The sequence below is a fragment of the Hydra vulgaris genome, chromosome 13 (assembly GCF_038396675.1).
Source record: "Hydra vulgaris chromosome 13, alternate assembly HydraT2T_AEP".
Classification (NCBI taxonomy): domain Eukaryota; kingdom Metazoa; phylum Cnidaria; class Hydrozoa; order Anthoathecata; family Hydridae; genus Hydra; species Hydra vulgaris.
Window position 1 is genome coordinate 55,881,795 of NC_088932.1, and position 72,089 is coordinate 55,953,883.

Sequence of the window (72,089 nt, forward strand, 5' to 3'; positions counted from 1 at the left end):
TTTAGTTGCTTTTTTGATGCAATTCAATTAGATTTCTTATATGTTAAACAGATTTGTGCTTGAAATAATACAAAGCTGTACAATACAATGTCTTTCAATTTCTAAACTTTGAAATAGAAATTTCTTGTCACAAAAAAGAAAGGGTTAAAAAAGATAAAGCAGAAAAACCAAAATTAGAACAATTGTACCTGCTAACTTTATAGTCAACACACCATCCTAAATAAAAAATAGTTATAAAAATTTTGAATGAAATAAAAATAAATTAAAAAAAAAACAAAAATTTTAACAAAAAAAAAGAGTTTTAAATATCAAAAGTATTGAATGATTATTAAGAAAAAGTCAAAACAAGTTTGCAGTAGGTAAGCAGCAGTAGAACAAAGTTAGCAGTAGGTAAGTAGCAGTTAGTAAGTGACCGGAGCCCTGGCCCGGGCTAAAAATGAGACTTTTTGCAAACCCGGCCCCAGCAAATTTATAGGATTTAGCATGGGTTGATAGACGGGCTAGAAAAAATTTATAATACTTAAAATATTATAATTTTATGCTTACATTTATTATTTATCAATACAGGCATACATTTATATATTTTTAAACTCTAATTTATTTCCAACAAGATTGCAAGCAACCACCATTTAGTCTCATGACTTAATGGTGGTTGCTTGCAATCTCGTTACTTTAAAATATAGCAAAAGTTAAAATACTAGGAAGCTAACTGAAGACTTATTAAGTTGTAAGTTATGTATAAAAAAGGAAAACATGAAGATAGCTAAGAGTTGTACGGTTATTTTGATGTTCAAGGAAAAAAACTGAATTAATAAAAGTTTTTATAGCATGAAGGGATAGAAACAGTAAAAGGATGAAACTTGTTGAATAAAAAGCCAAGCAAAAATGGCTTTTGGTTTATCGTTATAGAGATGATAGCTTGTTTGAGCATGATTGTATTTGTAGAAAAAAGAAAGAAATGCACCCTTACAACAATTGGAGAGTGGCTTAAGCTTGGCAGATAAAGCAGGTCTAATTACATTTACAATGTGCTTTTAGACTTTGTCTGAAAGTAAGAGGGTTGTTATTCGTCAATATAGGAATGTCAACAATATTGCAATATTTTTTTGCAGTAAATAACAGAATTTTGTTGTCTAACAAAAATTGTTGATTTTAAGTCCACAATTTAAATCCATAAGCCACTGCAAGCCTTAGGTTGTTACAGAAGAGAGATCAGATTTAAAATCGGCTGCTTGTTCTAAGCAATTAAAAGACAAAAGTATAAAGTTGAGTCGCCACCAAATAGAGTCACTTTAGATTTCATGAAGATCATTATTGTAGATAAGAAAAAATACAGGAGCAAAGATAGAACTTTATGGTGCCCTTAAAGTTACTTGAAATAAAGAAGAGGGTAGGCCTTCAGGAATAACTTTACTACTGCAGTTAAAAAGAAGTAATTTAATAATCTCAATACCTTTATATAAAGAAACTAATAACTGAGTGAAGACCAATCGTAGGACAGTAGGAGAGATCAAAGTGTTTAGAGTAATGAAAAATTGGAACTACTAATTTAGCACTTTTTAAAAGTTTAGAAAAAATTGAAGAAAACTTTTTTAAGACTATGATGGAAATCTATTCTGGAGCACAAACTGTAGAAGTGTTTAATTGAGTGATTTCCATGTTTAGCAATGAGTTAATCTGTTTAACTGTCAGGAAGTGTATGGCCATTAAACTCAAGAGACAAATTAGAGTAAGATTTATTTGCAAATGACTCTGCTTTACTCTAGGGAGAAGTAAAAAGATCAAACCCATGAAATAGCAATTAAATGTTATATTTACTTTAGTTAATGACACTGTTGAAGACTAACCAAAAGTCTCTAGAACCTAAAATCAAAAATAAGATATATGATTTAGTATACTGAGAATAACAGAGCTTAACATTAGGACTTTTTTACATTAGCTTTTTGCAATAATAAAAGGAATTTTGTTCTTAAGAGAGATGTTCTTGTAAAAAAGATGAAAAAAATGATTAATGTTTAATAAAGCAACTACTCAAGATGGTGAAAAATGTGGAGTAGAATGAGTTATAATTGAAGAGAAGTAATAAAAGCTTCCAAACTTTTATTGCAGAAGGAATAAAAGCTTTAGATGTACTTTATGCATACATATATGCATAAAAGCTTTAGATGCACTTATTGCATACATATATTATGTATACATACATAAAATGCACTTTATGCATACATATTATGGACGTAAACAATTATGTTTGCTATTTATTTAGATGCCAGCATACAATATCCTTTCATAGTTGTATAAACTTAAGTATTTATATGGATTAGTATTTGTCGATGATGATGGTGATCATGATCATGATGATAATGATGATGATCACCATCATCATCATCATATTATGTTGGATCTTAAAATTTCTTTTAAGATCCAACATAATATACTTTGAAAGAACTTTTTTTTGATAATATTAGGCCTTTTGATATTTAAGGGTCTTGAGCTACTATTGAAAGTATTTGCTTTTTTAAAAATCTTTTAATTCGTACTACTTTATTATATATAACTCGTACTACTTTATTCAGTGTAACTCAGTACTAATTTATTATATATAAATATATATATATATATATATATATATATATATATATATATATATATATATATATATATATATATATATATATATATATATATATATATATATATATACACAAAAACAGTACAATCTCTCTAATTCAGATCTCCTTAATTCAAAAACCACATACTATAAAAAACTAGGTTTTCTATTAAAAAAATTTAATACCCAAAATTATTAAAAAAGGAATTTTGAATGCATATTACACTGCATGTAAAAAATATATTTATTGGAATAACGAAATGCAGAAAAAGAGACTTACTGTTAATGTTGAGTCATAATCTTTGCTAAAATAACCCTGATCTGCTAGAATATCAAAATGATCATGCAGGTCTTCAAGAGTTTTCTCAACAGCAGTATTATAATCATTTAATGACAAGAAACTAAATAAAGAAAACAAATTTTTATGAAATCAGTATTAATAAACCATCATTATTGCCATCATCATCATCATCATCATCATCATCATCATCATCATCATCATCATCATCATCATCATCATCATCATCATCATCATCATCATCATCATCATCATCATCATCATCATCATCATCATCATCATTGTTAATTTTCACCCACTTCCTCCCATAACTATAATTATTATTATATAAGCAAATCATTGAACAAAATCTTAGATATACAGTAGTAGTGTAGTGGTAGAGCACTCTCTCTGTAAACAAGAAGATCTAAGTTTGATCCTAATCATGCTCCAGGTTGTACTTTTCTTAATTTGTTTTTTCATGCTACAACCTTGTTTGACAAGCCTCTTGTTTCAAAGTTAAATGGATTGAGGGTTGTTACAGCAATGAAAAAAAAAAAATTAAAATATAATAATAAAAAAAAAATATTTAGCATTCTCAACTGCAGTGGCGCTCTGAGCTTCTCAACAGCGAAAAAGAAATTATTAATAAGATAATAATTTGAGTAGTCTAATTTTCATTTGTAACCAATAATACTTTTTTAGAGATTTTATTTTTTAACATAATTTAAAGTAAAATATTATTCCAAAAAAAATGAGAACCACTACCTGATATAATTCAGACATCAATTTTTAAACTTTAAATTAAATGACAACAGGTTAAGAATTTTTACTAAAAAAACATTAATTCAAATGTTTTATGTACATAAACTAATAACATGAAATATACATTTAAAAAACAAAAAAAAAACAACTTCGCTTCCAACAAGGCTGCAAGCAACCACTAAATAGAGTTGGAAGTTACTGGAAGAGAAAAGATGAAGATTGTAGAGCAAGATAACGATTGACTGACGACTTAAAGGATTGCAAATTATATGAATCAGGAAAGCAAGATGAAGGAAACGAACTTTTTTTAATTTGTTTTTTATTGCATAAAAAACAAATTAAAAAAAATTTTGTGTTGGAAAGATTTTTGAACAAAAAGATTTCTATAAAAGACAAATATCCTACAAATTTCTTATAATAAACTTATGTATAATTCATTTCTTTCATGTACACTTCTTTTTATTTCATGTCAAATAATTGGTAGAAAAAAAGTAATCAAGAAACTTGTCTAAAATGTAAAAAATAATATAATAAAATGACATAATAATTAATGCTTTCTTGTCAGAAGCCATCAAATTACACTGGTAATTTACATTACACAAAGCAGTAGTTGCTTGCAAACACTATATTTATTAGATGTTTCTTTAAAGAAAGACTTGTTTTTTCCATTTATTATTTCTTTGATCCAAAAAAGTATACCAACCTTTGTTGTGTAAAATAGCGAACACAAATTGTTTTCAAACTTTTCTCAAACCGTAACGAACATAAACCTTCTGCTGTTTTATGATTGAATTGATGTATAGAAGCAAGCTTTAAAATTAAGGAAATAGTATTAAAATTAAAAAGGAAATTTAAAAAAAGTTCAATTACTATAATTTTTAAATCTTCAGTTGAAATTTGAAAGTGATTTGTTTGAGAAAAATTTTAAAAAAAAAACCTTCTTTTGAGATACAATCACTTGTATTTTTAGTCTGAACAAATTAAATAAACCATTGTAATTTTTTCCAAGTTTCTGGAATTTTAAAGAGTTTAATAGCGTAAAAGTATCAAGATTTAAAAGCTTTTTTGACATAACCACATCTGTAAAAAGTCGATAGAAAAATCTAATTTATTTTTGATTTGAGTTGCTTCGGATAAAGAGTTACCGTGACCAATACAAATTTTTGTCCGGAAATGTTTTTTTTTGACTGAAACCGTAACGAATACTCTAGCACTGAGGAATTTAGTAAAGTACTTTAGCACTAAGGAGTATATAATAAAAAATATATACTAGATGCAGAATGATAGAAAAGATTTTGTAATGTTTATTTCGTTGACTAGTCACTAATCTGATTATTTTCAGAGATATTTTTTTTTCCTCTCTCACAAGTTGGTATAACGGTTATAGATAAATTATAATTAAATTGAGAAGCTATTTTGTTAATGTTGATAAGATTCTTTCAATAATAGATCCTGTAGATAATTATTTGTTGCAAATTTCTTAAACAATTCTTGATTTTAAAAATCCTTCATTTCTTTTTAAACTTTTGCTAGCTATATATAAAGATTCTTTTAATTTGAACTTCGTTTTTTTTGTTTTTGTTTTTTAGATTTTTCTTATAACATTCTACAACCATAAAAATACCTGCTCTTTACTTCAATTTCACATTTATTTTCTAATATGATTACATATCGCAAAAACTATTCCATGTTATAACAATAATAGTTTCCACAAGTCTTTACTTTATAAAGAAAAAAATTATGGAAATTCTTAATGTTTCCACAAATCTGTTATTGTTGTTGTGGATGCTGTAGTATATTTGGAAGAACGAGTAGAACTTTTTGCTGCAGAGGATGACATAATGTAAAAAATATTTCATACTCTTAGTACTTGATATCTAAAATATCCCCCAGAATGCAGTATTTATATATATTAAAAAATCAGAGTGTTCTAACTCCACATTATATGCCTGTACTCGATGAGCATCTAAACAAATAAATATTTTTTCACTAAATAATATTCAATTTAAAAAGTTTTTTCTCTATTTCTTCATTTTCTTTTTTATTACTAAGATATTAGTACTGAGATCAAAAAAAAAAATTTGGAACATTTTTTTATGTAAAATGTTTTAGAAACTAGGAAAAAGTATTCTAACTTCAAATATATGGAAGGTTGTTTGGAAGTGATTGTAGTAAAGAATATATAAAGCAGAAATGGTCTAACTTTTATATTTTTACAATATAACCAATACATAGTATATGAAGAGCATCAAGTAAGAAGCAAGAAAGAACAAAAACATGTAACTAATTTATGTTGTAAAATAACCATATTAGTAGTGATTAGATTAAATATAACAGTATTTACTCTGTCCAGCCACAATTTACAACATTTAGAAAGTTTAAAGTAAATATAGGTACATTTGACTTTAAAAAAAGTAAACAACATTAAAAAAGTACTGCCACATAAAAATTGAAGCGAGTGATTTGTTACCAGATTGAGATTGTACCATTCACTGATCTTTTAAGATGACTTTCCAGAAATTTTTGTCAACTTGTGCAAAAAATTAGTAAATTGATTTGATATATTTTACTCTTGCCTTGTCAAGTTATGGCGAGTTCCGAATAGATTTAGCTTGTAGTAGGTTTAAATCACAACACCTTGTTACTCGTTGCAATAGGACTTCTACGACACGACGTCTGGTTTTTGAAGTTGTTTTTTTTTCACTGTTGAACTACCCATTAAGGCTAGAAAGTTTTAGTGGAACTGCTTTGTCTTCTTTGCATCACAGTGACCATTGCTATGAAGTCCCACATTTTTCAGGCTCTTATCTAAAACTATGGATTGTGTCTAACTCTTGGACACAACCGTGACCTGATTCCTGATACTTGTGATAAATTTCTTTCACATTATTTTGCCCAAATTCAGAAATTCCAATAAAGCTTTACTCATTATACACTTTCTATTTTCAGGAACTCAAGCAAACAGTGCGTTGCTTTATACAAACCAGGTGGACAAAAGTCAGTTCAATTAATCGAACAATTATTTATATTTTCATAACTACAGTCCTGCATTAGTAATAACTTGCACAACCTTTGTAATTTAATTTTTGTTCAGATCATGTGCGCTCTTCTTCAAAAATGGAGTTATTTAAAGAATGGTGGAAACATAACCAAGAAGAAAGAAATTCTTGTTTATTGGATTTTATTTTGCAAAGATTTGGTGTTATGATGTAGCTGATTTAACTAGAGATTCAGAGAGGTCTTTATAGTTAAAAGTTTCATGTATGGCATTAAAGTTTGCAATAAAATAGTCCCGCTCTCATACGATGATAGATCGTATGATAGATTGATGATAGATCGATGATGATTGATGATGATCGATGATAGATCGATGATGATCGATGATAGATCGTTTTTTAGACAAAAAATAAAAGTTAGTTAGAGGAAGCAGATGTAAAATTTGAAATAATTATATATCAACAATATCCGTTTTTATTATCTAGAGGAATTCAAGGACGGTCCAAAAAAACTTGAAGATTCGTCCTTTAAAACCACAAAAACGGAAGGTTGAAGACTCAGTAAAAGTGCAAATAAGTTGACCACTACTGCTGAAGTAGCACTTCTTTTGTCGGGGCACAGAAACTAAGCTACTTTATTCAGAAAAAGTTTAGAATCATTAGAAAAAATAAAATCAAAAGACTTTATTTGTGGTGGCAGGCAGTTAAATCATGACAAGGCATTAAAATATTAGATTGACTCTAAATGTACAAACCATTTTTATAAACAGATGTGAAAGTGGTCTTGAAAGTCAGGGCATATAGTATTTTTATTTTATTATAGTCTATGCAGTTGAAAAAGTTATGTTATCTATTAGATGAACATATTTCTATTATGAAAACACGCGCTTAAATTGGCATGTTGCCATACTTGATAAAACTGCTAAACGGCTAATTACAGTCCAATTCGAAGTTCTTGAAGGTCTTACTTTTACTTACTAATAATTCATATTATTTAGAAAATGGAAAGGTGATGGAGCTCCGGTCACAGCACTTATAAACAAAGATTTACAAACTCTGGTGTTACGAAGGAATTTCTGTTGTATTTTCATTTGTTCCGTTAAGACAGTGTGCCGGCCAAAGTATTATTTGACAAAATCCGCAACCTTCACCCACACTTTGTCGCCGCCATTTTAAGTCGATTTTTTCAAAAGAAACAAATCTTTTTGCTACAACAGAAATAAACTAAGTTTTTAAAGAAATCTAAACTTTTTTAAATTTTACTACAATAGAAGTTAACTAAGTTTTTAAAGAAATCTCGACTTTTTTTAATTTTACTACAACAGAAGTTAACTAAGTTTTTAAAGAAATCTCAACTTTTTCAAATTTTTTTAAATTTTCATTAAGGTGCCCTAAGAAGTCCTTACAGTCTTATTACAGAGCACCGCAGATGAGCATTTAATAGGAAGTTTATGCCTCCTTCCTAACTAATATTTCAAAAGTTACCTTGAGGTTGGGTTTGAACCACGGATCCTTTGTTTCTTAGGCACGTGCGCTATCACTGCGCTTCGGCTGCTCAACGTATTCCAACATCTATGAGACTCGACTCAATGATAGATGGAAAAGTTAACAATCCTTTGACTGACACAATTTCCCAACAAAAATCTTACATATGTGGTGCGACTCTTAAAATAATGAACGGTAAAATATAAGACATTAAAAAAGAACATTATGGTTTTGGTCTGTCTACTTCGTATGCGTCAATTTGTTTTTTGAATGCATGCAACACATTTGCATCGTTTTGATATAAAAAAGTGGCAAGTTAGAGGCGATGAAGTTAAATCTAGTGTCCAATAACGTTTAGAAGGTTTCAAACAAAAGTTAAAGACTATATGAGCCATATTGTAGACAATCGAATGCCTGTTTTTGGGAATACATATGATGGGAACACAGCCTGCAGGTTTTATATGATGCCAGAGTTACCCAGTGAAAAAGCGCACATGGGATACGGTTGGATTTTTTCCATATGTAACCCATGTGGGGATTATTCTTTTGTCCCATGTGGGTTTCATATGGTAAATCCCACATGGATTCCATATGGTAAATCCCATATGGGAGACGCGTGGGTTTTTACCATATGTAACCCATATTGGGATTATTATTTTGTTCCATGAGGGTTTCATATGGTAAATCCCACATGGGTTTTATGTGGTAAATCCTACATGGGATATAGGTGGAAAATACTACATGTTATAGATCTTAAATGCCACATATTTTAATCCAAATGGTATAAAAGTAGTCAATACTAGACAAATTAAAGTCCGAATGCTTCTATGATAATTTTTAAAATTCTTTTAATTTAAAAATTAATTAAATAGTAATTTAAAATTAATCATCGAAGCTTTCAGAGAGGCTTAACTTAATCTGGTATTTGCTACTTTATCCCATTTGGTATTCAAAATGTGTAGCATTTTTGATCTTTTACGTGATGTTTTCCACCTATAACCAATGTGGGATTTACCTTAAACTACTATGACGAAATTTTATAAAATTAAAAAACGTGTTGCAAAATGAATTTATTTTAAAATAAATGCTATTAATCAATACATCCAAAATGAATATTAAAAATATTATTTTTTCTTTTGCGATTTACACGCCGTTTTTTGTCGATTGAATTAACTAAATCGCTTCGGCTTGCATAATACCAAGGTTTTTAGTATCTTCTAACTTTCTTCGAACATTAAAAAAATATATATATATATAAATACAAATATATATAGTTATATATATATATATATATATATATATATATATATACATATATATATGTATATATATATATATATATATATATATATATATATATATATATAGATAGAGAGAGAGAGAGAGAGAGAGAGAGAGAGAGAGAGAGAGAGAGAGAGAGAGAGAGAGAGAGAGAGAGAGAGAGAGAGAGAGAGAGAGAGAGAGAGAGAGAGACAGAGAGCAATTTTAATAAGGAGCCTTATTAGTCGAGCAATTTTAATTATTAGCCAGGTTGAAGTCATTAATGACTACAATATTTCACAAATAATTATTTCCTTATTTATTACTTACAATGACTAACGTATTATGGGTAATTGAACACATATTATGCGTAATGAGCTTGAACCCATGAGGAGAAACCTGAAAAAAAGTGATCAATTAGGATAAGTAGTTAAATAAAAAAAGAAAAACAAAAATGTAAAAACCTACTTTTTCATTGATGTAGACGTTGGGTGCAATAGCCACTGGATGCAAAAGTATCTTTACTTTTTCGTCACACACACGGCCTTCTATAATAACAGGCCTTGACATCGCGCAAAATGCCGTAAAAACTGAAGGCCGATTAAACTTTCACTTTTACTTATATTGATATATTTTTATATTAGGTAGGGTGTAATGGCAGTCTATGTTTTCTAATAATAATCTCTAGTAAAGACGGAAATATAAAAAGAAAACTGTAAAATTGTTAAAAGATAATCATATTTTTCGTATTTCAAATTTCATTAAGAATATTTATGTAATATTAAATAGTATCAATAACAAGCAGAACCATAACAAAGTATATATCTATATATTAGAAAGATAACTGTATTTTTAATTTTTTTTTGCTAAAAATGGTAACAATAAAAATCACCAACAATAAAAAACACCAACAAAAGTTGATTCAAGCAAAAAAAAGTTTTATCAATATATCTCAACAGAGTAAATATTTACAAATCCAAACATATTGAGACACATATAGGCTAATGAGGAAATAAAAAACATAACAAGTAAATAGCATAATAAATTACAAAACTAATTTTCACATAAATTATGATAGCTTTAGTATTTTGGGAGTGGTAATTAGTGAGTAATTCTTTAGCAGAATATTAGAATATACTCTGCATTGTTTTTATGTGATTTTAAATTTATATTTAGCAGCAATGAACTGTAACTGAGTAACACAAAATGTTCTGCATAAAGGGTCAGTAGCACCTTGAAAAAAAAAAAGCAAAATATTGACCATTAGAAAAGAGTATCAGAAGGAATTTCAAGTCTGCCTCTGTTTAGGCTATACAGATAACTTCCATATTTATAATAATAATTTGTAGAATTATAAATTTTTATTTCGCTTTTTTGCACATAGCCAGCTATGTAAACTATAGCCACTAATGTAGATTTATTAACTGAGCTTTCAAGATCATGTATATTATCCAGAAGTTCTTTTTCATCAGTAGAAATATCTCTAAAACATATGTCACAAGTATGACCATCGATACCATCAACAGGAATGTCAAGTTGTAATATCAATTTAGTATGTTGAATATTAATTTTTCAAGTGGATCTGTTGAAAACCAACCTAATAAGACATACTTTGCTCCATTACTCAACAAAGTTTCTACGAGATCAATAAAGCCATAACATGAATGCGCTATTGCATGGCTAGTATCTAGCGTAAGCTGTTTTACACGCTTACCTGTTGGTTTCATAAAATTTGACAGTTCAGCAATATCTCGTAGCAGTTGTAACTGTTGATCACCAACTGAGTGGATTTCTCTGCATAATTCATTTTTTTTTTTTTTTTTTTTTTTTTGTTATTCACCCCTTCAAGGCCAAGAAGGCCACTACAGATGAGGAGGCTACTTAATAGTGGTTATAACCCTCTCTCAACTCTATAACTCCGAAACACGAACCTCGTTGAACAAGGCCGCTGCGCGGAGAAACAAGTTGAGCGCGGTACTACCAGGGACGTGGTGGGGATTGAACTCCGAACCTCTCGCTTATGAAGCGAGCGCTTTACCACAACACCACTACCGCATTTCTAAACCGAATGCCAGCACCAGGTGCTTTGACATTAACAACATTTATTGAAAAAAATTTTTTTCAATAAATACAGCAGTACCTTCAAATGCTTTATTTTCACTCTCTGGATGCGTTCTTAATGCAGCTACTGTTTCTTGGCAAAAAAAACAGACAAACAAAACTTTACAGATTGTCTCTCTGTTGGTTTTGGATAAACTGATTTAGCTGTAAGTTTAGAGAGTTTAAAAAGACTATTGCACTCAGTTTTATATAAAGTTTCTAAATCACTTCACTTAGTCAAAGCCAGTTCTTTATTGTTCAAAAATTGAAGTTCCTCAGTCTTTTTTGTCAACCAATTGTTTCGTATAGATTTTAAGAGATGCACATAATCATACAATAAATATATACCTGATATTTTTAACCATGGTTTACTATCAACTGTTTTAAACATTCCAAAAAATCTTTGATTTACACGGTTACCATCAGTAATTATTACCAGTGTCTTACTATTTTCAATATTATTATCGTATCAACAATTTGTTGATATTGAGCAAACTGAAATTCAGAGGAAAGATTTGCAACAGGTTGAGCTCTACATATAAATTCTGGACCTCCGAAAAGACATTTAATCATAAATGATAAAATTGTTTTAGCTAACTTTTCAGGGTAGTTTACTGCTTGACCAAACAAAGCACCTCTTTGGTAAAGAAGCTTTGACATAGACCTCATCAATTAGTAGTATGGAAGTTCTTTTCAATGGATTTAAATTCATAAAAATACTATTTATGAAACTTAGGTCCTCCATTGAGCTTATTTTTGAAGTCAATCGTGTTAAAGTCCTTATACTTGGCAACTTGTAGTCAATACACAAACAATCATATAAACTTCGTCGCATAGCAAAATACTCATATGCTCTACATATAATATCTGAAGTATATAAAACTTCACCAACATTAACTTTTCTCATAGCATTAAGGTGTTCGAATAGAATATTTGACTGAAGCGAACTTTCTTTATTTTTCAAAAATCTAACTGCTTCAAATAAAGCTGATTTTGTTTTTATTAACTTTAATTTGTTTACAGATAAAGATGAAATATTACAAGTTGTGACATTATGGTTAGCTACAAATGAATAATCATTGAAAATTACTAAAATAAATAATGGAACACCAAGTTTGTACATTTTTGATTGTATGTGTAAACTTTTTTTATTAAGCTGGAAAACAATAACATCATTATTATCACTTAACAAAGATTGAATATCGTCAAATATAAGTTTATCCTCTTTTAGAAAATCATTTGGTAAAATGCTTCGAAAACCGCTTGAAGTTACAGTTTTTCTAACTTTACTTGCTGGCGTGGCTAAACAACTAGGCGGAATATTTTTAAAAACATATGGTGGGTTTTAAGGTCGTTGCTTCCCATATTTGCTTTCAAAAGGTGCTTCATTTGGCCAATGCAGTTGACATACTGCTGTATAGTCTGTAACAATAAAACCAGTTCTTGGGATAGCTTCACTACATCTTTTTCTCTCCTCTAGATTCTTCGGGAATTTATAAATTGATATTTTTGTTGTAGTTGAGTATTGATATTTTTGTTGTAGTTGTAATTGATATTGTAGTTGTATAAATTGATATTTTTGTTGTAGTTGAGATAGTTTGACTTGCAAAGAGATACACAGCATTTTAAAGGCATTTTACTTATTAAAAAAACTTATCGTTAGTTTGACAATATTATTACCTTACAATGTAACGCCTTGAACCTTACAACGTTATCGTTTTGAAGTTTCGCTATCTAATTTATAAACCAATCAAATTTTAAAGATTTATTAAAAAAGCGTGAGCACAAACTTTCGTCTAATGTTAAAAGATGAAAATGTACACACAGTATTAGGAATTGGCCTTCAGTTTAACAACTTTGGTGCGCGATGTCAAGGCCTGTTATTATAGAAGGCCATGGTCACACATAATATAATATTCTGAAACTAATAAACAAACATCTAAATTTCTATAAGTAAATTTATTCTTTGATCATTGCCTTCACATCCTATCTTATTTTCATATCATAATCTATGATGGTATTATTTATATAACATATCACAACAATATTAAATTTATTAAATTTGTGATGTTCAAATATCATATGAAAATTCTCTAACATGTTCATATGATATTTGAATATAGTTCTTGAGTATACTATCTGCAAACAATTGACTGATGCAAGTTCAAATGTTGTCAAAAACCAAGCATGCATGCATGGGACACTGCAGTGTCCTACAAAGAAATGCTAGTTTGAAAGTCAAATTTTCTTTATTAAAAAAAAATATTAAAAAAGGGGGGAGATAGGGAGGTCACAGTGTTATTGGGAATAAAACCTCTGGGTCCAGTTTTCAAAGTAATATGATCTAAAGTAATGTTTAAATAAAATAATATGCTTTAAAATGCATATAGTTTTACATATAACTCCTGATAGTTAACTATATGTATAACTAGTTATACATATAATTTGTTATAAAAGCTTATTTTTTAAGGTTATGCTTGAACAAATTAGTACCAATTAATTCAAAAGGGTTTGTTGTATATCAAATGGTGTTGTAAATAAAGTAAAACTAATATATAAATATATATATATATATATATATATATATATATATATATATATATATATATATATATATATATATATATATATATATATATATATAGGTACGTGAGTAAAAAATTTCAAATTGTTTGAATACTATAATGTTATATATCATTAGAAAGAGGATTATTACAGTATTTTAAAGGTGAAAAAATTATCAAAATCAAACAATTGGTTCAAAAGTTATGACGGTTTAAGTAGCGATTTTTCTATATATGGATTTGTCGAAGAAACTGTGGTCAAAATAATGTTTTTCTTCACTTAAATTGTCATAACTTTGCCAATTCTTATCGAAATACAAATATCTTGGTGTCAAAAGATTGGTGTAAGAGTGGGTTACAACTTTATGTTAAACTCTAACCACCGGGTGTATTGGATGGACAGAGGGGGCACCAAACCACCACCTCGCCCGTATAAAACTGAACACTTTTTAAAAAATTATTATTTTTTTTAATACATAAGCAATATAAATACACAAAAAAGTTGTTTTAAATTTATAGTAAACCACTAAAACATACGAGAGGTGAATGTTAGCAATAGAGGTGGGTGTGGTGGCGATTGGTGTATAACACCCTAGGATCAAAAACGACTTGATTTTATAAATATTTATATCTTTACTATAATGAGTAAAATTAGTACTTAATATAAAATTATGTTATACAATCTTATGTATAAAAGTGGTGTTTCTATTACGAAGGGGCATATGCTCACCACCTGCCTACCCCCCCTCCCTACCTTTCCACCCAAACTAAAAAAAAAAAATTATTATTTTCAAAATTTGAACAATAAATTTAAAAAATAAATTAAAAAATTGGAAATAAATTAAAAAATAAATTCATACCAGACAACCACCAAATATGGGAGGTTAATGTAAAACTCACAGTAGATATGTTGATGATGTTTTAGTACTATAATATCAAAAAATGTTTCAATTCTTGAAATATCTGATTGAATATTTAAAGTACAACAACAAAGAAGTAAAAAACATATTCCACTAGATTAAAAGATACATTAGTGGTGCATCCACGGTCATAAGAGAGTGGAGTATTAAGGAGGGCGTATCCAAATATGTCATAAGAAAGAGGCATTCTAATGCCCCTTCCACTTCTTACCAAAAATTATTATTTAATTGGATATATATTACAAAAAAAATTATACAACTACTAATGTGGGGCTATAAGTCAATTGGCTGTAAAAAACATGTCATCTTTCTAACCAAGTATAGCAAAAACCTATAATAAAGTCTTTCATGTGATTATTACATTAACAGAAGTAAGGACCATACAGTATGGTTAACGAGCTAGCCATTTTGTTTGGTTAACAAATTTCCTGTTTCAAAATAAAAAATAAATAAAATATTAAAAAATAATAATATTAATATAAAACTGTTTTAAAGAAAATACAATATATTTTTGTCTTGGCTTTTAGTGAATGATTAAAATAATTCCAAAAATGAAACTGTTTTAACCATTTTTAACGATAGACACCACGTGAAGGTAAGCCAGAGCCGTCTATCAATAATTTAACAAGTCACAATACTTGCTATGTAACTTAGGCAAGTCACAACACTTGCTATATTATTTAGGCAAGTCACCACACTTGCTATATAATTTATGCAAGTACAACACTTGCTGTATTATTTAGGCAAGTCACAACACTTGCTATATAATTTATGCAAGTCACAACACTTGCTGTATTATTTATGCAAGTCACAACATTTGCAATACATTTTTGGCAAGTCACAACACTTGCAGTGTTATTAAATTAATTAAATTGTAACTCACCGGAAACAACATCAGCAGCAAGCTGGATTTTTTTCATGCAATAGTCAACAGCTTCATTATCAGTTTCATCATCTTTCCCGTAAGAAATGGTGTAAATGAAGTCATTTTTTCTTTTACTAACTTTTTTTACTCTGCCGCGATATAAAACACTTTTGCGTGTCTTTGGATCGTACCATTCATGTTCTAGTTTCTTCCCAACAATTCTATCTGACATGACATCTTCTAAATCAAATAGTTGGTCATTGGATAAATGCTTATATGAATTAATAATCTCTTCAAAATTTAATTTAGATAGGTCACGCTCTAACTTTCTTTTTTCTTTTTCATCCATTTTTTGGCGCTTGATTTTTTGTCTTTTGCAAATCTCATCTCCTACTTTGCATCGATAGAGTCGATTTGTAAATCTGTTTTAACGTGCTACATTAATTGACCATTTAACAATCTTTTCTCTTAAACTTCAATCTAGAGTGTCTAGATAGTCGACAGTCCTATTCTTTTTTGATCTAAGTTTGCAAGAGATATAGCAAGTTGTTGCATTAGTAGCCCGTACTTTTGCATCACTAAACATACCCATTAATTCCTCACTATCTATATTGTGAAGCCTTGCGCTAGCTGTTTCCTCTTTAAATGTCTCTGTCACAGTTAGTGAAAAATATCTACTATATTGTCTATTTAAAACATCTTCCACTGCAATAAGACAGGCCGAAGTCATTTTAAGAAGCTCTTCATCAACAGAGCATAAATTTGTTACTGATTCTAAAATATTTGGCTCTAGCGGTTGTTCAAAAAAATCTGTCTTTCTGCAAAACAAACCAGCTGGATTGGATTTGCATGTTTGAATTGTTTGTATAACATTTTTCACAACCTGGATACCATCAACATGATCAAAAGTTGCTTGCTCTGATGTAACATAAAACTTTTTCATCCAGGGTCCAGTAAGAAGTTTTCCAAATACTGCAAGTACACACATTTGTTTGATTGCGGTTGCACTACAAAATACTGTTCGAAGAGTTTCTTGTAAACTTTTACACTTAACTGTTCCAATTGTAAGATATTGTTTAAATTTACTGTAAATAAAAAATAAAGAACTGTATTTGAAAACTAATAGTAAATGACTAAATACTAAATTAATTCATATAATAGGGATATAACTGACTGATCCTCTGTAAAGCAAGTTCATCTAAACAAATTAAATTAACTTTATTTTTACAAAGTAATATAAAAATTTGCATATAGTAAGTCATTTGTATATATATATATATATATATATATATATATATATATATATATATATATATATATATATATATATATATATATATATATATATATATATATATATATATTTATATATATATATATATATATAATAAAAATAACTACTGAGCTATTGAAAAAAGAAAGTCACTAACTCATGTTGTTGGCTTACGCCATTTCACAACTTAGAGCATCTAAAACAGTGAAAGAAATATTTAAGCTATACATAAAGGTTTAGATAGTGGCCAAATAACAATTTAAAAATAGTTTAATAAATTTATATAAAAATAAATTATTTATTAGTTATAAATTATAATCTAAAGGCTTTCCTTGTTAAATAAAGACAACGTTCAAACTTCAAATTAGATATGATTCATAACTAATTTGATTCATATATAAATTATATTATGAATATGATACGAAATACTATGTGGAACCTTTATTTTCTTTCTCCATTTTGTTTCTAAATGAAATATAAAATTTAAGTTTATTTTATTATTTACTAAAAATCCTTTTAATAAAACAATTTCGTTTAAATTTACATATTTTTAAATCATATTTTCACTATAAAGTATTTAGGTTTATAATATCAATTTATGAAATAAGTTAAATATTGCTAATAATATTATTAATATGAATGTTATATATAAAAAAATTATATATAAACAAATAATCAATGGACCCCTCTGTCTCCCGCGCTAACAACAGGGAAAATGTAAATTAGGTAACAAAAGTGCAGCAAGAAATAGGGTGACTGCTACATAATATTTTTCAACGAAATTTGGCAGGTGCATAGATAAATGAATAACCTAAAAATAAAAATTGAATAGATAAAATATAGACTATATCCTGGACATTAATTTCACCACAGAAGTACAACTAAAACTTTGACATCAATAAACTCGGTAATATATCAATTGAGTATAATTAAAACCAAATTAATAATAAGCTTCAACTATTCTTCTTTCTAAAAATACTCTATGTTGAATACGAATACTAAAAAGTTATTTCAGAAAGCTTTCCTCAAGCACGCTAACTTTGAAGAGACTGCGAAAATCGTGGCACAAAATTTTAGCACAAAATTCGGTTCCGTAAAACGCAATTGTCACGTACCTATATATATATATATATATATATATATATATATATATATATATATATATATATATATATATATATATATATATATATATATATATATATATATATATATATATATATATATATATATATATATATATATATATATATATATATATATATATATATATATATATATATATATATATATATATATATATATATGTAAAGGGTGTTGTCAAAATATGTTGATAATAAAATTAAGTTACTAATAAAATCATGTTCAACAATGATAAACATTCTTACTGTAGTAAAAAATAGTACTAACTGATAAATTTGAACAAATAAATACAAAATTAACAAAAATTTTTCACTGGGTAAGGGGTGAGATTACGGGTTAAGACGTCAATATCATTAAAAATTTCAGTATTTTATTAAAAACACTTACCTCTGGCTATGATAACTATAAATATTGAAAAACTTTGTTTTGAAATCAAAACTCTTTATCTTAATCTATATTTGTGGTACTATATGCCTGTTACTGTGCACAAAATACTTGCACATAGTACGGAAGTTATAAAAACATGCCTTAATCCAATCGGACAACTATTGGAAAAGTCTCAAGAAGCCTGCAATAAAAAATTTCGTCGATTTTGTGAGCATCATACAAGAATAACGTATTACAAGTTTAATATTTTGTTAGCATTATAAAAAAACATGTTTGTTGATTATATAAGCATCATACAAGAAAAAAACGTATTTATAAAAATTTTAATTCACGTATTTATGCAAATATAGATTTGCTCAATATGGTAACATCAGATCCTAGCATAACTCTGAATCTGAAACAAAGTATCATCTGAAACAAAGTATTATTAATTACATTCATAGGAATCAAATTGCAAAACAAAATATTGTTGTCCGCCTAGTTTGTATAAAGCGATACACTGGGCGGTGGTAACGTAAATCGATTGATACCCGCGTAGCTAAACAGTAGGGTGACCTAAAATAGTTAAAAAACTATTTTTTTGAACTAAGTAGACCTTTTGGTTTCACGAATAAATATGAGTTTCCACGCAAAATTTTAAGTATGCTGAATACTTGTAATAACTACATGTAAAAATCCATCTTTAAAAGGAATCAGTAATATTATTAAATAAACATGTGAGTGTGGACGACGGGGGGTGTGGACGCCGTGGGGTTGGGGTGGTGGGGCACGTACCCCTTTTTTTCTAATGGACCTTTCTTTTTTTAAGAGAAAATTATAGATATAGAGGACTTTTTTTAGAAATACTAGCAGCATCAACTATATGTCCGGAGTTTTCATTAATTAATGATTTACTTCTTGGGTTTGTTCCTGAGGACAAGCTTATAATATGGCTATTGTAAGAGTCTGGTGGAATATTTTAAAATATCAGAAAATATTATTGCTGTGTGTACTGCAAAACAGTTTAAAACACACGAAAGAAATCAGGAGCATTCGTAACCTCAGTCAGAGTTAAAGACAACCAGTTCTCTGGCTCTTGTGTCGGTACTACATTGCTGAAATCCATATAAAGTTTAGTCTTTGAAAATATCTTTGATGCTCCATTTATGGAGCATATTTTTAAAGAATAAAATTTAAGATCTTCGAGAGCTCAAAAATCTTGTCTCCGAAAACACGCCACAGACTCAAGGCATGTTGACTAAATGCAGAGATGTTAGAAAATAATTGTAATCAAGTGACTTTTTTTATTAAAGCAACCAGTTTCAACAAATAACTTAAAATTACATTTCCATAATAAAGTTGAACATGTTCCATTTTTACGGAGGTTTATTTTTGAATTAAATCAGTTTTTAATTTTAGCTATTTCAAACATAGTAAAATTAAAGTATTTTTTAGGTAGGTTCTTTACGTGGTGTAGATAGGAAACCTTGGCACGTTCAAATTCTGAAAAAACTTTTTTTTTTGCGCCTTTGGGTCACCTTATTATTTAATCTGTAACAACATTGCCGGTTTTAATAAACACGTAAACAATGCAAGGAGCTGTAATTGATTGCGAACCCAAGACTTCAGCTCAGCTAATTAATAAACTTATGATAATTCGGTCAATCAAAATCGGATATTCAAAATTTCGTCAACGTATGCTGACTGATGTGGAAGCAGTCATGAGCTAAAATTTATAACTGACTAATAATCAACTGATCAATAATCATCGGTCGAAGTCGTCGCCTAGAAAACATTGAATGTTAATGTTTTCTACTGATGAGGCCTTCATCATAGAAAAAATTGAAACCCTACAAAAAATTTATTACTCATTAAAATGTTCTTTCTTCTAATAGCTTTTCACATATTTTATGTTAATGCAGATCTTTGCGGGCCCGAAGGATATTACGCTAGTGATTTACTAAGGTATACATCATTTACTTTGAGTCAAAGGAGTTATGATTTGCTGTTGTATAATTTTTTAATGTTTTATTTAATATATTGAAAAGTGGTATGCTAAGTGTAATGTTAACTTGTACACAATCTACCTTCACATTAATGCGATGATTGCAAGATATATCAGTTTATAAACAAACTATGACATATCTTACAATGAAAGTCAAAAGTACATATCTTTGCAGATTAAAAATTTTTACCTGAAAAGGCTTACAAAGACTTATATTCTGCAGACATTTGCTAGTAGTTTTTCACTTCAAACCATGAAGTGAAAAACTACTAGCAATCTAAACTTCACAATATATGACCAAACATTGTTAAAAAAATATATATTTATGTATAAATTCGGGTTTTAAATTCTTTTTTCTCAGTTCTTTCTATTTTTTACTTTTTAAAAATAAAAAGCTTATAAAAAGTTACTGCAAAATTACTCGTTAAAAAGTTCATAAAGTTACTCTTACTTTAGTGGATTTAGGCAACTCTGTCCAACAATAGCATAACTCATTATATTTTAAAATTCCAACCTTAATCCAGGCATTTTTTTAAACAAAAAAATTAGAAAAATAAAGTTATTGCTTTAATTATTGTCTTTCATATCTTGTACCTTCCCGAATGCTTAAATTCAGTCAATGTTTTACTGAAACCCCTGCAGGGTGCTATTTAAGTATAATATTATAAAAGACATTTTAACCAAAGCTAAATGTGGAAGATATTTACATGTGTTTATGTATGTCTATCTAATTATTTATATTATTATTTTTTTAAACATCTTCGCTTCCAACAAGGCTGCAAGCAACCACTAATTAAAGTTGAAAGTTACTGGAAGAGAAAAGATAACGATTGACAGACGACTTAAAAGATTTTAAATTATATGAATCAGGAAAGCAAGATGGAGGAAGCAAATTCCAAAGAACTGATGTTTGAGTTAAAAAACTAGATGAATAAGAGTTTTTGGAGCACTTAGGAACAGTCACAGAAAGAAGATAAGGCTTAATTGAATGACGTGTAACACGAGAATAAATTTTAGTAGATGGCACAAGAGGCACTAGGTCTTTAGAGCAGTGTTCATTATAGTATCTGTAAAAAAGAGAAAGAGAAGCAACATTACGATGATGTAATAATGGTTAGGGGTTGGCAGCAAGAGCAGGTCCAACTATGTTTACAATGCGTTTTTGCACCTTGTCTAAAAGAGAAAGGGCATTTTTAGCCTCAGATATGGCTACAGTATTCTGTACAAGGCCAGATTTGAGATTTATAGAGATAGAGAATAGAATACAGAGTAAGAAAGTGTCTTGCTCGATAAAGAGATGCAACCTTAGCAGATGCTAATTTTGCAACAGATTTTATATATGTCATTTCCAAGAAAGTGTTAATCCTAGAAGAAGAAGTAAGAGTTAATCCTAGAAGATGAAGGGTAGATGTCTCATCGAGTACATCACCGTTCATAAATATAGGAAGATCTAAGTTATTGCGATAATGATTGGCTGAAAAAAATTAAGTTTTATCTGTATTGAAGTTCACCAACCACTGTGAGCCCCATGCTGTAGCAGAAATGAGATCCTTTTCAAGCTCAAATGTCCCCTCCAAGCAATCAGAGAGTGTTGGCTTCTTATCATGACAAGAATAAATGTAGTATCATCAGCAAGTAATGCCACCTTAGATGTGAGAATATCTGGAAGAGTATTAATGTAAATTAAAAAGAGTGTAGAGCCAAGGATAGAACCTTGAGGAACCCCTGAAGTTATAGAATAATAAGAGTGCTGTCTATCAAGGACAACTTTTATACTACGATTGAAAAAATAGGATTCAAATCAGCAAATCAGCTGTAGAACGAGAAGATCGAAATCCATACTGATGGTCAGAAAGTAAGTTATTAGATTCAAGATGAGAAATTAAGTATTTGTTAATTAAAGATTCAAAAACCTTGTTTATGATAGGAAGAAGACTAATGGGACGGTAGTTAGACGAATCAGATTGCTCTCCAGAATTTTTGAAGATAGGGATACCAGATGCTGCTTTCCAGCAGGTTGGAAGACTCTGATAAGCACTTGTTGAATAGTTTTGAGAGTATAAACGACAGCTCCGAAGAACACTTCTGCAAGACAATAACATGTATGTTGTCCGGGCCACAACCTGTAGACGAGTCTAAACAGGAAATCACTTTAGATACAGAAGCTGGAGTGATACAAATGTCAAGCAATGGACCAACCTGCTTGTTGGTAATATCAGGTAGAACGCAACTAGTGGATTCAAGAGATGATATTGATGAAAAGTTTTTAGCAAACAATTCAGCTTTGTCTTTAGGTGAGGTGACAAAGTCTGAACCATACCAGAGAATTTTGGTGGAATTAAAGATTTTCCCTTATTATTAACACTATTAAAGATTCTCCAGAAGTCACAAGAGCCTAACTTTCGAGATGAGATACGAGATTTCATGACCAGAGAATAGCGGGCTTTGGCGTTAGACAACCTTTTTACAATGATTTCTAGCAGTAATAAACAGATGTCTGTTTTCAGGAGAATTGTTTTGCTGATAGATATATAAGTAACAGTTTCGATTGGCAATGGCAGCAACACAGTGTGAGGAAAACCATGGAGAAGAGTGATGCTTAACCTGAAATTGTCAAGAAGGAACAAAAGATTCCATGCTAGCTTGAATCCACCAAGTTATGTAAGAAGCACATTTGTCGACAGGAAGACGAAAAATTTCTGCCCAAGGGCCATTATGAAGAAAATCACGGAAAGAATCCCAGTCAGCTTTAAGGTAGTTGTAAGAGGTTCGATAATAGGGAGATTCAGGTGATAAAGAAGAATGAGATATTAGTTTTTTAGAGATCAAACTGTGATCAGAAGCACCTAAAGGTGAATGTGGTAAATCTGAGCACTGACTAGGATCAGAAACAAGACATAAGTCGAGTAGAGAAGGTAAATGATTTTGGCTGTCTGGAACGCGAGTTAAAAAGTTGAGTTATTGGTCAATATGATCAGAAATAACATCAAAAAGAGTGCAGTCTTGAGATAAAGGAGAGCGATATAGAACAAAGAGAAAGGCGATAGAGTGAAGTGGTGCTAAACAATAGCACATGAAAGAGTAGTCTGTGGATTCAAACCTAGTCCCGACAAATGGGTGAATTCTTACGAATTCAATTCAATTACGAATTCAAACTGTTCCCGACATATGGGTGAATTCTTACGAATATAAATGCCCAGGCCAAGCATGTAACTATTAGAGTCTTTATGAATTAAAGGAAGATAACCATCATCACTAAGATCACAATATAAGACAGCTAAACTCAAATTATTCCCACAAAGAGCAAGTAGGTCTGGTGAACTTAGCAAGAGATAAGACTCAGCAGAAGAAAAGTCACACCGAAGACCACGAATATTAGTGAATGATAGGTTTAGAGAACTTAGTGATGATGATGGTTTTTTGTGTTTTATAGTTTTCGGTACTTTATTCATTTTTTAAATTTGTTGAAGTACTTGGCTCAAGGCATAGATAGTACTCAGATCACTGTTTAATAGCCCAAGCAATTGCCACATTACTATTAATAAACCCTAAGCTGTAACAAAGGGCTCCTAATGTGGCCTCGGCAATGCACGTCTAAAGTACTATCAGGGAAACCATTCATGCGCAACATGGCACTGTTAATACTTTGATATTTTTCAGCTGTTGATGGAATCCGCCTCTGAGAGCTACCACAGAGTTCAGGAAACCTGACTACCAGCCGGTCTCAGAACCATAAAACTGAGTTTTAGAGCTGTATCCTCATTAGAAGAAAATAGAATGAGTTGCCTAGTCATAAAAACAGAGACCCAAGCAAAACCCATGCATTGAGTCAAAAAGATCCAGTATTCAAGATACTAAATTGGAAACAATGTATTAAAAATACAACTGTGCCAGCCTAATAGATGAAGAAGGGGTGTGAGGCTGGTCAACAGATAGAATCTGTTTACGACTTAATTATTATTATCATTATTTATTTTTAGAAAATAGTACTGCAAATATTTTATTTGCTAATATTATCTTCACGGCTGTTTCACACAATGTGAAATTGGGCATTACATCACAAGTTTAGCAAAAAAATAAAACATAAAAATTATAAAAATTTAACAACTTTAAAATAATAGTATTTTTTTTCTTTAAACTCTTTCATTTTCTAATTAAAAAAATATGAAAGATCTAATTTTCCTTGTTAAATAAATATCTGCATTAAACGGAATAGAAATAAAAGTTGTAAAATGTTGGTCATATTTTGGGATCTTTTCTGATTTTTGCGATTTTTATAGGAAACCTGTCTCAGGCCAAATAAGATTTGAAACATAGCTTCATGGTTGATGGTTGAAGTTTGGAGCACTTATTAATGAATGTCTGTTCTATCTAGATTTCCACAGACTTTATATTTTTTTGTATAAAAAAGTAATTTAATGCATTTATATTTTTATTTCTATTTGTTTTGAATAAAAAATATTTTTGAAAAGTCTGTAGAATTAGTAATACTTCAACCTTTTATGAATAAGAAAATCAAAAAATTATTTTCTGCGCCTCTAGCAATGTTATCAAATATGTTTTCAAAATTGGCATGTTAAGCACTAAAATTGTTTTTTGCGTGAATTTTTGTTTATATTTTAAAGCAATGATGTATGTTACGCCACGTAACCTTAAATATGTTACAAAATTACACTCTAATTTTATTTTGGTTTTTGATTAAGCTTATCAACTTTGTGAAATTCTCTTCACATACTTAAATATTTTTTAAATAGGCCTTTAATATCTTTAATATTGATAAGTATATTTAATTTCCAATCAAACTTCTTTTTCAAAAAAAAAAAAAAAAAAAAGAAGCATTTTTTATAATATTTGGCAATTTTGCTGTCTGACTTTAATAATGCCTCTATCAATTCACATTAGGTCTAAGTAAAGTTTTTTGCTTTAAAAATGGTCTAACAATGTTTACATTATGTATTAAACAACAGAAATGTGTATTTTTTGATTATTTTTGGTAAAAAGTAAGATTAAACTTTTTAAAATCAACTATGTTTGTCATTTCTGCGTGTTTATTCAAAAATCAAAGAAACTTTTGCTTAAATGTTAATGTTAAAAGATAAAACAATTTATTGCTGTTTATTTTCTTTTCACAGAAAAAAATTATAGTATTTCAAAAGTTATAAAAGTTTTGGTAACACCACCTTGAGTAAATAATTTGAAAAAAAAATTAAGAAAAAAGGATGACTTTCTTCAGACAAACACAGCTTAAAAGTGGTGCGCTTTGTATTCGCAGCTCATATTATTATTATTATTATTGTTATTTTTATAGTTTCACATGTTTTCACAATAATCATTGTAATTATTATTATGATTAATGTTTTTTACTGCTTTTTTATATATAATATTATGAAGCGAAATAAAATGCATGATTGATAATATCAGTATAAATGAGATTTTTTTCTGTGTCTTACATAAATAATATTTTTGCTTGTCTGCGATAATAATGCTGAGCTTAATAATGGTAATATTTTTAACTCATGTGTTTTTATACTAAAATGGCAGCATCCATAAAAGATAGAAAAAGAAGATAAATTTAAAAAAAAAAAAAATTTTTTATAAGAGAATATAAGAAATTTAAATATGGATATGTAAATATGTAACTTATCTAAATTTAAAAGTGCAATTATAAAATTTATATGTTATAAACAAGCATCTGTAAGTGCAAATATCAATAAATTAAATTGAGTTTGCGGATTGTATATATATTGATCGTGCTAATTTAAGTCTTTGATGTTAATCATTTTCTAAAAGTTGAGAAGAAATATTGTTTATATTCATTCCATTTACTAAAAGCTATTTAAATATTGTTACAATGTTGTAAGTCATATTGTTTTAATTAGTACTTTTAATAATTTTTACTTTGTTATAGTTTATATGAATTTAAGTCTGTATTCATATATTAAAAAATCAATAGGGAGAACTGTAGGTCTAATAATAATGGCTTTAGGTAGACCTAAACTATTTCTATTATCTACATATAGATATTTTCATATATAACTTTTTTTTTTGAGAATTTATTTTAGGATACTTTGTTTATTCTATAGATATGGTGCTTACTTTTTTGTAAATGTAGAAAATTGTGACAAGAAAAGTCTAACATAGAGAGTTAACATGTTAAATATACCTAGCTCCCATAATCCATTTTACAGGTCTTTTTTTAATTAGTTTTAAATTATGCTTTTTTTTTTTTATTAGACCAGATTATTGGTATTTTGATATTTTGAATGATACACAATGTCCACCAATGTCCAAAAGTAGCTATATTAACAATATCGGCAATCAAACTGGTTGTAGAATTTATTTCCATTTATGCGAAAATATGATTTATCAATGTACTGGTAGTATTTGTGCTAGATATTTACAAACACAGGATTATGTTATAATACTTGGTCAATATGATGGCAATCCATTTAATGAAGGTGCTTAATATATCAATTGATTCAATTTATATTTTTATAAGTACTTTAAAATTGTCCTTTAGGCTTATTATTTTTCTTTTATCATATTTTGATAAATTTATAAATTGTTTCAAATTTGAATTTTAAATAAAATAAAAGTAATTTATACTTAAATATTAAATTGGTTTCATATTATATAAACAATATATTGGTTTTATTTTGTTTTGATTGAATTATTGATTATGGGTGTTTTTGTAAACAAATAATTTTTATTATTATATATGTTTTATTCATTGTAGACAGTGACAAGGATTTTAAATTTGGCATAATTTAATTTAGGTTAGTTTTTGAATGCAAAATATAGCAACCTCAGTTTGATAAACTTTAAATGGAAAATATAACCTGCAATTAATTGCAGCTATTTGCTACCTACCTGCTAAATACCTTTATTTTATTCAGGGTTTATACGGTCAGGGAAAATAAGGGGCAAAAGTATCTTTTCATTTTGGAAAGTGAAAGTCAGGGAAAGTCAAGGAATGTCAGGGAATTCACTTAGTGGTCAGGGAAAACAATTTCTTTTTTTCATAGTGAATCAGGGAATAATTAAGCATATCAAATTCTAATTTTCTTTTATATCTAGGATCGAAGTAAATTGTAAATTTTTCTTAAATTTCAAATATTGAATGTTAATAATCCTTAAATTTATTTTAAATATAAACTATTATCTTGACTGTTTAAAATTTTTTTTTCAGTTTTCTACATGTATAAAACTTAATAATCTACTTATGTCAAAAATCTTTAAATTAGTATTATAAATAATTTTAACCTTACTAAAAATTTTAACATTACTAAAATTTTAACTTTACTAATTTTAACATTACTAAAAAATTTTTATGTTTTATTAAATTGTGAGTAATTACCTCTTATTTTTAATATTCATCTCAATATTTTTTAAATAAAGTTTAAAGATTGAGAAAAAATGAAACTCAATAAGTATTGTCTTCAAACATTCATTTTATTTTTGCTATTTTTCTTTTCCAAATGTCTAAAAAAATTAAACAAACTTTTTTTCAAGATACTTGGCTGTTTTTTAAGTTTAGTTAATAGAAATGTAAAACACCAGTGCACACTCAACCAAGTTAATATAGCATTAAACAATACAAGCATTGTAGCGTTTTTGTAGTTTTTTATTTCAAAAACTAAAGAGGTCATGGAATTATTTATTGAAACACACAAAGACACTCTATTAAGTAGTTCAGCAGGTGTAGTTAAAAAATAATTTCCTTGTTACATAATCTAAAACAACAATTCCGTTCATCACAACAGAGGTAAATTTAATGTAGAGATTCGATAGATGACAGAGGTAAATTTAATGTAGAGATTCGATAGATGTTGTTTGTGGATACAGTAATAGTGTTACCATTACTGTTTTTAAATTCTAAGCGGTGTTTCCATACAGCAAGAGTGCATCTACCATGGAATTTGAACATGATAAATTAAAATACATTTTTAACTATGGAGATGCAACTTGTTTCAAAGAGTTTTTAAAATTACAAGTCTGTGTATCTGTACAGCTGTTTACTATGATTAAAGTTTGAAAAAGATCATTCAAGAATCTGAGATTTATTTAGTAGTGAGATTTTAGGATGATTTTAATAACAAAGTAAGATATTGAGATTCTATGTTTCTTAGACATACCATTGCAACAGACCTACTTAAAATAATGATTTTTCTGGTGTGAATTTATCTATATAAGTACAACTATCAATAAATGGTCCTTATGTGAACTAGAAAGTTCTCAGAAAAAAATAGTTTGAAAGAAAAAAAGCTGGTTTAAGTAAACTAGTAAACATTGAAAGGGTTAACTTTCACATCATTCATGTAGCTTTCCAAACAGCAACATGAATGATGTGAAACAGCCATTGTGATATTTTTTTGTAAATATCAATAAGTACAAGACTGTAAAAACCAAGTCATAAAAAAGATTTTTTTTATTAGTTGTTGTAAAGTGTAAATAAATAAAAGCCTATTAATTAAAGCATATTAAAATCAGAGGTGGAACAAGTTTATGTTAAAGGTACTGTTACTTAAGTAAAGTTTTACTTAAGTACAAGTAGACATTACCAGTCAGAAAGTTTGCTTTAGTAGAAGTAAAAAAAAAGCTCATTAAAAATGTACTTAAAGTATAAGTTACTGCATTACTTTTTTAAATTGCTTTTTTTAATTTTTTTTCTAATGTTATTTTAGATTTTTTTATTTAAAACTCGAGTAAGAAAGATTAACGTTCTGAACATCAGCAATGTACATATTTTTATCTTCTATATACTATGTCATGCAATTTTTGACTTAAAAGCCATAACATTTTAAATTTTCTTAGCTGCTTTTAGTTAACTAATTAATACATTTTAATAAATGCAAATTTTAATTATTATTATTTAATATAACTTTAAAAATCATTATTTGCACCTACACATGATTAGTCTTTAGTAAAAGTTAGTTTTAGTACTTATTTGTTAAAAAAGTTTTGTTTTTTACTTTTTTTTTATTTTGATGTTTTATTTCAAAGTAGTTTTATGTGTTTTAACTATTATTGTTGTTTATTAATGATTATATTTATTTATTGTTTAATTTTTAAATATATTATAAAGTCAGAATAATGAGTCAGAATAAGTGCATCAATGCATAAAATGACTGATATAACCATAGTCACAGTGTAGTTATAACTACATACAATTACAATATATATATATATATATATATATATATATATATATATATATATATATATATATATATATATATATATATATATATATACATTGACTGACTTAAGTAGTAGGGTGGTTCACATTTTACACATTATTTAAAATGCAGGTTCCACAACCCTAAATGAGTTCTATATAATAAAATAATGGAATCAAAAAATTTAAAAAAAAAAAAGTTTTTTAAGGGTAGCTATAGTTTCTTAAACATCAGGGCACCTAATATTATCAAGAAAAAAAGTTCTTCAAAAGTCTATCATGTTGGGCCTCAAAAAAGCGAAATTTCAAAAATAGTTATCTTTATATAAAAAAATGAATAATTTAAATTTCACTGCCTAGAAAATTACATTTTTTACTTGAAAATAAAAAATGTGCATTTTTACGAAAAATTATAGTAATGATTTTCTTTCTTAATGTTTTTAATAAATTAATAACTGTTTTTAAAATTTTTTTGTAAAATTATGCTTCTTTTGAGACCCAACATGATATAATTTTGAAGAACTTTTTTTCTTGATAATATTAGGAGCCTGTCTGATGTTCAAAAGACTATAGCTGCCCCTAAAAATTTTTCTTTCAAACTTTTTTTAATTCTATTTTTTTTTAATCATATGTTGTTAATTATAGGGTTGTGGAGTCTGTATTTTAAATGTGTAAAATTTGGACCACCCTATTAAGTAGGTATAGGAAAAGTGGAGTGTACATAAATTCTTTTTTGCGCTTGTTAGATACGTTGTATACGGGCATATGAAAATGAACACTAAGAATATTTTTAGTAATAAATCTCTTTGTTATCATTAGCACTTTGTATATATACAAATAAGTTCTAGAAAACCCCCATCTTACTTTTTGCACGTTTTTCCGCTCTCCTGCTGTGACGTATTCAAAATGTTTTAATTTAAGAAATACCGTGTTACAATAGGGCCGCAAACACAACACCTCCACCTTAAGTTTTTTTTTATTCACTATCCCGAAACCGTTTTGGCTTCTGTCGGAGTCGCCCTGACTTGCGTGCTTCCACTGGTGCAATAGTCGATTCCATCACAGGAGGAAATTTGCTAGCCCCGTCCTCCTCTGTGTAACTTTGCACTGCATTGCTGGCTGTTGGTTCCTCTGTGTATGGTAATTCTTTCGCGTTAGACGTACTTTGTTGCAGCAAAAACGGGTTTAGTAACGAATTTTGAAGGGGTGGTTAAGGGTTAGTGCTTTCAGGAAACGTGATTACGGGATTCGAATCGTATTCCAGTAAATCGGAAAATCGCAGCCGTATTTGATCAATGTGTCGATGAACAACTACGTCGTCAGTTAAAATTTCAAAATTGACTGGTCCCTTCTGTTTTATAATCCGTCCCGGTATCCACTTCGGAACACTTCCGAAATTCTTTACCATCACATTGTCCACCTTTTTTTAGATCCGGTTTTAGGCTCTGAAGCGCACTACGTAATTTTCTCTTCATTAAAAGCTCTGCCGGTGATATTCCGGTGGTCGAATGAGCGGTGATTCGGTATGCCAATAAGAATCGATTCACTGTAGTTTCCATAGAATTGCCTTGTCGAGCGATCAACTTCTTCATCGCTTCCTTGAATGTTTGCACCGTGCGTTCGGCTCGCCCGTTCGAAGAAGGGTGATACGGGGCTGTAAAAATATGTCCTATTGAATTTCTTTTGACAACTCAGCAAAGACAGCCCTGCTAAATGAAGTTCCATTATCACTAACAATTACTTCGGGAATCCCATGAACCGCAAATATACCTCTCAATTGCTCAATGGTGTTTTCGGATTTGGCATTTTTCATCACTATTGCCTCAATCCATTTTGAATAAGCATCGCATACAATTAAAAACATGTGTCCTAAAAATGGACCTGCATAATCAAGGTGTATTCTACTCCAGGGTTTACTTGGATACTCCCAATGGTGTATTGGCGCATTTTCAGGGCTTCTTTGATGCATTTCACACAACCGGCATCGGTGTACCGTTTCCTCAATCGATTTGTCCATATTGGGCCACCACACGTAATTCCTCGCTAAAGCTTTCATGCATACCACACCCGGATGGGCACTCTGTAACTCTTTTAATCATCTCCTGTAACAATGCGGGTATTACAACCCGGTTTCCCCACATTAGTATTCCTCCTTTGACTCCTAACTCATATTTTCTAGCTACAAAAGGTTTAAATCCTTTTTCATTGGGAAACTGCAATCCAATAAGAACACAATCTAACACTCGGCTTATGATTGGGTCTCCTGCTGAATGGATTTTGACATCTTTGGCTGAGACTGGCGTGCTGGATAGCTCCATCATTAAAATTATATTCTCTGCGACTGGTGACTTAGTGTTTTTAATGGGCAATCTGCTCATGCAGTCTGCATTTCCATGTGTAACCCCACTACGGTATTTTAAACAATAGTTGTAAGCAGAAAAGGTTAACGCCCAATGCTGAATCCTTGCAGCGGTCATGGCTGAAATAGGCTTTCCCTCTGCCAATAAACCCAACAAAGGCTTGTGATCTGTCACTAGAGTAAAATGTCTCTCATATAAATACTGATGCAATTTCTTCACGGCAAATATAATTGATAATGCTTCTTTCTCAATTTGCAAATAATTTCGTTCTGCTGTGGATAGCGTTCTGGATATGAAAGTAACCGATCTTTCACTTCCCTCAGATGTGATGTGTGCCAGCACTGCTCCGATTCCATAAGGTGATGTGTCACAAGACAAGATTAGCTCCTTTTTTAGATCGTAATGTATCAATAATTTAGACGAACATAATTCCGCTTTGGCACTGTCAAATGCTGTCCGTTCTTTCATGTCCCACAACCAAGGAATGCCTTTTCTAAGAAGCCTATGGAGTGGCTCCACAATTGTTGCTAGGTTTGGTAAATGTCTGTGGTAATAGTTGATCATGCCAAGAAACGATTTTACCTGGGCAGTGTCTTTCGGTTCAGGAGCATTCCTGATTGCGTTAAGTTTGTCCTCCAGCGGTACTACCCCATCCTTTGTTAATTTAAAACCTAGATATTCAACTTTGGGTGACATGAATACACATTTATTTTCCTTTAATTTTAGTCCTGCATTTTCTAGAATATTTAAAACCCTTTCAACGTTTTTTAAATGCTCCTCATCCGACCAGCCTGACACTAAAATGTCATCAACTCGAACTTTGGTAAATGGCAAATTGCCAATAAGCTTCTCAATTTCTCATTGAAAAATTCCAGATGCTGAATGCACCCCAAACTGTAATCGTGTAGGTTCAAATAGTCCTCAATGAGTGTTGACTGTCAACAACACACAGGAACTTTCATCAAGAAGTAATTGTTGATAGACAAATGCTAAGTCCAGTTTTGTGAACTTTTGTCCGCCGGCCAAAGTTGCAAATAAATCTTCTGTCCTCGGTAGAGGATAAAAATGGCATATTGCTGCCTGATTTGCTGCTGCTTCCATGGTTAGTACAATGTCTAATGTTTTTTGTAATGAAAGGTTAGATCCTTCACTTAGTAGTCTCCTCTGAATTCGAGAGTCGTTAATCCCACACACTATTCTGCCTCGTAGCATTTCATCCAGTGTATTTTCATAAGCACAATGGGTGGTCAAAGCTCTGAGATCAGCAATAAATGTTGCTACTGATTCACTAGTGTCTCTATTTCTTGAATTGAATTTGAAACGTTCGGCTATTGGATTTGGGGTTGGGCTCTTGTAGTTGCTCATCAACCTGCATAACTCAGTGTACAATCTATCGCTTGTTTTTCCCGGTGCTACCAAAGACTTGAACAACTTATATGTCACATGTCCACATGAACTCAAAAGGATAGCTCTTTGTTGCTCCTCATTAATAATGTCGTTAGCAATAAAGAAAAAATCTAGTCTCTCGACATAATTGTCCCAATCCTCATCTGAGTTGAATTCTGATAAAATTCCGAAATGTGAAGCCATCACGTTAACGCACTAATCAATTTGTACTACTCATAATAATAACCATAAAACACCATAAAATAAAATCACCAATAATTAAACCATCAAGTAATGCAATAAATCCCATCTTCGTCGCCAATGTTAGATACGTTGTATACGGGCATATGAAAATGAACACTAAGAATATTTTTAGTAATAAATCTCTTTGTTATCATTAGCACTTTGTATATATACAAATAAGTTCTAGAAAACCCCCATCTTACTTTTAGCACGTTTTTCCGCTCTCCTGCTGTGACGTATTCAAAATGTTTTAATTTAAGAAATACCGTGTTACAATAGGGCCGCAAACACAACAGCGCTTATTATATGGAACTATAGTTCCATATAAAAATGTACACATTAAAAGTAACTTAAGGGACAAATAACCTCCAATAAGTCAATTCAAAGAGTCAATTCCGATTTAAGTTAAAATAGACATCTACAGTCAAGTTTACATACATTACATACATTAACTAAGGGATTTTGTTTGGCAAGGCACTCTATTAATCAAGAAAAAAATATTTTTCTAGATTTAAAACTAAAAATACAAAATAATTAAATACACTTGCCCTTTAACAAATTGTCACAAAATCTCTTATTTCTCTTTCGGTGTTAATCTCTTACCCCTACCCACATGGTGTTGTATGCTTGGGTTTCACCCACACTTTATTGACAGTTTTTCAATCTTGAAATTAACTTTATTGATTTCAGGAATTTGGTTTCAAAATTTGTGCTATCCTTTGATGGAATGTTGTTGATTAAGAATACAGACATATCACATTTTTCTCTCACATTTTTTTTTTTTTTTACCATGCAATAAACTCTTTCAACTATTCCATTTCCTAATGGATTTCAACAGCTCGATGGATAAATTTTATTTCCCATTTCGACACCATGTTTCGCATAATCTGTGATCTAATGACTTAAAATTATCTAGGAGGTCTAAGTGATGATAATATGGTTTCTAATGATTGAACAACCAATGTTGGGTTTTTGTTGCTTAATGGTATCCATAATATATATCTGCTTGGGCCACAATCAATACAGATGAGATATAGAATTGATTCGACATAAGTAACATTGTGGCTATTCTTTCTCATACTTTACTAACAGCAAGATATTCTTTATCCCATGAAATCACATTAGGATCAACCAAATAACATTTATCACATTTAGCAACAACCTGTTTTACTGTGTCTCTGTTAACCTGTATATAAGCACGCCTGCATAACTCCATACTCTTCATAAATCCCATATGTGCTATTAAATGAATTTGTTGAATATGCTGATTATCACACATAAAAATGATATTTTGTTCTTGTTTTTTATTCATTTTGTTGGCACTCTTTTTTTGAATTTTTCAAATATTTGAAAACTTCTTTGAATTAACATTTTGCATTGTCTAGCACATCTTACAGGTTTAATGCGAGTCAATTCAGATTTTAACCAACTGAATACACTATGAGAATCAGTTTAAGTAGAGATCACTCGGCTTCCATTTCAATGCCATATTCAGACCTTCAATATATGCATTCAATTCAGCTGTATTTATATGCATTGCATCAGATTTTAGTTGAAGCCATGTTGCATCTTCTATTTTTTGGTCACCTTGCATTTTTCGCCACTCTCTTTGTCAGCAAATTTGCATCACACTGTACATTTAGAGATGCATTTGTTTTAACATTCCATACACCTTTGCTGGATCGTATTTAAGACTTTATCTAAAACTTCTTGCAATATTTCAATAACATATTTTTTCATTATAGGTTATATAATGTTATGTAGAATACCACTATCATTAATTCCAATAACAAATTGGTCACAAAGTCAACCGTTTCTCTCTGAAGGCAGGAACTCGCGCTGCTTGAATCTCTTAATGTGCAAATGTCTGTATTAATTCTTCATTGCCACGATAAGTTTTATCAAGTTCAAATCTTAAAATTAACGACTTATAAAATTTTCTTATTTTTAGCGTTTCCAATTTTGAATTTTATATAGGAGGAGCTTTACATTTTGATGGTACTGGCAAATAAAAAATGCATGCAAAGTCTTCTCCGTTTGAAATTCACCGCCAGCGCATGAAAAAGTGCTGGCTGGACAGTAATTATTTGTCTGGCATGTGCAATTTAAAAAAATTTTTTTTTTTGTACCTCTTTAATTAGAATTTCATAAGAAAAAAGATTTGTTGCAATTTAAAAACTTGAAATTTTTTGGCGAGCGTGAGCGTAACAAAAAGTTAAATTAGTTTTGAAAAAAAAAAAACCATTTCGATTAGCTAAATTATTTTTGAAAAAAATTTTTTTTTTACAGGTACAAGGTAATTAAATTTCGAAAAAAAAATAGAACTTCGATAAGTTAAATTAGTTTCAAAAAAAAAAGTTTTTGGTTAAATTTTTTCTATTTCTTCAATTTTTGAAGAAAAAAAAAAGTTTCGAAAAGAAGAATGTCTATTTGCGCATTCAGTGAATGCGAATGTTTACAAAAACTTATAGTAGCGCGGACGCTACTACAAAGTCAAAAGTACATTCAACGTTCGACTGTTAGGGAGTACATGCAGGAAATTGTCTCAAATCCAACTAACTTTTAGGATTCTGTCTTTTTTTTTACCCTAAAGTTTATTTTAATCCTAAAAATAGTTTTAAGCCTACAATACCTAATTCACTTGGTTTAACAAAATTATGTTAATCAGATGTTACTAATATAAATGTTCATTTTTATATATACATCTTATTATGTTTTATTACGTTGTTTTTTTCATATGGCTTGTTACTGCTGGTGTAATCCTGTGATTGTTTTATGATTTAGTTTTTTAAATAATAATTATCACTGCTAAAACTTTATCATTGCAATCTTTGCAATAAATTGTGATGAATGGAGGCTGGGAACGAAAAAGCCCTTTAACTTCATTCCCTCCCCCTCCCCTCTCCTCCTCCCCTCCTCCCCTCCCTTTAAACATGAGAGGCACCAAGTCGATAAAATATTTTTTGTACTATTCTCAACTAGACTTACATTCATTGATAAATTTTAAATTTCATAGTATTATCTCTCAGCGTTCAAAAATTATGACCATATAAAATTTGTAACCCTCTCAAATTGAGGGGCGTTACAAATGAGAATTGTTTTGTCCTAATAAAAATTAGGACAAGTCAAATCTCAAAATCTCCTATTCCTTTTAAATATAAATGAATATTGATGGCTATTGTAGTCAAGGCCGGCATAAAGAGTATGTGTGGGAGGAGGGTAGGACGGTGACATACTCCCATTCAATAAATTAGTCTGTAAATTGGGACCTTTTTTTAGATATGTTCATTTGTCAAAATAGGACTTGGATATTAATCACATGTCAGCAAATCGGGAAATTAGAGTCTTTTTTTTTTTTTTGGTGGGTTTCATAAAGGTATAATATGGACTTCAGTTTTATTTTGTAAGATTTTTTAGTATCATCCTCATCTATATCGCAAAATGCTGTAAGCGTTTTAACTTCGCTTTATACATCTTATATCAGTATTACGATAATAGCATTGTTTTTTATAATAAATAGTAAAAAAACTTCTCAATTTCATTTGCAATATTGAAGGTAAGTTTCTACATTTCATTTCTGCACAAAATTTATTTTGCTTCAAAAGTTTATTTTTACTGCGCCTGCATTAAAGGAAAGTTTTTTATTGCCAAAAACATTATTTTCCATATATATTTAACTTTCCATATATATTTTTCTTGTTTTTCACAAAATACGCCGTAGGTTTACAATAGCAGTTTTGCTGAAAACTTGTTAGTTCATTTTAATTTTTCTATTTTCATTCGAGCATAAAAACTCAATTTGTTGTCAACAAATTTTTATTAAATAAAAATCTGGCACACAGCGATATTACTAAAAAAAATGCTGTGTTAAGTTTTGCTTGTTTCATCTGTTTTTTTTCTCCATGCGGTTTTTTGTTTAAAAAGAACTATTTTTATATTTGGAACTAAAATGTTTAGTAGTCGGTATATATACATACATATATATATATATATATATATATATATATATATATATATATATATATATATATATATATATATATATATATATATATATACATAAAACAATAATTATATGGTGTAACCATATAATCGTGATCGTAACATTTCCACTGAATAAGATTTAAAAATAAGCAATAATCTTTGGTCGCGTACTGTCTTGACACGATTTAGCCACACAATAAAAACATGTTGAAACGTGTTTTTATTGTGTGGCTAAAAGGTGTCAAAATACAACTGCAGTGTGGAAGTTAGCATATACACTCCAGAGTTTATGCTAACTTCCACGCTGTAGTTGTATCACTATGTCAAAATGGTAGCCAAAAAAAGTTAGTTTAAAAAACATTACAGAAAAAATTTTTTAAACATTTTCAATAAAGTGGATACTATTGTAGTTTCAAAAAAAATTAAATAAAAATGTATAAACAAAGAAAAAAGTTAATCCTTGCTTTATCGGTTTATGAAATTAAAAAAAAAAAATTACAATGACATTTGATATTTTTAAAAAACAATTGCGAATCGGCGCGTTAATTTTTAAATTGCATATGTTGCCATCTAGTAGGAAGTAGCAAAACCTAAGCATTACTTAAAATTAAAAAAAAAAGATAAAACAGGGTTTGATTTTTAAATTTAAAGTTTGTGTTGCCAAATAGCAACATTGGGAAAGACAGGGTTAAATTAATTTCATACTCAATAAATATATTATTTTTTATAATATTGCAATCGTAAAAATTTGAATTAATTCTAAACTAAAATTTTTAAGAACAACTAAACTATAAATAAAACTAGCAAAAACTATGCAATATTTTAATGTGTCTAAGATCAAAGAGAGGCCACAGTAACATATTTGTTCCAGTAGATTAAAAAATGCATTAGTGAAAAAATCATGTTACATAAAAGCAAGACAAAAAATCGTCTACTCTTAGCACATCAATAAGAAAATAATTACATATTTATTATTCAATTTTACAATTAACACAATAGTTGCATATTTATTATATAATTTCACTATTAACATGCATCAAGGACATGCAAGGCGAGAAATCTTTTTACCTCATTTGTGTTCTGTCAACTGTCAATATAAAAAACGCTCTTAAGTTTATTGTATCTAAGTCGGTGGGAAACAAACAACATAACACTAAATTACGTTATATATTACGTATATATTCGTTATATATTCGTTTTGTAAATTTGTCTGAGTTTTAATTTTTTTTATTGTAAATATTCATTAAGATGCAGTTTTTAGAATTAATGTAATAAAATAAATATTTTAAAGTGATTTTAAGAATTTCGAAAGTAAAAAATTGTTTCTTTTATGATTTCGATAATATCAAAATATTTCGGTGCAAATTATAGAGATTCAAAAGTGAAATATTGCTTCGGTGCCATTTCTAAAATTTTGATCACATTAAAATTTTTTGATACAAATTATAGGTGATAAAATGTTTCGGCGCCATTTTTAGAATTTCGATAATATAAAAAAATTTTGATACAAATTATAGAGCTTCGAAAGTGAAAAATTGTTTTGGTAAATTTTCGATAATGTAAATATATTTCGATACAATTTTCAAAGTTTCGAAAGAGAAAAATTATCTAAGAGCTATTTTTAGGATTTTGACAATTGAAAAATGTATTGATAGAATATTGTGAAATTCATTTTAGTTCAAAATGAAGTAATTAGAAATTGTTTCAAATTTACCAAAACTTTTTCAAAAGTGAACAACCCTAATAATTATGTTTCTTTTTAAACTCAATATGAAGTTCTTTCAAATTGACTGGAATTTGTTTTTGGATGTGTCGCTTTATATCATCTACTTTAACTGAAACAAACTCTTTCTTTCCTGGACAAACCTAGCACATTGGCAACAGCCTTTTGTGTAAGAGCTCTTACATTATCAATTTTACGCTTTCCATATGCTCTATCTTTTTTGAAACAAGTTTGAGAGGTAAGCATCCAAAACTTGCAATACTTAAATTAAGATCTTCTTTTAATGTAAGGTTGTCGACATAAATTTCATTTTCTTGGAGTTTATTTTCATTTGTATCATGATGTTTGCAATGCAGATTTTTTCTGTAACTAGTGCAAATTTTTTGAGCAGGTATAAAGCTAAAATCTTTAGCATATCAAAAACTGATAACTCTTAGAGAATCTATATGATAACTCTTAGAGAATCTATAGAGTAAAGATAATTATTAAATATTGTTTCACATTTATTTATTACTATTATTAAGGTATTTGTATTAAACTAAGGTATTAGTTTGAATATTGAAACTTTTCACTTTTTTTGCATGCTTGTTAAAAGGATTACAACAATACCTTCGATGTTCATTTTCATAACTCAACAAGTTATCTTTCTTGTGATAGTTACAAATAAAATCTATGGGATTTACTTTGCTTCTCAAAGAAAGAAGCTCTTAGTTTAGTCTAGACAGTTTTTGGTAACATTTACTTTTTTTAGACTTGTTAAACTTGATAAGATAGCACTGTTCATTTAATGCTTTACCAATACAACAAGGAGAAAGCTCAGGCATACTACTTATTATTAATTAGTTAAATACAACAATTTATTTGGTTTTATTAGTACTTTTTAGATTGACAGATTATAAAATTATAAAATTAAATGAAACAATAACTTGACTTTTAAAAAGTGATAATTTTATAGTAAATTTACCTAACCTTTAGAGACTATTTTTTGGGATTATAAATAAGTGTCCATTAATTTTTGTTTTGTTTTTATTATTGAATACTCTTTGATTGATGCGTATAAGAAATTTTATGATAAAAAAGTGCCATCTTAGGTAATAGATGCTTTGCATCGCAGATCAATTTTAAGAAAATCTTGATCTGACTCATTTTGATGACCTATAACTTTTGAATACAGCTCTTTAATCAACTGATTTTTTTTAATATTTATCCACAATGTGTAGATCAACAGGCAATTTGATTTGTAACAATTTTTGAACTAGTTTTTAAGATTAAGCTCTTTAAAATCATAAAAAATTTCAATCTTAAAACAAAAATATCAACTTTAGCCTGCCATTATAGAAAAAATTAAGACGCCAGAATTTAAATTCTTTATCCTTTTAAAAGTATCCATAGCTAGCTAACTATGCTATCTTAGAATAATTGAAGTATAAAACCAGCTTGTTCAAAAGTTATTAGCTGTTAAAAATGATGCAAAAAATCTTTTTTGCACAAAATAACCCACTACTTAAATAGCATTCAAGAATGATATTAGATATTGATCTAAAATTTTCAAAGCTTTTCTCATATATATGTACAAAATCGAAAAGTTTCAATAAAATCTGGGATGGTCCATTATAGACCATCCCAGATTTTATTGAACAAATTTTTATGAGGTTCCTATGGACTCCATAGGAACCTCATAAAAATTTGTTCCACTTGGCATGGAATGACCCATACAGTAATTTATTTACACACACCAACCACGACTGTTTGTATCTTTTAACTTTTAAAGCATTTTAATAATTTGCGGCAAAAAGCCAAACTTAACTACTGAGAAAAAAAACAGTTCCTGAAAAAAGAGGACAAAATTGTAACAAAATATCAAGTTTAAATAAACTAAAAAAGTTTAATATTTTTAAAAAAAAAATCTAAAAAAAAAAAATTTTTTTGTAAAATTTTTATACAACTTTCGTATTCTATTTTATTAGAATGTTTTTAGCTACCAAATTTGATACAACTTGAGGAAAAAAAACATCTTTTATAAAAATTTAATACTTTTGATATGCAATTAATCACTATTTTTATCAGTGCATATAATTAAGAAACTAATATGCTATGTACGCTAGAACTATGAAAAATTACTGCCTAATTTCCGAAGTTTACACAAACCACTAGTGATAATAAAACAGCCAATTTTAGTGGTTTTAAATGCTTCAAAAACAGCCAATTTTAGTGGTTTTAAAGCAACACAAAGTTGATTTATGACATTTTTTGTTAGAGGAAAATCAATGTTCATACCAATCAGAGCTATTTTTACTTCTGTTTGCACTTCAAAAAAATATTGAAGCATATCAATAGTGCTGCTCCATCATTGCTCACTGGTGATCTATGAAATTTTTTAACCAATTTTTTTATTTTTGCTACAGTTTCTTGATATTCAAGTTTAAATAATGAAATAGAATCTTCACTAATTTTACGAAGTGTTTAAATATCATCAACAACTTCAGTCCCATCTTCATCATCACTATAACCTTGATCATCAACATGGTTATTATCGGAACCATGTGCATCAAATATATTTTGTGGAAAGAGCACATCAATCGCACATAGATGAATAGCGTGGTTGTAACACGTTTGATGTTCAGATAAAGTGTCATGACCAATTTTTTTCATTAAGCTTGCTCCATAAGTAACAGATGCTACAATGTCTTTGTCCTTATTTAAATCAAATGAATTAAGCTTATCACAAATCAATTTAATAGCTTTTGTTGCTGGCATTGTACCTTGGATTCTTACACTCCAAGCAAATCAAATCCTTCATTATGATATAGGTTTAAGTTCATATATCTTCTATTTTTTACTGAAGTTAACTCATCAAGTGTAAGACTAAATTTATCTTCAAGTTTCATTTTCAATGAACTTATAACTTGTTTCTTGACTAAGGTGAAGTATTTAATGACAAGATTGTGAACGGTTTGAGAACTTTGAGGGGTTTGGTACATGGGCACAAAATGCTGATCACAAAGTTTCACTTTTGAAATCAGCAATGGTGTGAAAGCTGATTTTATCAATAGCTGATAGTCGACTCGGGTAGAGTTTTGAAAAAACCCTTCTGATCTTCTAGTTGTGCTTACATCTTATATTTTTTTAACTTATTTTTTTATTTCATACAACTAAAACTTTGATTAGCTCATCAACACAATGTTTTTTTATTTCCAGAAATTCAGGATTCAGAAACTTTAATGATCTATTTAATGGGTATCATCATGGGATTTCTTTAACAATTAAAAATATGTAATGCACGTAACTATTTTAATTTTAAAACTTTAAAGAAACTTTTTAAATCATTTGTTGCATATTTCTTTGTGACTTAAACTTAATAAGTATAGTACAACAAAAATTAAGACGAAAACTGTCTAAAAAAGTCACAGTTTAAAAAAGGTTTTGTTTTAACTGTTAAAAAATGTATAATAAAGAATCTAGTTTTGATATATATACATGTTTGAACTTTTAGAGAAAAAAAGTTTGAACTTGAACCTCTTAAAAAATGACAAAAGTTCGAACCTTCAAGCCTGAACATGTTCAAACTGGAAGCCCTACTCTTAAACTATTTTTCTTTCTTTCCTACTTTTTCCCAACTTAAATAGCTAGATAGCAAATAGCAACAGCTGTGAGAGTCATAAAGAAAAAAGGAGATTTTAGGAATGCCACTAAGTTTATTTCATATTATAGAGTTTATTACATATTTGCGTTTTTGTTGTTGTTGTTACATATGTTACATTATTATACTTTTTTTTTTTTTAAGTGCTGATATATAATATATATTAATAAATGTAAAACAAGAAGTTTCTGCTTAAAAAGTTAAACTCCAATATCAAAAAAAAATTTTTCTATAAAATTAAATTGCTATAATTTAATCTAATTATTTAATATAATTTAATTTCACTTACTATTAAGAAAACTTTTTGTAATAAAATTAATAGGCGAATCAATTATTTGAGTTTAAAAGTTATTTTTTAGGTATTTTATATAAACTAATTTTTATTATTGTATATTAACTACTATTTTTTCTAGGCTTTAACTCGTTTGAGGCATCATATCAAGGTGAAAAGTATTTTTGTGGTGATTTGAAAACAGTAATAAAATTTCATTGTGATGAAAAAAGTATTTGGAATACATCAGTTTCGAAAGAACATGGGGGTGCAATGGCTCCACAGCCTCTGGTTTCTTTTGATCACAATCTTTGTCAGGTGACATATTTTACAAATAAAATAATACTCACATAAATATCTGGAAATCAATCATAAAAAATTTTTAAATAATTTTAGTTCATTTTTACTTAAGTATTATTTTTAGTTAATACTTTTTATTGGTTTTTTATTCATTTTGTGTCATTTTTATTCATTTTTTATAGTTTTTCTTGTATATTATATAATAGTAACCATATCATTTCTTAATGACTAATAATAATGACTCCATGGCAATCATGACTTGAGGCATGGTTGCATAAAACTCATACAATGGTGACTCAAAATATGATTTTATGAGGCTATATCAGGCCTTGTTTTTAATAAAAAATGCCAAAAGCTAAATGCGATGTTTGGCATCATCAAATTTTCTTTATTTTTTAAAGACATGAATCTTTTTAAATTGCTGCAAAAATATTAATTACCGCAAAACAAGTTAAATGTTATTTAACGGCTTTTTTATTACTACTATAAAGGAATGTTTATTTGCTTTTATTTTTTTTAAATTGAATAATTAAATTTAATATTGCATTAACAAATTTCTTTCTTTTCTCGACATTTGCATAAATAAATTAAAATATGTTAATTTTTTGAGTTTATAAAATGATTATTTCTTAAATTTCTAATTGCGGCTTTGCAACTACAAATAATTTTTCATTTAAAAAAAATTAGCGAGTAACAAATAAAAAAATTACGTTAATTTATTTGCTTTATTTATTTAAAGTTTATTATTTTATTATTAAAATTACATCACTGAATATATCATTTATTAGAAAATAATTGCTGCTATTTAACTTGCGTTATAAAAAAGGTTAACTTACATTTTGCGCAAACTTTTTGATGCAGCCGTTTATTTAAAATTTAATTTTGTGTTAAAAAAAAATGTTTAGAAAGGAAAACCGAAAAAACAATTGCAATAAAAAAAGGCTGACCTTTTTTTTTAAGAAAAAATAAAATTTAAAAATTGATCAATATTTAGTAATATTTTTAAATAGATTTGACAATTAAGTTAAAACCAAGCATTAACTTTAGTTTTAATAAACTTAAATATAATAAAGTAAAATAAAACCAAATTATATATATTTTTAAATCTTAATTAAATTATATATATTTTTTATCAGAATAAAATTATATATTTCTATTAAATTAGTTTTAAATTAAATCATATATTTTTTTATCAGAATTAAATAATGTTTTTATATTGTTGAAACTTAAATGGCATCATTTGAGCATTTTAAAGTACTTTTTTTATGTAGTATTGTAATTAAATTTAATTTTAAACCACGTTAAAAATCTTTTAAACAATACAATTATAACAAATATTAGCTATTTCATCAAATCAAAATTAAAATTTGAAATTTGAAAAAGGTTATATTGGAATCAAAATTAGGTATTTGAAAAAGGTTATATTTTTCTTACAAATTAGGTATTTGAAAAAAGTTATATTTTCCTTACAAATTAAGTTTTTTTTTTCTTACTTATTCTTCCAAACTTATAAGCATTATCTAATAATCTTTTGTTGAAATACTTAAATAAATATTTGTTGAAATACTTATATAAATAAAATTTAAAAAATTGTTCTCATAACTTTTTTATTTTATTATTTATATAAATATTTAATATAATTTTGTTAAATAAAGATTGTAAACAATGTATAGATATATTCCATCAGTTACCAAGCAGATAATGGTAAACATAATTCATGTTCATAACTTTTTTTTTCCTTTAACATCTTCACTTCCAACAAGGCTGAAAAAACCAATATTAGAATTGGAAGTTACTGGAAAAAAAGATCAAGTTTATAAAACAAAATAACGATTAACAGAGGACTTGAAAGATTGCAAATTATATGAATAAGGAGAACAAGAAGAAGTGAGTGAAATCCAAAGAACTGATGTTTGAAGAAAAAACTAGACAAAAAAGATTTTTTGGAGCACTTAGGAATAGTCACAAGTAAATATAGATAAGACTTAATTGAATTATGCCTAATATGAGAATAAATTTTAGTAAATGGCACAAGAGATGCTAGCTCTTTCGAGCAGCGTCCAATATATTATTTATGGAAAAGAGAAAGAGAAGCAACATTATGACAATGTGACAATTATTGAAGGTTGGCTGCAAGAGCAGGTCTAACTATATTTACAATCCATTTTTGCACATTATCAAAAAGAGCATCATTGCTCTTTGCCATATCTGGAGCATCATTGGAAGATCTGCCCCTAATACCGCAATAGTATTCGATACAAGGACAGATTTGAGATTTATAGAGATAAAGAATAGCATCCAGAGTAAGAAGGTGACGCGCTCGATAAAGAGATGCAACCTTAGCAGATGCTAATTTTGCTTTGGATTTGATATATGGTTTCTAAGAAAGATCGAAAGTAAGTATTAGTCCTAGAAGACAAAGAGTAGATGACTGATCGAGTACATTACCATTCATAAATATAGGAAGATCTAGATTATTGCGATAACAATTAGCTGAAAATTTTTTTTATCTGAGTTAAAGCTTACCAGCCACTGTAAGCCCCATGCTGCAGCAGAAGTGAGATTCTTTTCAAGGTCAAATGCCCCCTTCAAGCAATCAGAGATGGTTGGCTTCTTATCAAGACAAGAATGAATAGTAGTATCATCAGCGAGCAAGGCCACCTTTGATGTGAGAATTTTTGGAGATAGTTAATGAAAATCTAAAAAAGTATAGGGCCGAAGATAGAACCTTGAGGAACCCCTGAAGTTATAGAAAATGAAGAAGAGTGCTGTCCATCTTTTGGTAAGGAAGGATTCAATAATCCTAAAGGTTTTACCTGATACACTGTAATAAAAGAGCTTATGGAGAAGACCAGAATGCCAAAATTTATCAAAGTTAAGAGCAATAGCCTTAACTTCTCCACATCTATCTAATGCACAATAAATCCTATCAGTTATTACCATTAATAAATCAACAGTAGAACAAGAAGTTCGAAATCTGATGATCATAAAGTTATTAGATTAGCTACAGAGAACAGTTCTGCAAGACTATAACAGGTATGTTGTCCAGATCACAAGCTGTAGAAGAGTCTAAGCAGGAAGTCACTTTAGATACCGAAGCTGGAGTGATACAAATGTCAAGCAATGGTTCAGCTTGTTTGTCAGCTTTATTAGGTAGGATGTGATTAGTGAATCAAGAGATGTGGTTGATAAAAAGTTCTTAGCAAACTATTCAGCTTTATCTTTAGGTGAGGTAACAAAATCTGAACCATGCAAGAGAAGTGGAATAACAGATATTTTCTTCTTATAGACACTTTTATAGATTCTCCAGAATTCAATGGAGCCTAATTTTTGAGATAAAGTATGAGATTTTGTGGCTTGAGAATAGTGAGCTTTGGTGTTAGACAAAAAATTTTTCCAATGGTTTCTAACAATAGTAAACAAACATCTGTTTTCTAAAGAATTGTTTTGGTGATAGATATGGAAGTAATGGTTACAATCGAAATTGCAGCAGCACAATGAGAGGAAAACCATGGAAAGAGTGAGGCATGACTTAAAATTATCAAGAGGGAATAAAATATTCCATGTCAGCCTGAATCCAAGATGTTATATAAGAAGCACATTTGTCACCAGGATGAAAAAAGATTTAAACCCTAGGGCCATCATGAGGGAAATCATGGAAAGAGAAAAATTAAAACTTGTCAAAAGAACTTTTTGTGATATTAAATTATAAATAGAATAAATCAGAAAAACAACTTTCAAAAAATAAATTCTATTCTTAAGAGAATTCTCTTAAACAAAAACGCTTTCCTGTTTCTAAATTAATGATATAAAGTTTTTTTGTTGCTGTTTTCACATATTTTAATCTATGATAGAGAGACTTTTCTAATAAAAAGAAGAAAAAAAATCTCTTAAGTATAAGATTTGCAAAGTATTTATATTTTCAAAGATTTTTTACATTTCTTCAATATTAAATAATTTTTAATCTTAAAATCATATTTAATTTAAAGTTTTTTTAACTAAAAAACTTTAAAGAAATATAAAACTTTAAATTTAAAATGATGAAATGTATGAACAAAAAGTTTAAATTTTAAATTAAATATTTTAATTTTAAATTTAACCTTAAAGCATTTTTTTTTTAACTCAGTTTGGAAATTTTCAAGTATTCAAAAATCTATTTAATGGTATGTTTTTTTTTTATTATAAAAAAAAAAAAACTATTTCGCAATTGTGGTGAAAATATTTTTTACAACAGGTAATTACTACTTAATGTTTTATTTAACCACTATTTTGTACGTAAAATCTGAACAACATAACACTTCTTAACAAGGCAGTTGTAACACAAAGCAAGGTAAATAAAGCAATCAGTACGCAATATTCTGTCCTCAGCCAAGTTGAAACAAGGTAGAGACAAAAGTTTAAACTTTTTATTATGAACTATATAAATAAATATGAATTAAAAAAACTTCCTGCTGCAAATATATTGACAATTTCATCTAAAGAGAAACAGCTATGTATCTTGCCTATGTTACTGGGTAAATTTATTTCTTAATTTGTTTTTTATTGTTAAAAGAAGAAGAGCGAAAAATACTTGCTTACACTCGTCAATATTGACACTAAATTTGTTATTAAGCTCATTTAACTTAGTCAATTTTCCTGAGTTTTTATACATGCCAAATACAATTAAGATAACCTTACTATCAATTAAAATAATACATCTACATTTTTATTTGATTTTGATTAAAAATTGTGTACATTTTTAATATATAACACCCACAAGTTAAAAATATATATATAACATAAATAACCTTTAAAAAATAGCATTAAAATAATCGAATAAAGTTTTTGGAAATATGGGAAATACGTTTCAATTAAGTGACTGCTTAATGAAACTACTTTATAGAAACTTTTTATCTTTAAAACAATAACTTTTGTCATTTTTGTTGTTGTGTGTTTACTCTGCAAAAATGCTGAATTAAACAAAATCGTAAAATATCTATAAAAAATAATTTCTTATTCTTTAATATAAAATTCCTTTTAGAAAATTTGTTTATATGCTATTTAAACCAATTTATATTTTAATAAAATAAAATATAACATGTAACAAAACTAAAATTAAAATCTTTGATTTTTAATTTTGTGTTAATGACTATGTTCTTTAAACAATAAAATTTGGTTATGTTATTCTAACCAAATACCTTGTACAATACATTCAAACTTAGTTTTGCACAATACAAACAAACTTAGTTGCTGGTGACCAACCAATTTTAATTCCAGTTTCACATCTAAAGGGTTCTCTAATTTTTATACAAACTTGATTAAATACAAAATGACTAACATTAAATAAATTATTATTGTCTTGCTGACTTCCACTTTTCAGGATTGTAGTCTAATATTATTGATATAAGTTTTATTAAATTTAATTGCATACACAAAAATTATTTATCTTCAATGCGCAAAAAAAACAAATTTTATCTTCAATTCTCAGACAACACAATTTTTATCTTCAATGCTCAGACAACATTTCAATCTTTGGTGTTTAGCGTTTATTTGTTGTTTTGCGTTTTTCTGTAGATTTTTCAACTTTTAGCTTTAATGTGTTTTATAGTTATTTTTTAGTGATTATAGAAAATTAAATTGATAAATTTTTAATTACTAAACTGTTATTTTGTTAAACTTTTAATAACATTTGTAAAACATTTTGTAAAAATATATATACCAGGATTTGTCAAAAAATAAATAAAAAAGATGACATATTGAAATTTCTGTAATGTATTTGCAGTAAATATATATGTTTGTTATCTACATTAAGTAATGTATGTTTTTGTTATATTTTTTTGTTATATTTATATTTGAAAAATCAACTTATGTTTAGTATTCAATGGTGTTCAACTATTCAAATGCTTGTTATGTTGTTCCAAAAAATGATGCAAAATCATACAAAATAAGCAATGGTTCATTTATGCTCATGTTGTAAGTGTTTATAATTTTTAATTTAATAATAATGTAACAATTGTTTTGCATTATTAATTAATAATTTTCACTTTATTTTTCAGAGTTATTCCTGGTTTTGCGCTCTATATGTTGTTAGGTATACTGTTCAATTTAGCAAGGGGGAAAAGGGGGAAATTTTTGATCCCTCACTTAGAATTCTGGACTCAACTTCCAGATCTAATTATGGTAGGAATATTTTGTTTTATTGTTAGTTTTTTCTTATATATATTGAAATTAGAAACAAAGTATAAAATTAAAAACATAATAACAAGAATTATGGCTGTCTTACTAATAGACCTTTTAAATATGTAACTTTGAGCTTTCTAGATACAAAGTACCTAGAAAGTAGTCGGTCAAAAAAAATAAGTATTTCTTATTCAACACAGGCATTTTTGTATGTTTTGAATTAGCTATAATCATTATTTTGTGTGTTTATAGTTTTGTTCAATTTGGTTTAAAAAAGTAAAAAGCCTAAAAACTACTTGGTTGTTTTCATTAAAATTAAATTTTTTAATAATTAATTTAGTTGACAGTCAATTATTTCAGATGTAACAACACTAATATTAATGTCATAATTCAATAAATAGAGAGAAAAAAGAGTTTTGATAATAATGATTTGATAAGATATAAATTTCCTAGAAAATGTGACAAAAAGTCCTGGATTGTCCTGGAAAAGTTGTTAAAGTTTTGGCGCTATCATATTCACTGAATACTCACTGAAATCACATTCACTGAATACATACAAACACACACACATCAATAAATATTTCAAATTTTAAAAATCTTTTTTATTAAAATATAAATTGTGATTATAATGGGTTTTCACTAAGTTTTTGAACAAACTTTAAATGATTTTCCTCTTTTTTATTTTTAATGCAGATTAAATAAGTAAAAAGATTTCAAATCATAAAAGTATGATTCAAAAAATGTTCATGTTTTTTATTTTTTTTTAATGAATAAAAAAGAAGGATTAAGATTAATGAATAAAAGAGAAGCATTATAAATATTCTTAGTACAAAAAGAAGTTTGAAGTACTATAAAGCAATTAACCAACAACAAATCAAGAATCCTGGAAGATCAACCAATGATTAATGAAACAATCCTGATTGCTGGAAGATGCAAACCTTTCCTGGTCAGACAGAAGCTCAATTTAAGCAAGGAAAGTTGTACATGCAAAGGTTGTGTATGGATCTCTTGAAAGTATCAAGCACTGATAGCTTTTGATAATAAGGTTACTAGAGTAACCACAGGGTATGGTTACCAGTGGTTTATGTATGCTTTGGAAACAGATTTAATTTTGTAGTCAATATCTTGGAATGTGTACATTTGTACTTATTGACATCATGGTTCTGGCAATAAAGATATCCTGGGTGAACAGAAATATAGTGATCTCTCTCATATTGCCCAATCTCTCTTATATATAATGCCCAAACTGAACAAGGCTTTTTAGTCAATAATGGCTAAGTCAAAATAGGCTAATGGCTTTTAGTCAAAATAGCTAAGGATAGATTATCTATCATACCATTATTGTATTGAAAATAATAAAGTGAACAGTTAACATAGCTGGGTCTTTTCTTGAGTTTCCTATAATAAAAGAGCTTATTGATGCAGCAGGAAAAGCAAAACTGATTTGAATCTAATATTCCTTGAGGATAAGAGAAAAAAAGATGTGCTGAAAAATGAAAAAAGGAAGAAAATACTTCAGGAATCGGAAGAAATAAAAAAGAATAAAAAAAAAAAAAATCAGTTAAGCAGAAACAAGATACACAAATAATATTAGAAATTTTACATTATTAAATAAATTAATAATGTAAAATTACAAAGTCCTAATCAAGGATGCAGTTGTTAAGTTTTCCCTTGCAATGAAAAAATCAAGCATGCAGTTAGCAAAAGTGGTGAACTATTGACTTCGGCTGAAACATCTAAGAAGCTTCGTGAAGTTTGCTTTAAAAAGAACGAGTTGTAAAAAAGTTGCAGGAATCGGATTGTTTATAACTACCTCGTAAAAGAATTAAATATAGTTAAGATGTAAGCTTATTTTTAAATTTGAAATAATTCCTCTAAAACTTATAATCTATAACATTAATATCACCAACTATGGTGCAATAACTTTTTATTTTATTTTTCATATATAAGTTTTGTAAAAATAGTGTAATAATTTACAGTCAATTTTAATTGCTTCTTGTTTTGCATCAATTACTTAATAAATAATTGTTTTGATCTTCTTGATTTATATAAAATATATAACAGGTGAGGTATGTACTGGTGAAGGGGAGGAGCCAGTTTAACAAAAACTACCTTATGTAATTTAAATATTGTCGTGAAATCATGCTGAAATTTAAAGAAAAAATTATTGTTCTAAAATTCAAAAATACAAAATGGGAGGTTTGTATATGTATAATATTTTTGCATTGGTAAAAATTAAACTCCCCCCCCCCCCCCCAAACCTCAAGTTAAGACGGGTATGTAATTTCTCAAATCATTCAAAAAAAAAAATTTATTTAATGTTATCGGTTATTGTTTATACTGATGTTTTATAAACCCTTAATAAATTAACAAAAAATTAAACTTGTTTTTGTGAAAAGTTTTAAAATAAATTTTTACGATAATGGTTAAATTTAGGATGGATTTGCTTTTACGATGGCGACCATTACTTGTCGTCACGAAGATCGTTTTACGCAAGAGTATAAAGACATTGAGTAATCGAAACATCTATATAAAACATTTAATATTCAAGATTAATATTCAAGTTTTAAAATGAACTTAATTTATTAAATTAACCGAGGTTAAAAAGATTCAATTTGCTGCAAATCTTTTGATGCGCATTTCGACACAATACCTTCATCGTTTTTTAGCTATTTCTATGGCTCTGTCAACAATTTCTTGAAGATACAGAGAAATTAGAAATTTTTATATTCGTTATTAACATTCAATTTTCTTACAAAGATTTTGTCAGATTAACTTTCATTCAAAATAATTTTCAAATATTTTTTCAAACAAAAAATATAATTTGTTTTGTTTGTATAATATTTAATAATGCAAATCTTTTAACTTCTAAATTATCTTAATTTAAAAACTTTAAATGTTTTTATAAGTTTTTTAAGAATGAAAAAATTGTAAAGATATCTTGCAAGCAACTGTTGTGTTTTTATTTTGTCATTTGTGTTATTTTTATTTTTATGAATCGCAATAAAATGAAGTAATCGCATTAATAAAGTATCTAACTTTTTTTTTTTTTTAAACTCAAACATCCATTGCGACGCCCCTAGCAACCACTTTTAAGGCGGCTTTCCACGGAGCGAATTAATTCGCGCGAAGCGAATTAATTCGTGTCTAATTTTTCGCTGAACCAGAGTTTTAATTTCCACGTAAATTTAGCGTAACTTTTAGCGCGCTTTTTGGAAAACATGTTGATGAAAAGAAGATTGTTGTTAGTTCGAAGAAAATTAATTATTTTAAATATGATGCAAATGAAAAGAGAAAAAGAAAAGAATAAAAAACGATTTTGGGTGAGAAAAGTTTATGCCGAACGCCTACAGAAAGGAGTTTCATTTGTTAGTACAGGATTTACGTTTACACGACCAGGAATATTTTTTTAAGTATTTTCGCATGTCTCCAACAACTTACGAAGAGTTGCTTTCGTTCGTAGCACCTGTCATTGTAAAACAGAGAACTACCATGAGAGACCCTGTTAGTCCTAGTGAAAGGTTGGCCGTAACACTTAGATTCCTTGTAACAGGTGATGCTCAGTGTACTATTGCTGCAAGTTACAGAATCAGCGCTTCTACTATCAGTAGGATTATTAGTGAAACGTGTGCTGCTATTTGGAGTTCATTGAAAGAGAGAAACTATCTACACGTTCCATCAGAAAAACAAGAATGGAAAACAATTGCAAAAGAATTTGAAAATATGTGGAATTTTCCGCATGCTATAGGTGCAATAGATGGCAAGCACATTGTTATGCAAGCTCCTCATAATAGCGGATCAGAGTATTTTAACTATAAGAAAACGCATAGCATAGTTCTTCTAGCTGTTTGTAATGCTAAATACGAATTTACTATGGTAGACATTGGTGACTCTGGAAGGCAGAGTGATGGTAGTGTTTTTAATAACTGCAGTCTTGGTTATGCAATTGAAAATAATAAATTGAATATTCCTGATCCAGAAAAAATTGGTAACTCAGATAAAATACTACCGTACGTTTTAGTTGCTGACGATGCTTTTGGTTTAAAAAGGCACATGATGAAACCATATCCCAATCAAAACATTCTTTTAAAACAAAAAATATTTAATTACAGACTTTCAAGAGCCAGAAGGGTTATAGAAAATACATTTGGTATTGCTACATCACGTTTTCGAATTTTTCGCAGACCAATTATTGCTAATCTCGAAAAAGTTATTTTAATTACACAAGCGATTGTAGCCTTACACAACTTTCTAATGAAAAAAAGGTCAGCAAACAATTATCTCTACTGCCCCACAAATTACACTGATATCGACGGTCCTGCTGGGTTTAGACCAGGTGATTGGAGGCAAGATAATTCATGTTCTGCTGCACTGCAACCACTGTCATCAGGTTCTAACAACTACTCAAAAGATGCAAAGCAAGTTAGAGATGACTTTAAAGAATACTTCAATTCACCAGAAGGTGAACTCGAATGGCAATTAGACTTAGTAAATAGAAAACCATAAAGAAATCGCTTTAAAAAACTGTTAACACGTCAATTCTTGTTTTTTTTAAAAAGTTCTAAAGCGTTCTAGAATTTCTGTAAATTTCTATAATTTCCATAAAGTTTCTGGATTTAAATATATATGTTAATACTCTTGATAAACATTTAGAAATTCATTTGAATGTTATTACGTATAATTTATTTTATTTGTATCTGTAACACAGATAAAAATAAGGCATTAGCAAATATAAAATATATAAAAGTAGATTTAAAAACATTTAGGTGAAAAGCAAATATAAAATACATAAGTAGATTTAAAATAATAAATTTAAGGTAAAAATTCTCCATAGTAAACCATGTAGTTTAAGGGTAGTTGCTATCAACTATTTGTCAAAACATTACGACACTTTATATTCTGATATTTTATTAAGACAAAGTTAGTAATGTTAACAACTGATATGATAAAAAGATTTTTAGAGTAAGTTATAATATAATATAATATACATATATATATATATATATATATATATATATATATATATATATATATATATATATATATATATATATATATATATATATATATATATATATATATATATATATATATATATGTATATATATATATATATATATATATATATATATATAATATATTTATACATTTATGTATATATTTATTATATATATATATATATATATATATATATATATAATAATAATAATATATACCTAATATAAACCTATATATATATATAATAATATATATCTAAACACTTTATCGTAAGTGTATATATATATATATATATATATATATATATATATATATATATATACATATATATACATACATATATATATATAAATATATATATATATATATATATAATATATATTTATGTATATATTTATTATATATATATATATAATAATAATAATATATACCTAATATAAACCTATATATATATATAATAATATATACCTAAACACTTTATCGTAAGTGTGTATATATATACATACATGTATATATATATATATATATATATATATAATATATATATATATATATATATATATATATATATATATATATATATGTATATTTATATAACTTATATTATAATTTACTCTAAATTTCTTCATGCTCGCCATACTTCATGTTGAAAAGAAGCGTTCTAATCTTTATCATGGCCCGTCTGTTTTCTTTTATTGGGAGTTCTTTCATCATTGGAATAAGGCTTCGACAAAATAGGGTTGTTTCATCTTCCTCGACATCTTCCATTGACTTTTTTATCATCTTGTCACACTCTACTAATGATTGTGACAATTGTGACAATGACTCATCATTTTGATTTTTGATCCGTGCTTTTTTTGGAATGGATGGTCTTGTACAGCTTAATCTTTTTCGATTTTCAGTTATAATTAATTCACTGCTACAACTACTGACACTTGGACTTAATGGTAAAATACCACACTGTGAGTGGAATGACGGTGAAGCAAAATCTGGAACAACATCTACATTAGAATCCGTTGGTTTGTTCGCACTTTTTTCATGTAAAAATGACATTTGATCAAAAAACTTACATTTTGGTAAGTTTGAGGCTGCTGCTCCTGATCTAGTCATACGGTTACGTTTATCTAAACATTTTTTTAGTGTGTCTTTCAGATTTTTTAACTTTTTCTGAAGGAAGTCCTCATCTTTACAAAATTTCAATGCAAGTTTTTTCCACGAATTTAATTTCACTAATCTGTCTTTGTATGTGCGATGATTAACATCCCATAAGCTTGGAAGCTCACGAACAGCTTCTAGAAAATTATCTATATCGAATTCAACAGCCATACAATTATCGCTTTCATTCTCTTTATTTTCGTCTACTTCACCAACTACTTCTTCATTCATGATTGCAGCTTCATTTTGAGAAGCATTTAATAAAGTTTCCAATAAATCAACATTTACATTTCTTTCTTTAAACCACTGAATAAACGCGTTACTATTGTCGGACATTATAATTTTGTTGTGTTTGTTTTTTTACATGCCGAATGTGCCATTTTTGCTTATTTCAAAGGTTCTGATTGGCCCTTTCTTCAAGCGAAAAAATTTGCTACAAAAAAAGTAGAAGTCGATCCAACTATTTTGCGAAGAGAAATTTTTCGTCTAGCGATAAAAAAAATCTTTGTGCGCATGCGCAGAGTTATTTTTGGCGAAAATATTCGCTTCGCGCGAATTAATTCGCTCCGTGGAAAGCCGCCTTAAAATTACTGAAAGCTTCTAAATATATCTTTTTTATTCTCTAGAAAATTATAAATTTAACGAACAACAACTAAAATAATAGAGCTTTGTAATGCCTTTATTTTTTTTTGTATTTTTTTTTTTATAGCTATAATAAAAATAAATATTAATAAAAAAAATTTATGTAACAGAGAAAGTCTGAACACTCAAAGGCATTTCCAAACGCTCATTTAAATGTAATGAACATAAAAAAAGAATTTGTTCAAGCTCCTTCTAACACACCTATTTTTCCTTCTGGAAACATATAAACCTATCTTATTTATCAACAGGTGCGCTACTATCTTCTAAAATCACTGAAGAATCCAGACGTAATTTGATCATCTTCGTCCACCAATGACACCGATTTGTTACCTTATGTAAATTTTTTAAACCCAATTGTATATAATCTATTCATTCTATTATTTTTTCTACAGATATTCTTTATACAAATTCCTAGTTTAGTAGCAACATTTCATTTTTATGTATTGTGTCCCTGTTTTTACCCGGAGTTTGGCCCGTCGTAAATATTGTTGAGACTTCAGGATTTTTTTTGTTTTATATCAGCGTATTAACATTTCTGTACCTCTGTATACAAAAGTTCTGTACCTCTGTATATAAAAGTTCTGTACCTCTGTATATAAAAGTTCTGTACCTCTGTATATATAAGTTCTGTACCTCTGTATATAAAAGTTCCGTACCTCTGTATATAAAAGTTCTGTACCTCTGTATATAAAAGTTCTGTAGCTCTGTATATAAAAGTTCTGTACCTCTGTATATAAAAGTTCCGTACCTCTGTATATAAAAGTTCTGTACCTCTGTATATAAAAGTTCTGTACCTCTGTATATAAAAGTTCTGTACCTCTGTATATAAAAGTTCTGTACCTCTGTATATAAAAGTTCTGTACCTCTGTATATAAAAGTTCTGTAGCTCTGTATATAAATGTTCTGTACCTCTGTATATAAAAGTTCTGTAGCTCTGTATATAAAAGTTCTGTACCTCTGTATATATAAGTTCTGTACCTCTGTATATAAAAGTTCTGTAGCTCTGTATATAAATGTTCTGTACCTCTGTATATAAAAGTTCTGTACCTCTGTATCTAAAAGTTCTGTTCCTCTGTATACAAAAATTCTGTACCTATGTATATAAAAGTTGTGTACCTCTGTATATAAAAGTTCTGTACCTCTGTATATAAAAGTTCTGTACCTCTGTATATAAAAGTTCTGTACCTCTGTATATAAAAGTTCTGTACCTCTGTATATAAAGGTTTCTAGAGTAGTTAAATACTATAACTATGATGAAGTTCATATTTCCAAGTCATTTTTTTAGCTAATAATTTTATTTAACACAGTTATACATTATACAGTTTGTATTAAACAGGTATGAAGTATAATTTTACAAGTGCAGTAATTGACGTCTATTAAATGTGTCTGAGCATGTCATTAGAATAAAATTTGTAATTTTATGAGTTTCTTTAATTTTTTAATTATATTAAGCAAAAACCCATAACAGCATTTGTTTTAAATACGCGTTTAATATATAAGTTTTATACGATTTTAGTAATCAGGTTTTTTGTTTGTTATTTAACTAGTTATGTTTTTTGGGAAGGGCATAGAATAAGCAATAACCGATGCGCGTAGAAACTTTATACAGTTTACTATAGCATTGCAAGGACTGTTTTCCTAAAATCTTTGGTTAATTGAGTCAAAAAAATACTAAAAAAATATATAAGTTCATATTCCGGAGTCCAAGGAGTACCTATTTTTTGACCCCGGAGTCCATGAAAATTGATACGACTTTGAATTCTAGATATTATTCTATATATGTTTTGAGAAAGTTTGTCAATATCATTATTGTTGCAATGCTCAAAATTTTTTTTTTAATTTTGTTATTTAGGTGCCTCATGAAGACCTAACGGTGTTGTCACAGAGCACCGCGGAAGTGTATTTAACTAGAAAGTTCACAGTTCCTTCCTTACTGTGACGCGAATATATGTCCAGAGTTCGTTTCGAACCTAGATCTCCTGCTTTTAAAGCAAGCGCTCTAGCCACTGTGCCACGGCTGCACAATAGTAGTGTGTGCAACCAAGTAAAAAATAAAAGTTAAAAGCCTCCATTTAAAGTATATGAACGTTCTGATATGGGATCGTCCATAAAATACGCAACGCAAAATATATTTTAAAAACGTAAGTTGGAGATGTTAGGCTCTTTTGGGCTGCAATTTTCATTAAACTTAATGGACTATTTTGATTTTTTATTTAGATTAAGACACTGCGAAGGAAAACTTTTGATCTTTTTGTTTTGTTTATTGTGAAATTTTGCGTCACGTAGTTTATGGACGATCCCTACTGCAATAACGAGTATTGGAAATGGTCATACCTGTTAAGAAAAATTGAATGAATAAATGTATGAATTAAACATAAAATGAATAAACAATCACTTAAACATAAATTAACCTCAAATGAATGTTCCAGTGTTTAATGAATTACAGAAAATTTACGTATCTCATATTTTAATGTTGCAACGTGTAATATGAAATTTTCTTAATGAGTTAAGCCTCTTCTGAACTGAGAAAATCCACATTCAAAACTGACAATGACATTTCAAAAGTAACCGTATCATGTGATGGATTATGGCAACGAGGAGGTTATGCATTGTTAAGTAGCGTTGTAAAGGTATTTCAAAGCAAGAAACAAGCAGAAAAGTGTTAAGATAATCGTGTAATATCTAAATTTTGTAAGTCATTTTAACAATTGGAAGCATTAAAGAGTTTAGATAAATATGAAGAATATGTTTCAGTTTATGAATGCAATATAATGAAATTCTTATTAACAAAGTACAATATTATAGAATACAGCACGGCCTGCACAGAGACTTTGTGATGCCCCCAGGTCAATTTTTGTTTGGTGCCCCAAACTTTGGAGACCTGGGTATATTGAATTAAGCATGAATTTCACTGTTTATCGTCCGTATGTCTACTATCACACTACCATTTAATAAAAATAATAATTATTTTTAAAGATAAAACGAAAATACAAATAAAGTATAAAATGAATGAAATTGTATATTTCATTAATAAAATTATAAAGACAAGTCATATCAAATTAATTTCACTTTGCTTTCTTCTTTACGTTCTTATTCTTTTGTATTCTTTCTTCTTTGCAAAACAAGAGATGACAAAGGATAAATTCTTGGAAAGGGTGTTTTTAATTGAAATTATCAAAAGTTTAGTATAGCGTTCTTCATTCATTGTTGATTGCAATTTGAATTTGATAAGGGCAAACTTACTGAAAGAGCCACTTCCTTCAGTCACTCATTCAGCCACTGAAACCCGGATTGTATTAAAAATACGAAGCAAAATGCAGATCAAAGGAAATATTGACTGAAGACCTATCTGATAGATTCTGTTGAGCTACTTGATAGAAGAAAGATATTTTATTTGTCCAAATGTACTTGATTGCTCCAGAACATCTAGATGACGGATTTCTTCAATCAACTCCTCTTCTTTAACATCATCTACGTAGAGATTTGCCAGGACTTTGCATTTTTCTTTCTGACTAAGTTTGTCTTCATCACTAGAAGGATAAAACCATATGGACGAAAACATATCCGTCGTCTCTTGAGCTGTATCTATTCTGTATCTTTTCTGCTGGATCACCGCGTCAAGATTAAATACGTTCACCTCAAAAGCTCTTTGTTTCGTCTTCGTGGAAGTGGGCTGTGTTCATCGATTTACAGTGAGATGTTTTTCTTTTCCTTGTCCTCTTCTTAAGAAAATCATTTTGAAACCCAAACGAAGCTAACGCAGAAGAAACAAGTTTTGCTTGGAGAGCCCTGAACCAGAAAGAAGTCAAGACAATGAATTCAAATGTTGAATCCACTTTTTGAGTGCTTTATATAAAGTCAGTTGATGATCTTCTAAATCAAGCTCTTCCAGAAATTCGAGGACTTAAGTATTTCTTTTGGTTGTTTTGAAAATGGCCGGATAGACTCTATGCGCGCACTCCGTCTTGTTTGGAACGTTTAGTGAAGGGACTGCCTAGTTGGGGCTACCACTAAAAAGGCTATACAAAGATTGGATGTGCCATAATGAACTCATTTTGAGTTCTCCAGCTTAAATAGTGAGCTTGCATTCTTGTTCCTTGTTTTTGGTGTCGAGAAACTTCTTCTACATAGTACTGAAGTGTCTTATTGTGTTTCCCCAACAGCTATCTTTTATTCCGCCATTCCACATTAAGAGGAAAGAATTAAATCCAGGGCTAAAATTATACTTTTGTCCAAAAAGAGAGCAGGGAAAACAAACAAAAGCTTTTGCAGTTCCACTCCAGATAAGCCAGTCTCTGTTAATCTTCTTTCCGTTTAAAGAAGTTTTGTAAACAACGGAGGCAGGAACATTTTTGTTTGTAGAATCTAGGAAAAAGTGCTGGATTTTGAGGAGGTTGATTTAGTATGACTAGATCGCGTTCAACTTTAAATAAAACCATCTTCCACAAAGCGGGGTTGTTTCTAACTGCTTCATCACCCAGTTGAATTGTCTCTTGATCCTAAAGAAAAAAAAGCATTTGAGAATTGTGGTTTTTTTTTAAATGATATGTTTTTAGAATCTGCAGATATTAGTTGATATGTTTTTAATACTTGCAGGTTTTTTAAAAAATAAGAATGTTTTCCAAACTCACCCGATTATCATCTTCTTCTTTAGAGACCGTTGAAAAAGTTGAAGGGGAAGATAACTTTCTTGAACTCAAGGGTTCATCAACGCGGTTGGTAGCATAATCCGTCTAAAAAAGATTTTTTTTTACAGTTTTGTAATTTAGTTATGAATATAAGTGAATAAAAAAATAAAGCCGTTAACCTATACCTTGAATACTTGGTCGGAAATAGAGTTATTAGATGCCTTTTTTTAACTTTATCGAAGCCATACTCCTCTGGTGTACGTTTGTTCTTTTATTTTTTTTACAACTTTTTCTACAGATTTTTTTCTGCCTTGGGACCCTGAATCATGCTTTCGAAAACTGGACATGACGTTTTTACTCTAAGATGTGTGTTACTCTAAATGAAATAAATAAGTTTTTTATTTGTTTCGAAATCGAAAATAATTTTTATAAGGAATTTAATTCTCAAAGAAATTAAAGAGAAAAAGTATTGAATACAGTTTTACAGAATCAAATTCATTGAAATGAATGTATTGAGAAAGAGTATTTGAAAAGTGTTGGAATGAGAGTAACTTAACTGATTTATGTAACATGACATTGATAATTTTTTCAAACAAAATTTTTTCTTTTGTTCGGATAGGTGTTATGTAATTCGATTTTTAACTACATTTATATTACAATCCACGCAAAAAAATAGAAATTCTAAAATTTCCATTCAACTTAACCTAAACTACAATTTCGTTTCATGTTATAAAATTCTAAAAATCTTACAAAAACAGAAAGAAAAAAAATCTTCTATTTTGCTTAAAACTATGCAAATAATTTTCCTTTTTTTTGCCGTTTGATAATTCGCCTGTTTGAAAGTTTGCCGTTTGAAAAATTTACAGTAAATTCATACTACATATATAAATTTAGGCCGGAGTAAGAAGAAGATATAAACTGTCTTTTCACCGAGCCCCGTTTATATATATAAAAGCAAATATATGCATAATCCGTATTAAGATACATATAAAGTTTGTTTAATGCTGAAAATGCCTTTAAAAGAACATGAAATTATTGTATACTTCTACTGATTTAAAATAAAAGTAAAATAAACATACATATATATCAATGCGTACACATTTTCTACATTAATGTTTAATAAGATATATTCATTTAGTCATAATAACAACATTTTTTTTCTATTTTGAATAAAATTTAGAATAATAAATATTTGAAGTCTGTGGTAATAAATTCTAATTGTAATAGTAGTCTTATAGATTCTGTTTTAAATTTCTCCAAGGAGTAGTGCTCTTTATGATTATTAAAAAATTTAATAAAACTTTTTATTGCGGGTCGCATGTGCCCCTTTGTTCGTGTGCCTGAAATGTACCCAGTGCCCCCTTCCGCCTAGGCGGCCCTGATGGAATAACAGGTAATGTTCTAAAATGGATTACAAACTATCCAAGTAATCCCGAGCAATTTTTAACGTTGATTCAAATTAGCACAGAAATTTGCTCGGCATAACATTGGAGATCAATATTAGAATCCTTACTATTTCTTATTTATATTAATGATCTCTACAAAGCCTCAAACTTAATGACCATTCGCAGATGACATCTGTTTTTATGTCACAATAACATAAATTCTTTATTTAAAAACATAAACGATGAACTAGTTAAAATCTCTGGTTGGTTCAAGACAAATAAACTATTTATTAAAATATCTTTCAACATTGATAAAAATATCATTATAAAAAACACTTACTGTCAAATGAAATGTCTTGTCTTTTTATTAACAATATTCTAATAAAAAAAGTATGCTTTACCAAATTTTTAGGCGTTTATACAGATGAAAACTTGGGCAGTAAAATATCTAAAAGTATTGAATACTATATAAAGCAAGAAACATCCTAAATAAGCACACCTTAACTCAACTAAATCAATCATTTATCAAATGTTGTGTAGGGTAGTGCAAATAAAAGCAAACTTGAACATGTAAATTGTCAACAAAAACATGTTGCACGCATTATTAATTTTAGGGTTTATTTTACTCATGCCATGCCTCTACTAAATGACATGAATGTTTTTAGTATGTAAGAGCTTTTTTTTTTTTTTTTTTTTGTTCTTTTATCTTTACCATGTTGTGATTCTATCTATATAACTGATACAAATTTACAATGTTTATAAAATATATGATGGTAAGAGAAAAAATAAAATCTCACAACTTTATAGAATACAAAAAATATAACTGCAGGGTATCATTATTATTAAAAGAACGCGGGAAACTTGCAGAAGACCAGATGGTCTTGTCATTAAGAAACCGCTTGTACTAGTAATATTTTTTGTATTTTTGTTTTTACATGTTTCTAGTTTCACAAAATATAATGGTAGTTCATTTTATATTGGATTCACATATAATAAAATGTAAGATAATAAATAATTGATAAATGCTAGATTTTGTACACATAAATATATGATTAGGCATAAATAAAATTATTTTTGATTTATATATTTTTTATATTAATATTTGTTATTGAAGTTTTTTGGGATTTTCGTTTCAACGTTAATTTTGGCTCTAGTTTCAGTATTAGTTTAGTGTAAGTTCATATAATTGATATATTTAAAACGAATTTTTTTAGTAAAATTTTCAAACAATTGAGGTTATCTAATTTTGTAATTATGGCCTTTCTGGATATCAGTTTATTATAGAGATAGGGACCGCGATATGAAATTGTGAAACGCGATAGTTTTGTTTTTCTAAACGGTATATAAAAGTTTCCTACTCCTCGAGTGTCATATCTATTTCTATTGCTTTTAAAGAAATCATTTGAGAAATGTGATAGGACAAGCCCGAGTTTATATTTCAGCATAAACAATAAGTTTTGATAAATTTTTGTTCTATAGACGTTAAGTGCATTAAGGAGTTTTAACAAAGGTTCAGCATGAGTGAATTTGTCTTTTTTATAGACAATTCTAACGGCATGTTTTTGACGTCGATAAAGCGATTTCAAATTGGATTTATTGGTACTTGCCCATGCTATATTACCATATGTATAAAAGGTCTGTATAAATGAGAAATAAAGATGTTTTAGATTTTCTTGGGATAACATTGGTCTAGCTTTGTATAGCACGCCAATGTTTTTGGTTATTTTAGTATTTAAATAGTCAATGTGTGCTTTCCATGAAATATTTTCGTCAATTAGTAAACCTAGAAATTTTGTTATTGAGGTTCTTTCAATATTTTTGTTTTCTATTTTTAGCAATGGTAATATATTAGGTATTTTTTTTCTTTTTTGGTTGGGATGGAATTGGTTTTTTCTGTGTTTAAAGATAATTTATTAGATTTTAGCCAGATATTAAGTTTTTCAAGTTCGATATTCGTTGTTTCAAAGAGTTCTTTAATAGACTGAAATGAATAAAAATAAATTAGTATCATCTGCAAACATTATTACATCAAGTTTGTTTAAGACTTTCGGAAGATCGTTAATGTATATTAAGAACGATAAGGGAGCTAGAATGGAACCTTGGGAAACGCCACATTTAATCTTAAGCAATTTTGAACAGATATTTTCATCAGTATTAACACATTGCTGTCTGTTTAGCAAAAAAATTTTAAACCAGAGTAATGCAACATTTTTTACGCCATATTTTTCCAATTTTTTGAGCAGGATAGCATGATCAGCAGTATTGAATGCTTTCGATAAATCTATAAAGATTCCTAAAACAAATTCTTTATTAACAAATGAGCAGTTGATGCTATTTACAAGATCAACGATTGCATGTTCATGTTGCTTTTGAAAGCCGAATTGTTTTGTATTTAAGATGTTGTTGTTTGTTATATATTGGTATAATTTATTATAAATTATTCGTTCGAGGAGTTTTGAGAATACAGGAAGAATTGAGATTGGTCTATAATTGTTTAGTAAGTATGGTTCTCCAGTTTTATATATTGGTACAATTTTTGCTATTTTCAATTTCTCTGGAACGGTTCCTGTTGTAATTGAAGATTTAAATATTTCGAAGAGGGGTTTCTTTATTATGGAAAGATACTCATTACAATATTGCTACAAATTTCATCAATTCATGGTGCTTTGTTGATTTTTAAAGAGTTTTTTGCATTTTCGAGTTCTTCATAGCTTAATCCGTTGAAAGTTAGTTCGCTTTTTAGATCAGTAAATTAATTTTCAAAGGAGTTATTATTATTATTTTTTTAAATATATATATATATTTTATTTTTTATTTAAGGTGCCCCAAGAAGTCCTAACGGTCTTGTCACAGAGCACCGCGGAAATGCATTTAGCTAGGAAGTTCACGCCTCCTTCCTTACCGTGACGCAAAAATATGTCCAGAGCTCGTTTCGAACCTGGATCTCCTGCTTATAAAGCAAGCGTTCTAACCACTGCGCCACGGCCGCACATTTGCGGTTTGAATTTTAGACGCCATGTTAGGGCCAATATTTACGAAGAAATTGTTGAATTGTTCGGCAATAGAGTTCTTATCGTTGTGTTCTATTTCATTTATAATAATTCTATCTGGTAAGCTGTTTGTTTTGATATACTTTTTTTCGATTATTTCTTTCATGATGTTCCATGTTTTTTTGGTATCTCCATTTGTTTTTTGAAGTAATTTAGAATAATAAACTTTTTTAGAATGTTTTCTGATTTTTTCGAAAAGATTTTTATATTGTTTATAAGTAGATAGGTTTTCTTCATTTCTGTTTTTCAAATATTTAACATATAGGGGAAAGGCGCCTATGATGGCATAGCGCCTATGATGGCATACCGGTCATATTTCCATTAAAATTGGTTTTGGTAAAAAAATGATTAGACCTACATGACTATACTGACTTTACATTAGTTTTAGTGAAAAAACGTCCCTTGTGCACAAATATTGTTTTTATAATCAACAAAAATCAATTTTGAGATGTGCTGTTGTAGTTTTATTTCCTTCATATATTTAAGATTGTGATTTTACTATTAACTGTGCAGAAATGAAATTTTCATGCATTTTATATTCAAGTTTTGTGCATTTAGTGGAATAGTTACTTTAATTTTATCTTTTGAACAAAGCAGACACAGCTCGTTTTAATGAAAATGATGACTTTTACCCATGATGGCATACTGACGAGTTGGAGGTGTTGAAATATTGACGAGTTGGGAAAACCTTTTTTTTTTATAAGAAAAACTTATTTTTAAGTAAAGTTAAAAGAAAGCGATGCTCCAAAATTTTTTTTTGGTCTAAAAAATACCTAAAACGCAATATATCCTATGCGCATGCGCAAAATTTTACAATGCTGGTATGTATCATGAAATGGTAAATTAGGATGGTTTCGAGTAATTTCTGGCTTTTCTTAGGGAAGACTCTGAGGTTAAATGAAATCATTAAGTTACCCTCGATCCTAACTAGCCCCATCCTCCCCTATGCCATCATAGGAGCAGTGGTTGCCTATGATGGCATACATGTGCTTTTTTTTACAATAAGAATAACTTATAAATAAAATAAAACTGATGAAAACTCCCAGGGTAATTATTGTTCTAGGTGTAACAAGGAATGTATCCATATCAAAACTTTTATTATTGGTCTTCAGGATACTGATTAATGAAGCTTCAAAGTTAAGTATGCCATCATAGGCGCCTTTCCCCTAGTCTTTTTTTAGTTTTTGAAGATTTTTTGATTCCGCTGGTGATCCATGGACAGCTCAAATATTTTACTTTTATTTCTTTTTCTTTGATTGGAAAATGATTATTATAGTGTTTTAGAAAAATATCTGTGAAAGTATTATATGCAGAGTTTGTGTTCCCAAGGTCACATTCTTGATACACTTTAACCCAATCTACTGCCGATACTGCGTCTTTAAAACATTTAATAGAATTTTTATTTTATAATTTTATTTTTATTTTATAAATTTTTTTTTTCAAGTTATTATTTATTTTTGTATCATGTTTTATTGTAAAGTAAATTGGAAAATGATCTGTTATATCAATTTTTATTATTCCTGCTTTTAAGGAGGTATCTAGAAATGAGTTTGTTAGTATGTTATCTATAGCAGAAATAGTATTCGAGGTTACCCGTGTGGGTTTATTAATAATTGGTAAAATACAATGTTGAAACATGTTATCAAAAAATAATTTAGTGATCGGACACTCTTTGTATTTTAAACAATCTATGTTTAAGTCCCCGATACAGAACAACTTTTTTTGCTCTTTATTGATTTGAAGAAAAATTTCTTCTAGATAATTAGAACATTTTTTAATATTACCTTCAGGTGGCCTATAACAGGTAGAGACTATAATATTTTTAAATCTGGAGTTGATGATCTCTATTGTAAAGACCTCACTATCGGGGTTAGAAATGGAGTGATCTTTTCTCACTTTTATCACTTGATCATTCCGAACATAAGTTGCAATCCCTCCACATTTTTTGTATGCTTTCCTTTCAGAAGATAATAATTTATAATTTGGAATTTGAAAGTTAGAGTTATTTTGGATTGATTCATCAGAACACCAAGTTTCTGTTAGGCAAATCATACTGAATGAATAATTGTAATCAAATAGGAAATGTTTAAGTATGTCAAAATTTTTATTTATGCTTCTTATATTTATGTGAATTACCGTAAAATTATTTTTATAAGCTTCAAGTTCAGTTTTGAAAGTTTCATTTTCAAAATATCGAGAGTTAAAATTATACATTTGAAAAATTTGCGTATCAGAGTCATTGAGTATATTATTCGCGGTTTCAAAGACATTAAAGCGCATCGTTTCAAAATCTATTGTTTTATCTTTTATTGCCATTATTTTAGAATGTAAAATTTAGAACGCATTTACTGAGTAAAACAAAAGTGTTGCGCTATTTTTTAAAATCTCGTGTAAATATTTTATCGTATTTTAAAATGGCGTATTTACCTTCGCTTCTTAGTTTTTTAACTTCTTCCCAGAGCTTTCTTCGATGATATATTGTTTCTTGAGCGAAGTCTTCATTTATGTATAGGCCAGTTCCTTTAAGATACTTTACAGCATTGAGAATTTTGTTTTTGTCTTGGAAGTTTAAAAGTTTTATAACTAATGTTCTTAGTTTGTTGTCTTTAAATTGTCCGATACGACGAGCTCGTTCAACCACTACTTCGCTTTGTATTTTCAGTTTTGTTTTGAAAATTTCTTTAACAGCTTTTTCGCAGTCTTCCCAACTTTCGCCTAGTGTTTCTTGTATTCCATCTATTCTTAAGTTGTTTCTTCTCGATCGATTTTCTAGATCTATGGATTTTTTATATAATGAATTGATTTCTTTCTCGTAGTATTTCTTTATTTGTGATATTTTTTCCGAGATGTTATTTTCTTGAAAATTTAGGCTGTCTTTAATGTCACGTAGGTATTTTTCTATGTTTGATATTTTACATTTGTTGTTATTAATGTCATTCTCTAGCATGTCTAATCTATCTGTGATAATTTTGAGATTTGCACTGATTATTGAGGTAAATGATTTTTCCTGGTCTTTTAATAAGCGTTCCGTTTCTTTGAGAATACTTTTTTTATGTTCTTCAAGCTTACTAGAAATCATTTTTTTGATGTTTTTCATCGTAATATCCATTTTTTTATGTAAAAACTTTTCGCTATTAAATAACACGTCTTTCTTCCGCAAAAGCCAGAGCGCCAAAAACCTTTCTTTAAAAACTTTAAAACTTTAAAAAACTTTAAAAAACTTTAAAACTTTAAACATTTAAAAAAACTTTAAAAGACTTTAAAAAACTTTAAAACTTTCTTTAAAAACTTTAAAAAACCTTTCTTTAAAAACTTTCTTTAAAAAACCTTTCTCTAAAAAACCTTTTTTAAAAAATTTTCTTTATTTGATGTACAAATGTAATGTCTATTATTACTAGATTTATACATAAAAATTATTTTCTCATAAAAATTATACATAAATTATTTTCTGAGCCCTTTCAAAGTTTATTTACCTTAAAAGAAAAAAACAATTACATATCCAAAATGTTTTCATTAAAAGATTGGGTAAAAGATTTTCGATCTTTTGTTGTAAACTAGAAACTAGATCAAAACGTATAAATGTGCATCAAAAATATATATGCACATTTTTTGTGTGGTTATTTTAGATGCTCCAAGAACAAAGAATAGCAAAAAAATTATTTTATCAACTTGTTGCTCTCATGTTTGGGGCAGGGGGGATAAAATTTTAGGGCTTTTTTGTTCCCAGCCTCCAATTATTGCATCTTCTTAAGCAGCATCACTATTTGACATAAGAATAAACATACAAATGTTTGGATTTTGCTCCATGTTAGCCAACTCAAGCACCAAAAAATGCGTCATTGCTACAAATCTCTTGTTTCTGAAGCAAATTTGCTTCAGAATTCAGCGTTTAAACGCTGCAAATGTACACTAAATATTTATATACATATAAATTTCAAGCTTAAGACAAATATCTCAAAAAAATATGTAAAAATAACTTTTAAATGTACTTTTAAGGTTCAGAATTTGCAGATAGGTATTGGATCAAAATTCAAATTATTAGAACCCATTCAATAACGAGAAAGCGAGAAAACAGTTGCCGTAGAAAGCTCCTTGAAAATTTTTTACAAGAACTCTTTATTTGAAGTAGCTTCTGAAGCTTCTCCAAGCTCATCACACGCTCTACATTATCTTGAATAAATTTTACTGTAAGCACAGTTAAATTGAATTTTTTATTACAAAATATTTTTCTTAAAACAAGAAATACGTTTCTTGTTTTAAGAAATAAATATCCTACCCTGCAATTTATTTTTTAAAACAAGAAATATATTTCTTGTTGTGAGAAATAAATTTCTTAAACTATGGTCAATAGATTTACAATTTTGCTGATGAGTTGTTAGCAACTTTGAAAGATTTTAAAAGTTATACGGATGAGACTCCCTTAGAATTTATTGTATCCAAAAAGTCTAAGGGAGTCTCATCCGTAGGTATTTTTTTACACTATGACCTAGAATATCAAATATTAACTAGTAGTCTGGTGAAATATACAACTTAAAACCTAGTGTCTGGTCTTTATCAACAAAAAATGCTTTCAGAAGGATTTCAGCTTTGATTCTATCCGTTTCTACATCTTTTCGAACCTTCCTTTGTTTTTGAATACAGAACTTTTCACCATTTTTATATTGTGATCTCGTTAAAAAGATGCAAACGCCTGCACCAAACATCTCTATGGTTTTACCATGATTTGAATTTCATATCTGCAGCAGGCTCAATATACATCTGCCTATAGTCTTGTTGATCTGAAAAGTGTAAATTAATAATAATGCAAATTAGATAAATTAAAGTTTAAAATGACACTGCTAAAAACTCATTACATTTACTTTTGACAAGTTAAAATCAAAGTGCTTTTTCTATTGATTCCATTTTTATTATATTTCTACTGATTTTAAGAAAGATCTATCTTTGGACAAAAAAATTAGTTTTGAGTTATTTTTTTGTATTTTACATCTGATTTTAAACCATTTTGTAAACGATTGTTTTTAACAACTTGTTACTTTATGACATAAATTATTCTAAAATAATAAGACAGAATCAAATGAGTCGCAGGATAAAAACCGCGATGTCCTGGGGAGAGAAATAAAGCCAGTCTCTTTGAGTATTTTTAATTTAAGAATCTTTAATAGTATTAATAATAAAGGCAAATATTTAATTCCACCTCTCTTGTATGGTTCAGACTTTTTCACCACACCTAAAGTCAAAGCTGAATTGTTTGCTAAAAACTTTTCATCAATATCATCTCTTGATTCCACTAGATGCGTTCTACCTGATAATGCCAATAAACAGGCTGAACCATTGCTTGACATTCGTATCACTCCAGCTTCTGTATCTAAAGTGATTTCCTGCCTAGACTCTTCTACAGCTTGTGGCCCGGACAACATACCTGTTGTGACCTGGACAACATACAAGTGCTTATCAGAATAAATAAATCAAAATAAATGGATATTAGGATACATATTATGAGTATATTGTTTATTTGAAAATAAATTGGAAACTTTTGGGATTATTCCGGGTGAATGGGAGAAAAGTTTAGCGAGACCTATATAGAAACCATGAGGACAAAATATGGAAAATATCTTATAAACAGATGAGTATTTTAGTGGGTTGACCTTATAACTCCTATATGGTGCACTCGAACAACTCCCTCTGGGATCCTGCTCGTTAACCCGTATGGCTTCCATACACAAATTTATCGAATTATCACCTTAAGTTTTTATGAAAATAGTATTTTTCTGATATTTTGCTATTTTCTATATATTTTTTTTTTCCTAATACTTTTTTGCGTTTCTCTGCGACAAGACCTATTGGTCTTCTTTGAGTCTCTGCATTCTTTAGCTTTTGTTTTAATTGATATACTCATTCATATTTTTTTCTTTTTTATACGTTATATGAAGATACCATACCGTTCTCTACTACAGGCCTATTCATTGTGCAACGGGGTATTTTTATTAAGACCTACTTTTTTACGACAAAAAGAATTATTTCTCCCCCTTCAGACCAAATAAAATGTCAAGTTGCTTATAATATATATTTAAATAATGGAACATAATATAATGTTAAAAAACTTATGTAATTTAAACATAGAGTTTCAGACTTAATTGAAAGCGAATAATATATTTATAAATTTAGATTAAATCATCATGCCAAATAAATGTTGTGTGTATGCTTGTCACACCAACTATCAAAGTGAAAAAAACAAAATGTCTAGTAAAGTTTATAAAATATCAGTGTATCGGTTTCCAAGCGATAATGTTGAGCGTGAAAAATGGGTAAAAGCTATTCCAAATTCTAATTTGCTTGCTACCAAGTATACTATTATCTATA

The 72,089-nt window shown here is 28.6% G+C and overlaps 3 protein-coding genes across 3 annotated transcripts in view; 2 read left to right on the forward strand and 1 right to left on the reverse strand.

Moving 5' to 3' along the window:
• Positions 1-4,808, reverse strand: part of LOC136090401 (frataxin, mitochondrial-like) — a 9,855-nt gene extending 5,047 nt beyond the window's left edge. The window contains exons 1-4 of the mRNA XM_065817024.1: positions 4,588-4,808; positions 4,354-4,460; positions 2,889-3,009; positions 189-216 (exon numbers count right to left, since the gene is read on the reverse strand). Coding sequence (XP_065673096.1) covers positions 189-216; positions 2,889-3,009; positions 4,354-4,460; positions 4,588-4,722 — 391 coding nt within the window. The 5' untranslated portion in view covers positions 4,723-4,808. The remainder of the gene's footprint in view (positions 1-188; positions 217-2,888; positions 3,010-4,353; positions 4,461-4,587) is intronic.
• Positions 4,809-20,189: 15,381 nt separating this feature from the next.
• Positions 20,190-52,822, forward strand: LOC101241013 (uncharacterized). The gene is made up of 6 exons (XM_065817026.1): positions 20,190-20,587; positions 26,862-27,085; positions 43,555-43,730; positions 49,567-49,664; positions 49,748-49,871; positions 52,308-52,822. The coding sequence occupies exons 1-6, from the start codon at positions 20,499-20,501 to the stop codon at positions 52,386-52,388; spliced, it is 792 nt and encodes a 263-aa protein (XP_065673098.1). The 5' UTR covers positions 20,190-20,498; the 3' UTR covers positions 52,389-52,822.
• Positions 52,823-53,207: 385 nt separating this feature from the next.
• LOC136090030 (uncharacterized) lies at positions 53,208-54,377 on the forward strand. Its single transcript, XM_065816134.1, has one exon. It carries the CDS (start codon positions 53,208-53,210, stop codon positions 54,375-54,377), a length of 1,170 nt encoding a protein of 389 aa, XP_065672206.1.
• The last annotated feature ends 17,712 nt before the right edge of the window (positions 54,378-72,089 follow it).

Bases quoted from the DNA above. Each gene is read 5' to 3' on its own strand.
- LOC101241013 (XM_065817026.1), top strand. From the start codon at position 20,499: ATGTTCTTTCTTCTAATAGCTTTTCACATATTTTATGTTAATGCAGAT. The intron at 20,588-26,861 runs GTATACATCATT...TTTTTTTATTAG, and splicing joins TACGCTAGTGATTTACTAAG to ACCAGATTATTGGTATTTTG. The intron at 49,872-52,307 runs GTAGGAATATTT...GGTTAAATTTAG, and splicing joins AACTTCCAGATCTAATTATG to GATGGATTTGCTTTTACGAT.
- LOC136090030 (XM_065816134.1), top strand. From the start codon at position 53,208: ATGCCGAACGCCTACAGAAAGGAGTTTCATTTGTTAGTACAGGATTTA.